This window comes from Herpailurus yagouaroundi, unplaced genomic scaffold, assembly GCF_014898765.1.
Source record: "Herpailurus yagouaroundi ecotype Mexico unplaced genomic scaffold, PumYag 162, whole genome shotgun sequence".
NCBI lineage: Eukaryota > Metazoa > Chordata > Mammalia > Carnivora > Felidae > Herpailurus > Herpailurus yagouaroundi.
In genome coordinates, this window is record NW_024412403.1 from 1,687,010 (window position 1) to 1,755,552 (window position 68,543).

Genomic DNA, 68,543 nt, shown 5'->3' on the forward strand with positions numbered 1-68,543 from the left:
GGGAGCATGGGGGAGCATGGAGACAGGGGAGCACAGAGAGCACAGGGGAGCACTGCAGAGCATGGAGAACACAGAGTGGTGCCTCAGCCCCACGGGCACCGGTAAGCACACTGGCAGAGAGGAGTCCCAGAAACAGGGGAAGGTGAGAACAGGACACAAAATATTTGAAAAAATAATGGCCCAAAACTTGGCAAATTTGATGAACACCATTAATGTACACGCTGTAGAAGCTCAACAAACTCCAGGTCAGAAAGCCTGAAACGCTTCTCCACGGACACACCTTAAGCGAACTGCGTGGCGTGAAAGACAGAGAGGCCCCACAAGGGCCGGGGGAGAGCGGGCGTCCCGTCGGGGCCTCAGAGCCATGTCCACGGACGTCAACCACACTCAGGCTGTCCTTCAGAAAGGAGGGTGAAATTAGGACACGTGAACGAAGTAACTTTATAACAACTTACAAACACATAAAATTTTTCAATGTTAACGACAGGAACAAGAACAGAATCTGAGCGCATCATCACGGGCCAGCCCGCCCGAGCCCTAGCCGGAACGGCAGAGGCAGCCCCCAGAGACCCCGGATGGTCACCAGAATCATCGTGAGGAAGGAGAGGGGCGGGAGGCAACCACAGAGGTGGATGTAAGACTGCCCACGTGTGTTTTCATCCGTGACCTAAGCCGGGTGTGAGCCGCGTGTGGACCCAGGACCGTGAAAACACACGTGCACACGGACGTGCGCGTGATGCTCGCTGCAGCAGTATTCACACTCTCCAAAGGTTTCAACACCCAGTCCCATCGCCTGATGAGTGTGGACGAAGGCCGTGCAGGCCGTCCATGTGCTGGAATACTACCCAGCCGTGAAAAGGGCTGGATGAGCCTCGGGAACTTGAGGCTAAGCGACATAAGCCAGACACAGACATCACGTTCTCCGTGAGTCCGTTCAAACGAAAAGTCCAAAATAAGGAAAGCCACAGAGGCAGAGAGTAGATTCCTGGCTGTCAGAGCTTGCTGGAGGAGGGAGCAGGAGAGGGCTGATGGCTGCGGGCTTTCTCTGGGGTGAGGAGAAAGTTCTGGAACGAGACAGAGGTGATGGCTGCACTACAGCGCCTGTGTACTAAATGGTGCTGAACTACACTTGAAAACGGTAAATTCAAGATTTGTGAATTAGATCTCAATGTTTAAAAATTCTGTAAGGGTTTCTTCCAAAGCTGGTAACTATGACGCAGTCACGGCAATGCCAGTCCACATGGACGATGCTCCCGGGGCCCAGGGGATGGGAGTGTGCCCACCGCTGGAGATGAATCCGCTGCGTGCCCAGGCCGTGCGCTGGGGCTCGCCCGGGGGCACAAGGGGCCCCAGAGCCGCTCTCCCCGCTGCGGCTCTCACGGAGCACCCAGCCCTACCCTGACCCTGGAGGCCCTGTGCCAAGAGAGCCCTGCATCGAGCCGCAGCAGTTTCTGGCTTTGGCCGCCTTCCAGTCTTCTCCTGTGAGGCCTAATCTGCTCACGCGTGCCGTAATTTTAAGGATGTTGTGTTTACGGTGCGGTGTGATGGGTGAGGTGTGCCAGGTGACCTCCCGACCCTGGCGACCATGCCCGGGGCCCGCGGAGGGGCCTGGCGAGGGAGCCCCCAGATACCACCCGGGCTCTCCCTGCTGGGCAGACTCAGCCTTGAGTCCAAGCTCCAGCTCCCGCTCACGGGAAACGCGACACTGCAGATTGCTGCACTTTTTTTTTTCATGTTTATTTATTTTAGAGAGAGACAGAGACAGTGTGAGCAGGGGAGGAGCAAAGAGAAAGTGAGAGAATCCGGAACAGGCTTCAGGCACTGAGCAAGCTGTCAGCCCAGAGCCCGACGCGGGGCTCGAACCCACAAACCGAGAGAGCACGACCTGAGCCGAGTCGGATGCTTAACCAACTGAGCCACCCAGGCGCCCCTCTGATTCTTAAACAGTAGGGCCACGCGGTTCCCAGTTGACATGGTTCCTCACTACACCGAACCAACCCTGCAATGCGTGTGGCTAGAGGGACCCAAGAGGACTTTGGTCCGTGGCAATAACTTACCGCCCTGCTGCTCCCCCCAGGGCACACCAGAGCAGGCTGGGGTCCCTGCGTGTGTCCAGAGACACCCAGGGAGCACGCCACCAGATGGACTCCAGACACCCAGCGAGCAGGGGACAACCTGACGGATTCCAGAGACACCCAGGGAGCACGCCGACCAGATGGATTCCAGAGACACCCAGGGAGCACGGACCGACCAGACGGATTCCAGAGACAACCAGGGAGCATGAGCCGACCCAAGAGACTCCAGAGACACCCAAGGAACACGCTGACCAGATGGATTCCAGAGACGCCCAGGGAGCACAGGGCGGCCAGACGGATCCAGAGACGCCCAGGGAGCACACGCCCGACCAGACGGATGCGATTCCTACTTTCGTTCCTGTGCAGCGACACTCCTAGGTTCCCACGTGCACCAGCATCCGGCTGAGCCGCCAAACCTGGGGCTGGAGACCACGGTTTGGCACAGAGCAGCGGCCTCGGGGACTGATCCGCCGACTTGCCAGGCGTCCTGCCCCTTGCACGGGCCACCACGGGGGAGTCTCCATGGCACCTGCACAAGGCCAGCCTTCCCTGGATCCCCACTTTCAGGAGAGCCGTCAACTCGACCCCCTCTTTCCCTTGGCTGCATCCGGGGCCACCTTCTTTTGCCCCCCTTTTGGGGCAGGGTGGGAACCGGGGAGAGCCATGGCCTTGTGGATGGGATGACCTTAGGGGCCCTCCGTCTCTCTGGTGCTCTCAGCCTTGGCTCCTTCGTCTGTGCTCGCCAACACCTGCCTCGCAGACCACCTGAGTCCCCCGCTGTCACCTGTGCGTGCAGGTCACCCGGGCAGCACCACCAACACGACAGGGATGCCACGAAGGTGGCCAAGGCCCCGAGGGCAGAACGGTGGGTGGTCCCCACAGGCACCAGGGGGCCGTGACGGTGACATCGGGCACGTGCCTGGTATGCTGGCCACTCTCGCACGAGTGCCAGGCCGAGTGGGAGCAGCATCCCGAGAGGAAACTCCGGGGCCCGCGCTGCAGTCCCTGGCGTGCCTGGGTTGCATCCACACGGGATTCAGGCTCAGCCAGAGTGCCGGCCGGCAGCAGTGACAAGACCTCGCCATCACCGGAGGTGTGCCTTTCCCCATGTCCTAGCCTTTGGGTCACGCTTCTCTTGCCGGGAGCCTGCATCTAAGATCCGTCCGCGTTATGTGAATACTAGCCCGCCCCTCTTCATCCCTGTGTGACCCCGCGGGACGATGGTCCCTCGGGTCTGCTGGTCTGCTCACCTGTCCAAAGGCATCTGAGTTCTTTCTGGGGTTTGGTGACCACGTAAAGTGGCTGTCAACAGAAGCTTCCCATTCGCCTGGGTAGATGCTCGGGAGGCGACCCACATCACTGCCGAGCCCAGGGCTCCGCTGGCTGGGGGTCCGCAGGGAGGATGCGGGAGGGAGTCACAGAGGGAGCTTCTGAACAGGCCTGAGCCAAGACATTGTGGCGGCTTCGGTGGACGCGGTCACCAGATGCACTCCTTCAACCCTCAAGGGAGCCTCGCTGGACACCGAGGCCCCGAGCACCCACCTGCTGAAGCGGGACCCACAACCCCAGTGTGGCAGGTGCTCTGGCCCGTCCGCTGGGTCACACCCGCAGCGGGCACCCGCTGCTGTTGCCAGGTCCAGAAAGGCAGGCGAAGGCAGGAGACGAGATCTGACCTTGCTCCCGACCTTGTCCTCCTCCCCGCCCCCGCCCCCACGTTCCACCCGGAATCACCCGAGCAAAGAGCTTCCGGGAGTGAGGTTCAGGTAGGACACCTTGCCGCCCACCAGGGCCCCAAAGAAGTGGTGCTCAGGTGAGCCTGCAGCGCCCTCCCTGCGTCCCTGATGGGCCCCCAGCCCATGGGAGGCACAGGAGGGGCGCCAGGCCGAGGGCTGTCCCTCCCGTGTCCCCTCCGTGTGTCAACCAGATCTCCCGCCTCTCTACAAGGACGCCCGCGGCCGCCTCAGGGCCCAGCCGGACGATCAGAACCACCTCCTTACTTTAAAATCCTTAATTTGCTCACAGCTTCGGTTGCAGAGGGGGATATTCACAGATTCCAGAAATCAGGAAGTGAACACACCTTTTGCGAACATTTTTCAGCCTAATACCCAGATTTCTGTATCTTTTAAACGGATGACTATGGTTATACAGGGAAGAGAAAGACTTCCCAAACTTCTGTACTGAGACACCTTCCCCGGCCTTCCTCTTCCATGTTGGCTCTCAGTCTTTCCGCCAATTCCTCGGGCATCTTGCAAAAGCACCGCTAGGCCCTGAGCAGTGACTCACTTGTCCCTGCTGCTCGCCGGTGCTGGGGCACAGCTCCAGAACTGGGAAGGGAGCAAGGCACCGCAGGCCCCTGGGCTTGTGTCTGGCCTTGAAGGGACGCGTGTCTGCCCTGCCGTTGGACACGATGGGAGCGGACAGCCCGGGTGGGTTTTCCTACCACCCGGGGTCTCTCAATGTCTAGTTCCCTCATTATCAGGGCAGAAGTCTCTTTGGGGAAGATCACCAGAATGAACCCTGGATGTGTACAAACATGAAATTGATGCCCAGGGTTTTCCCAGAGAAAACTGCCAAATCACCACCAGCTTGCCTGCAGACACGTTACGCCAGTGGGGCCAGAGAATTGCTTTATATTTGGAGAAACACAGCGCCTGCGGGCCTCAGTCAGCTGACGTCTGACTCTTGATTTCAACTCTTCATTACAGTGGGATTGAGCCCCACATCAGACTCTACACTGATCGTGGGGCCTGCTTGGGATTCTCCCTCTCTCTCTGCTCCTCGCCCCCCTCCCCCAAACCCGCTCACGTGCTCTCTAATAATACTAAATAATAATAATAACATATTTGGAGAACCACAGGGGCGCCTGGGGGTTCAGTCAGCTGAGCAACTGACTTGATTTCAGCTCAGGTCGTGATCCCAGGGTCGTGAGGTCGAGCCCTCTGTTGGGCTCTGCACTGAGCATGGACTCTCTCTCTCTCTCTCTCTCTCTCTCTCTCTCCCCTCTGCTCCTGCGCCCCCCCCGCCCCCCTGCTCACGTGCTCTCTGTCTAAAATAACAACAACCACATACTTAGAGAACCACAAGCTTGGAAGCCAATCGTCTCATGAGGAGACATCTCAGGGCGGCCCGGAGTCTACACCTGAGCTCATGCGTCTGCCTCTCCCGCAGTTTCCCGCAGAGAACTGGGGGGGGAGGACGGGCACGCACTCCCGGGATCAGGGCCCGTGGCATCGCGGTGGCGGTGCCACAATGGCCTCCAGCAAACCCCCCCCCCCCCGTGGGCCTGCCCCCCACTGCCTGCAGGACCGGTCCAGGCAAGCAGGACGCTCAGGGGTCCCTGCTTTCTCTGCAGCCTCACAAGGAAGCAGCTGTGGCTGCCTGGGGAGAATAAATGGCTTGGAGAGCATCCCAGCAAAGACCTGCTTGCTGCTGCAACGTTTGCAAACACCGTGGAATAACCGGAAAGTGTCCTGGCCTGGAAAACACTTCACGCGATGGACCTGCGAGAACGTTTGGAGAAAGAGGACACTGGACGCAGGTCCAGGCCGCGTCCGTCCAAAGACCCTCAAAACCACAAGGCAGGTGCAGCTTAACTCACTGGGGTTTAGGAAGCACAGGAGGCTTGGGGCCACGGCCCCTCCCCCGCACACCCCTGCCTGCTGGGGACCTGGTGGCAGGGCAGGCCTGCCCGAGACACGGAGGCAACAGGACACAGAACCCGGCAGCCCTTACTGCCACCAGGGCTCCTGGCCCAGCCAGGAGCCGCACAGTTCGCTCCCTCATTTCACCTGCCCAGCCAGGCCCACAGCAGCACCACGGCCACCAGGAAACGCCCGGAAGGAGGGAGCGCTGGGGAGCCCTGCACAGCACCCCCCCCCCCCGGCTCCTCGTGGGGACCTCCAGGACTCTGCTGCCCGGGCAGAGAGGCCAGCCTCGTGAGGTCTGGACTCTGCGCCACAGGGCTGCACAGCGTGGAAGAGGTGGGGCCCCCAGGGCCGCAGGTCCCACGAGCCCGGCCCAGGATGCCCACGTTCTGACCAGTAAGGAAACGGCGTGAAATCTTTTAAAAAATTTTTTTAAGTTTTATTTTTCAGACGGGGGAGGAGGGGCAGAGAAAGAGGGAGACAGAGGATCCAGAGCAGGCTCTGCGCTGACAGGAGTTAGAGCAGAGGCTCGAACCCACGAACCGTGAGATCATGACCTGAGCTGAAGTCAGAGCCACCCAGGCGCCCCAAGATCCTACTTTTTAAAAGAAAAAAGCAGGGGCGCCTGGGTGGCACAGTCGGTTAAGCGTCCGACTTCAGCCAGGTCACGATCTCGCGGTCCGTGAGTTCGAGCCCCGCGTCGGGCTCTGGGCTGATGGCTCGGAGCCTGGAGCCTGTTTCCGATTCTGTGTCTCCCTCTCTCTCTGCCCCTCCCCCGTTCATGCTCTGTCTCTCTCTGTCCCAAAAATAAATAAACGTTGAAAAAAAAATTAAAAAAAAAATAAATAAAAGAAAAAAGCATTTGAGGTCTTCAGGGTGAAAGGGAAAGTAAACAGCATCCTCCCTTGTGTCAAAATGAACCAAGCCCAGGAACAGCCTCACAGGACACCCCCCCAGGATGCACTGGCCAGGCGGCACGCCCTGAGGGCAGACGGGCTGCTTCCGGGACGCAAGGACCCTTCTGCGGGTGAGAGGCTGAGCAGAGAAGGCTCCCAGAGGTGGAGGTGAGGGAGCCTTAAGGTTTTATCCTAAAGTCTGCACTCATTACACCTGCATTTCCTGGCGTGGGCCGTTCTAAGCAGCGTTCTCAGATGGGTTCACAAGACGTCGTAAGACACGGATCCCGTGAGAGTTTCCATGAAGAGTAAAACACTCACTGGCTTGGGAATTCCACCACCCTGCCCCCTTCTGGAGGGTCAGAGTTCATGCAGCCCATCAAAGCTCTGATAAGTCCTGCTGCAAGTCAATCTTCAACCTTGCCTATCTCCCCAGCTTCTTTGGCCAAAGAATCCCCTTCCCCTTTAGTAGCTATCATGCACCCAGAGCTCATAAGGCTGACTTCGGGTGGGGTAGCTGAAGAGTGTAACAGCACAGGGAGGGTCAGGCAGCATCCGGCCTCCTCATACGGGTTCCTTTGTCACCTTCCCACACGTAGTGCTGTGCCTCGGTGACGTCCCTTGGCTCCAGGCTGGACAGCACCCCCATTCCACCAGCGGAGGAGGGGTTAAGCGGCAGCGAATACCAAGCCCTGGAACGAAGTCTCGGGGGCGGACAATCGGAGGTGGGATTCTCCCCAGCAGCGTGGACCGGATGCAGGAGGCAGGGGCCTCCAGGCGGGCTGCCTGGTGAAGGCGACAGAGCGCCACGGCCCCACCCCAGGCCGAGGGGACCCTGATGACGTGGCAGCTGTGAGGCCCATGGGGCCGGGCAGGTCCCACAGAGGACGCGGCTCTCCCCACAGACAGGAGGGCAGAGGGAGTGGATGGGGGCCCAATGGGGGGGCCCGCAGTGCCCAGGAGGGGCCCACCGTTGAGGGTCCTCTGACCGCCCAGCCGTCCTCAGATCAGGGGCTCAGTCTCCACCCAGGCATGACCCCCGGGCACCCCTGGAGCCCAAAGATGCCAGCAGCCAGAGCACCTCAAATTCTAGGAGGCTAACGCCCTGTGACGGGCTCAGCTGTGTCCCCTCGAAGCACATGCTGAAGGCCCGACCCCGGAGCCCCAGAACATGACTGCATCTGGAAATAGTGCCATGAAAGAGATAATTAAGGCAAAGCAAGGTCACTAGAGCAACCCTGGGGCAAACTGACCGGTGTCCCTGTGAGAAGAGGGGATGAGGACACACACACACACACACACAGACGGCCACGTGAGGTCACGAGGAGGACGGCGTCCACGCGCCCGGGAGAGGCCCCGGGAGGAGCCGGCCCCGCCCGCCATGACCCGGGGGTGCAGCCTTGGGGGGCACTGGCAGAATCGCACCTTTCCGTTGACTCGGCCGGTGGGAACCTGTTACGACGGCCCGAGCGGAGGCAGCCTGGGACCAGAACGGCAGGAGACCGGACTGTCATCACACTAAACGGGGAGAAACCCCCTGAGGTGCTGTTTCTTGCCCCATTTAGCGGCCGGCCACGTCCTCAGATGGCCCCTCGAATCCCACATTCGCGTCCCCGTTCCCTCGGGGGACAGTGTTGTGCAGGCACTAAACCCAACCCCTTCTCTGAGGAGCCCCCGGCCTCTTACAACCCAGCACAGGAGCTGCACACCCCGATTCTGAGGCGGGAGCACCCCACCTCGGGCAGGAGGACCCAGCAAGGCCCTTGGGACATCGTAGACGGCAGAGCGTAGGCGCTGGGGAGGCTGCAGGGGCAAGTGGTCCAGCCACAGAGATTAGGGACACTGAGTCCAGAGTGGGAGGGACGTCCCCAAACACTCCTTCCAGAGCGACCCGGCCCTCCTGAGTCCCCCTCGGCCCCTGCAGCTCCCACCCCTACAGAGGCTGAGGGGACCAGGCGAGGGGCAGCAGGAGGGGCCGGCGGCCCCCACATCCTGAGAAGGCAAGAGGCTCTCCAGGGGTCTTGAAAGACCGGGATGAGGTCAGGCCCTGCCCTGTCACGGCCCCGTCTCGGGGGGCTGTGCAGGAACAGGGCCCACCTACACCAGCCCCGGAGCCCCACTTCTCTCTGGAGGCCGGGCCCGCCCAGCTCGCGGGAGATGCCCACCAGACAGGCCAGGCCCCTGCTGCCCGGCTGGAGCTGGGGCGTCTGCTACCCCGGCCACCCCTCCCGGGGGTGGCCCGGGTCCTGCAGGTGAGGACAGAGTATGGCAGGAGGGAGGTGCCCACAGCGGGCCAAGGCCAGTTCCTGACGTCCCCAGCCCTGGGCGGGCAGCTAGGGTTGCTGGTGCCTCCTGTGGGAGCACCCCCACGGCCTCCCAGGGGCCACTGCTGAGCCAGGGGAGGCCTTGCGGGACCAGGGCCCCGGGTCTCTCTGCGAGGTTTCGTCCGTCCGGTTATCATCCCACTGCCTAGCCCGGGCTCGGCCAGCACTGCTCACAGCCCATCCCCTGCTCCTGGGTCCCTTGGGGAGCAGGTGGCCCCCTGGTTCCCAGGCCTGGGGGAGAAATGCAGGGAGGGAGGCTCCAGCAGCAGGCGCCCGGTGGGGTCCCCAACGTAGCTGAAATCGCACCCTGAAAATGACGGTGTTTCTCCAGCAGGCCCCAAGCTACACAGCAAGCCACCACCCGCGTCACAGACGGCGCCTGGCTGACAGGGCTCCAGCAAAGGCCGATGGATGAGGAAGCGGAGGGCTGACACAGGGGGTGGGAGGCACTGGCCACGGACCCCACCGCCCATGGGGGCCACCAGTACAGCCTGCCCCGGGAGCGCAGCTTGGGGGCCTTTCCCTCCCCTGCACCTTGGCCAAGGTGTCTGTGACCCCCTGCATGTGAGAATCACCTGGAAGAGGGGTTCAGACCTGCATTTCTGCCCCACCCAAGCCCCAGAGGATCAGGACCTCAGGGCTGGGTGGCCTGCGTGCAGCTGGGGGCTGGGGCCCCTCCTCAGCTCTGGCTGTGTGCCGGCTCATCGGCCCCGCAGCTCCTGTTTCACGGCGGGGAGCGCACACTCCCAGGAGCAGCAAAGCGGGGCACGGGCACAGCACGCCCCTGCCTCCTGCAGGGCCACCGTGTCCCACGTGAGTCCTGTCAGGGTTCAGGCCAGGACACTCCTGGAGGCCACCGGCCCTTCCCTGCCGCGAGGCCAGGTCCGGGGAGGAGGCCACAGACCCGTTTCTGAGGGACAAGGCCACCTCGCCCCCACACCAGGGCCTGGGCCCGGAGGGACAATGGAGCAGAGTCTCCTTGAATGAGCTGCTTTGGGGCACAGACGCCTGAGGCGGAGGCCGAGCCTCGGGCAAGGGGAGCCCCGTCCCCACCAGAGCCTGCAGGGCCCTGGACGCGCCCCATCCCCACCATGTGGCCCCGGCCCTGCCCAGGCTGAAGTCTATTTCCAGGGGTCATCTCATGTCCCTGCTCCAGGGGACGGACTGGCCGAGCCCAGAGCCGAGCCCAACCCGGCCCCATCCCCACCTGACCCAGGCCCGGCCAGTTAGACCCCAGGCACCCACACGACAGCCCCCAGCACTCAGGCTGCCACCCACGGGGCCTTTGCACGTGCAGAGCTGCTCCCCAACACGGCAGCTGCCGGGCTCGGGCCCCAGCACCTGGATGGCCTCCAGCAGCCTCCTGTTTCCCTTCCCTCCTGGGAGACGGGCTATTCCCGCTGCTTCTGGAAAGCCTGTTTGTCGTTTGGCTCACGGAAACACCATCTGATTAAACAGACTCCGCCCTGGGCTCCCAGTCTGAGGCTGCGGGCACCCAGGGCCCACCAGCAGGCAGGAGGCGTGGTGGCTGCCTGGGTGTAGGCACCTGACATACTCACTGGGGCTGGGACAGGTGTCAGGGATGAGACAGGTGTGGGGACAAGATGGATGGGGGGGCAGGGCGGGAGGGCGGGACCTCACATAGCCCGCGCGGGTTCCAGGTAGGGCTAGGTTCCACGAAAACGTCCTTGAGTCCCAGGAGAGGTGCGGGGGCAGTTTGGGGTGGGGGTGGGGCAGGGGAACGAGCGAGGCCAGGATGAGGCCCCAGAGACATGGGTGAGGACCTCCGCGGGCTTGGGGAGGGAAAGAGGTGGGGAGCGGCCGGACAGGGGACAGTGGTGACCAGGAGGGGCTGGCCAGGGGCGAGGGGTAACCAGGTGCTGCCGGGCCGCAGCCTGGCAGAGCTGGGGCTCAGGACAGGGGGTGGACAGCAGGCGGACAGCAGGCCGTGGGAAGCGTCTGGCGGGCCTCCACCGGGTGGGCCCAGGGCCTGTGTCTCGGAGAACCACCGAGCCGGGTGGGAGGGGTGACACAGGGAGGTGGAGGTGAGGGGGCCATCTCACGCTGGCTCTGGGGAGCCGGTGACTCGGGCCTCGGGCTCTGCTCGCGGGTGAGGAGATCCTGCCTCAGTTTCCCCCTCTGCGGTGCAGGGCCACAATGGCACCTACTTTGGGGGGGTTGGGAGGGCTCCGTGAGCTAACCCCTGCCCAGTCGAGGCCCGGAGCCTGGCACCCGCCCGGGGAGCGGACCGCCCTATCCCCCTTACCAACAGCCACGGCCACGGCTGGAAAGAGCGGCCGGGGATGATGGCCCCCTTCCCAGCTGACGGTAAGACCCCAAGACCCCAAGAGCGGGCGTAGCCGCGGCCTCCACTGCTCGGGGCCCAGGAGGCCTGCTTGAGAGCGGCAGCCGAGATGCTCGCAGAGGCCCGTGGAGCGCGCGGCGCGGCTGGCCCGAGGCCACACTCACATTTTCTTAGGTGAGCACAGTGGAGACAAAACGCAAATGTTATCACGAGGCCAAGTCCTGTTTCGCGGCCGTCTTGCTATTTCCACCCACACGGCTCTGCCTTCGTTCCGAGTGGCTGCTGGTCTTTCTGCTGACGGCCTCCAGCGGGGCAGAGTGAAGGCGGGCCTTGCTCGCGTCCAGCTGGGAGAGGGGCCGCGTGCACGCACGGGGGTCCCTCCGCCAGCATCCCCCCGACAACTCCACAGGGCCCCTGCTGTCTCTCCAGGAAGGGGATGTGGCTGAGCAACCCAGCTCCGGGGGTTGGGCGGGAAGAGAGATGCGCTGTTTCCTTCGGCGTCGGGGGTCTTGGTCTAGGGGGCTGCTGTGTGGCCCACAGACTCCCGAGGCCCCTAGAGAGCTGTGTCTGTGATCAGTTCTCCTGGACAGGACTCCCCTGGCGTGGCTGAGCTGGGTGCTCTTGGGCACCAGGCCCTGGTCTCAGACCCCCACCCAGCTGGCCCTGAACAGGGGTGCAGAGGCACCTTCCTGGTCCACAGGCCCCACTCTGGCTCCTCGAACATTCCCACGCTCGGATGTCAGGGGCTCTGGCTGTCTTCCCAGGTTGCCATGAGATCACTTAGCCATGAAAGATGATCCCTTTGGGACAGCCAGGGCCCTTGACCTGCTGTACCACCCTGGGAGCCCAGCTCCCTGTGGCTCAGTTCAGAATCCTTCTCCTTGGTAGAAAGGGAAGAGGGCAAGAAACAAGTGCCCCACTGTCTGGCCCCAGCAGCATCTCAGGGACCAGAGAGGTCCCGGCTGGTGCACCCCCAGTCTCAGCGGAAGGGGGATGGGGGAGCGGGCAGCAGGGACAGGAGGGGGAGGGGAGAGGCAGGGCAGGGATGGAGGGGAAGGAGAGGAGGGGAAGGGGGGCCACCAGAGTTCCTGCGGCCATCACACAGAGGCCACTGAGAGCAGTGTAACCAGGAAGGACCCCTGCAGGGCCTGTCACCACGGTAGTGGAGGCCGGAGGAGGGGGGAGGAGAGGGCTGAGTGAGGCACAGGCCGGGTCACCACGGTCACTGGAGGGGCTGACCTGACAGCACAGGGGGGGCTCACTTTCCTGACGGCCACTTGGCTCACAGAGGATCCCCCAGATTCCCCTCGGGGGACGTTCTTGGACTCCGTCTCTCTGTCCTGTTGCTTCCCATTCAGCAGACCGGCCACTCCTGTTCTCAGGGGTCCCGTGTCCCTCCTGCTTCCTCCCGCTCCGTCTTCCTTCCTTTCTCCACAGTCTGGAACTGAATGTTACTTCACGTATCGTTTTTACCGGTCTCTCCATTGTGTGGAACCATTCAGGGCGGTCAGCTGTCCTCCGAATGCACCTCTGGCTGCCTTCTGGAGGCTTCACTGTGTTCTGTGCGCCTCTTTTCCAGACGGGCGCTCAGGCGGTGTTGCCTGCTCAGGCTCCAAGGTCCGTCACGGCACAACTGGGCCGGTTCCCGCCAGCCCCGCTGCGCCTGAGAGAAGTGGCCGCGGGAGGGCTGGCTGTGTGCGCGTCTGGCCTGTCGTACACGGCTCGCTGCCACACACACCTGTCCTTTCCCGGCACTTGCGGCGGCGTCTCCCGACCCCAGGAGACACCGAGCACCACTCCCCGCGTCCCTTCCTCGGTCCTCTCGGCAGGACCCAGACGGCAGGCATACCGGCCACGGGACAGAAGAGCCAGCGCCTTCCGCCACCATCGCGGGTCGGGCCCAGGGCTCCGGTCCCTGTGGCCTGTACACGGGGACCCAGGCTGCCGGACAGGCCCCCGTCTGCAGCCACGCCCGTCATACCGGAACTGCACACCACGCGCGGACTCTGGGAGCGTCCCCCAAAGTCGCGTGCGCTCCCGAGGCCACGTCGAGTCCCCGGCTGTGCCCAACTCCAGGGGCAGGGGGCGCGGGCCCGCCGCCAAGCTGGGGAGAGGCGGGACCGGGTTCCGACAGGGTGCGCCCGCCACAGTGCCCCGGGCTTTGGGCTGGGCCGTGCTCTGCGGCAGGGGCGTCCCTGCAGGGGGGTGCTCCTGGCAGAGCCCACACGGCCAACGCGTGCGCCCAGGCTTCCTTCTGAGAGCCGGCCACCCACCTGGTCCCTGGGCCTCCCCCGGAGGAGGCCCCGGGCACACCCTCCTCCGTGGGCCCCTCAGCATCCCCGTCCCGGGGCTGCCCGCCCCCTCCCCGACTCTCCCTCCCTGGCCCTCCTCTCCCGAGCACACCTTTTGAACACAGTTGACAGTCAAGGCTGAGGGAAGCACGAAGGACGCCAGGAGGGCTCTGAGCACGTGACAGATTCTTGTCTGTCTCGGCGGGGGAGGGACACCTGGGCATCTGCCACCTGCCATAGCGGCGACACACCCCCCATGAAGCAGGTTTGCTCACAGAGGACGAGGAGACGCTGGCAGGCTTCAAGGGCCAGGTAGGAGGGGCGGGACTGTCCGTTAGGGGCTGTGAAGGACACACCCACATCAGGACCCCAGACAGGGGTGGTGGCCTCAGCACAGCGCCCGCTCCTTCTGGAAGGTTGGGACCAGGACATCCGAGGGGCCGAACAGGCCGGGGTCCCGCTGGGCCCGATGTGGCCTCTGGCGCAGAACCTCAGGACCCCCTCCCCAGGAGGAGGGCGGGACCGGGCGTCACCCAGGCTGCGGGAGCCCGGCGGGGACTGCAGGGAGCTGGGCACCGCTGGGGGGAGCAGGGCAGGCAGGGGGGGTCCGGCCTCGGGAGGCCACGGGCTCAGGCCAGGGCAAAGGCAGGGGGGTGGAGAGAACACACGTGCCTCCCCCGCTGCCACCCCTGCCCGGTCCAGAGAGCTGAAGCTCGGAGACCCCATGGAAACCTTCCTTGAGACCCGCGGGGAAACCTCACGGTTCAGAGGTCGCACCGCCCCTCTCGCTCCCCGGCTGCTCAGTAAAACCCCAGCAACCAAAACACAGCCCGAGCCAAGCACGTGACCCCAGGAATGCAAAGCCGGCAGCATGAAGAAAATTAATCACTCTGCTCGCACACACCCCCACCCCGCAGAAAAAATAACAACAAAATAACAAAACACATGACTTTCTCAACAGAAGCCAAGAAGGAATTCAGTGAAATTCACCTCTTCTTGATAAAAGTGTTCCAGAATTAGGAATGCTACGGCTCTTGAGTCCAAGAAGTTACGCACATCACGCACAACACAGCGAACACATACAGACGAGCTCTGAGTTTGCGCCTAAAAGCATGTAATCCGCACACACATATACATGTACGTATACACACACGTGCACACGTGAGCACACGTGAACAGAGGCACCAGTCCTCACACATGTGCACACACATACACGCATGTACACACGTGTGCACACAGTCCCACACACACCCCACAGCAGCTACGTTTTTCCAGACGATGGCCAGGCCCCCGAGTGGGGCTAGGGTGAGGACCTCCCCAGGTCTCGCAGGCCGATGCCCCTGCCCGGGTCGCCCACAGGACGTGTCCCTGGTCAGTAGCAGCAGCATCTCCTGGGTGGAAAGAGGTGTCCCAGTCCTGCCTGGGGTCCAAATCTGAACTCGCCTCCCCCCAGCCCAGGGGAACACTGAGGAGTCTGAGGCACATGGCCCTGCAGCAGGGTCAGGGCCATCAGGTCAGCACCGTGACTGCCCCTCAGCCCCAGCCAACGTCACGCACCAGTCAGGACCCTTGTCCAAGCGGGGTCAGAACCGCAGGGTCCTCCGACAGCTTCTGACCCACACGCAGGAAGACAGCAGTGCCCTGACATCTAAAGCGGGAGCCTTGTAGCTGGGCGGTCCCCTAAGCAGCCCCCTGCTGGGGTCCTCCCCAGGCAGCCCTACTCTCTTCCAGAAAAGGGGATCCCACGTGCTCCCAGGGTTAGGCCTGCCCGATATGTGCAGCCCTAGCCCAGCCCTGTGTCCCAAGAGAAGCCCCCACCCAGGCCTGTGCTGTCAGGAAGGACAGCCACCTCCAGGTTCCAGCCAGCTCCAGGAAGGGACAAGGGTGTGGAGAGAGGGGCTTGAGAGGACTGGACAGCTGGCCAACCACTCCTCCGGGCACTTACAACCATCCAGGGACGAGGTCTGACTGGTCCCGGCCTCCACTCCCCCCTTTCAATAGAAGTCCTCAAGTGTCCCAGGCCCGTCCCACCACCGCAGCCCAGGCCTTGGGACAGGTGAGGCAAGTGTCCCCAGGGCACAGGAGCTCCACTCAGGGCCCAGCCCGGGTCACGGCACTTAGGAGGGCTCAGCCTCTGGCTGGTGCTGCCCTGCGGTGGCCTCGTGGGTCTAGGGGCACAGGGGGACCTGGATCTTTGCGGACAGAGGGCAGACTGTAGCAAATTCTAGAACCTCAAGACAACCAACCCCTCCCAAACACATCCCTCCCCTGCACACCCCTCCCCTTCTCCCCAGATATCCTCCTGCCTGCACACCCCTCCCCTTCCCTACACGCCTCTCCCCAAGGCACTCACACAGGAGGAAGACTCCCCGCTCCTGTCACCCTCGAGCACAGAGGGGCCACCAAGCTAGTCGGCCCGGCACCTGTATCTTGACAGAGAGTGTCAGGAGGGTGTCAGCTCCCGCCAGCTGAACTCACATCCCCTCCTCACTCACACTTGCCACCGTCCCCTCCCCAAGTGTTCCCACTGCTTGGAAGGCAGCCAGCCCCTCCCCTGGAGACTCCGGTGGCCCCAGGGACCCCACGGAGCTTACAGCGGACCGTGCCCGTCCCCAGCAGACTAAGCTTCCTGTGTGCCGGTGTGTGGAACTGCCCACAGACTCGGGCAGAAGGGCTGGCGGGGTGAATGAGAGCTGGGGGCGAACCCCGCCAGGTGGCAGGCCAGAGGACACGGGGCTCATCAGTATGTTGGGTGGCACTTGGGTCAGCAGGCCAGGGCCCGGGAGGTGTCTGCAGAAGGCAGTGGAAAGGCTGTTCACACAGGAGCCCAGAGCCCGAGAGCTGACCAGGGCAGATTCTCTAATCAAACACCGTTATGTAATTAGAGTCCGCTCCCAACCTAGGAGACCGGAGGTGGGACCAGAGGTGGGAATAATTACCGCTGTGTAAGAAACCCAGACACCAGAGCAGGGAGCAGGGCGCTGTCCCTCCCAGGGCACCCGAGCCCTGTGCTTGGGAACTGAACCCGAACTGAGGGCAGAGGTCAGAGGCAGGGGTGGGGTCCCGGGGTGGCAGGAGCTCTGCATTCTGAGGACATCTGCCTCCGCAGGACAAGCAGCGGATACCCCAGCTCCAGCTGCAGCCCCAATCCCGGGGTCACTGCCCTCTCTGAGCCTCAGTTTCCCTCGCAGAGGAGGTCCCAAGTCAGGGCTCAGCTTGCCTGTGACCAGAGGAACAAGAAGGGACAAGGCCTGGCAAGAGGCCCTGCAGACTCTTGGCCCAGGAGCAACCAGAAGACACATCTGAATTCAAAGACACCAGTAATCTCTGATTTTCTCCCAAGGACCCGGCAAATGACATTTCCGGATCTCAGCAGAGCCTTGAGAAACACAAGCCAACGTCAGGAACACGTGTCTAATTATCACTTTACCCTACGTTATTTTAGGGCCTTTAGAAGAAAATGCAGTTGATGGAGTCTGACTTCAAAACAAGGACGCTGTTCACGTAGGCCGAGGGCCTGGGGTCTAGAAGCAGGAGACTAGCTGCCCCGGGGAACGCGACATCAGAGAAAGGGCCGGAAGGCTGGCGTCTTGCTATCTCCACAGCCAGCCAGCTCTCCCGATAGCCTGGAGACACGCGGCGACGGCAGCACCCTGGAAAGCCCGGGTCACGGGGTGGCGGCCACCAACCCACTGGGGCCAAGCAGGGGCTGAGCCCCCACATCGCAGCACAGTGACATCAGCCCAGGCGGCCGTCACGGGTGCCATGGCTGCGCCAAGAACGTTCCAAAAGCAGTTTGCTAAACACCTGGCTTCCAGGCAACACAGGACCCTGACAGGCACGGCTACCGGCGCCTGACTCACCACCCCGGCAGAGGCTGCCAGCACCGACGCCCTTCCGTGCCCAAGACAAAGGCCCCGAAGCACCACCGAGGCCTGCGACCGCACGCAAGCTGGCAGAGAGGCTTCGGGGCCGGCGTCAGGCTCATGCGTCACCGTCTGCCCAGGACCAGACCCGGACCCATCCTGGCGAGCTCCCTGTAGACAGGGCCCAGCAATCTGCAGTCCAGCGATCCACGTACCCGAGAATGACCCGAGTAGGAGCCGGCCCTGGCGGCCTGCTTGCGGTGGTCTCACAGACCCTGGGGGCCACGCGTTCTCACCGACCCCTTCCTCCTCACCGCCCCCCGCCCCGGAGCAGGCCAGCAGGGTTGCAAAGAAGGCAAAGTGAGGGACACGGAGGGGATGTGCTGTGGGCACTTGTGAGTCGGGGTCCCGAGGAACCCCCCCACCCCAGCTGGACACCACGTGGAGACCCTGGGCTTAGTCACCTAGGCCCACACAGGCCCACCGCGTCCTGCCCCTCACACATCCACTCAGACATTCATTCATCCGATGTGCTGCCACCAGGCTGCGCAGCCCTGGGTGACGCCGACCCAAGCGGTCAGAGCAAACGCTACCCTGGAGTCTCGATCCCCGGGAAAGAAGGCACAGAGAACACGAGGGGGAAACACGGGGCAGGGCACGTGCAGGAAGGGAGAACGCGGCGTGGCGTGGGTTGGCGTGGCGTGGAGGGGGACCCTCTCCACCACATAAGGAAGCCCAGCCCGCACGCAGCTCCTGCTCAGAGCTCTGCTGTCCCCTCTCCTGTGTCAACACCCCGCCCCAGTCTCCCCACGCCCAGCGCTCCCCCACCCCACCTCACGAGCGGTGTTGGACTCTGGACGTGCACCCTCTATTCAGCTGGGGGTTCTGAGAACCCTGGTGCCCAGACCAGCCTCCTGGCCGAGTGCACCTCCACAGATTCACGTCTTCCTGGAGCCTCAGAACGTAACTGTATTTGGAAATGGAATCTGTGCAATGAGTTAATTAAGCTGAGATCATTCTGGAGGAGGGTGGGCCCCGACCCATGGGTGCATGTGAAGGCAGAGACAAGGAGAGTCCCTGGGCGGCCACCAGCCTAGAGATGCCGGAGTCACTGGCAAACCGCAGACACTGGAAAAGGCAAAGACGTCCCCCCACGTGGAGGTCTCTGGAGCAGCATGGCCCTGCCAGCACCGACCCGACTTCCAGCCTCCCAGGAGAGAATAGGCTTCTGGAGCTTGAAGTCACGTGTCTGGTAATCTGTTACCTAGGAAACAAATTCAGCAGGTGCCTCAGACAAGAGTCCAGCCTGGCCCCGACTTGTGGGGAAAACACCCGGCTGTATGTGTTTGGGGAATGTTCGTTATTCGGCGATCACAGCAGTTGGTAACTGATACACATGTCCACCAAAAGAATGGGACAGCAACTGTAGCAACAAGAAGGGAAGAGAGAGAGGGGGGTGTTTAGTGGGGAAGGCAGATCCAGGTGGGCCACGGGAGTGCAAAAGGGGGTCTTGAAGGTTTCTGGCTGGGGGCCAGGGGAGGTAACGGTCCCTTGGCCTCCTCACCAGGGAAAGCTTCAGAGGTGAGCCTGGGGACAGGGCAGGCAGGGCCCATCAGGGAAAAGGGACAGTCAGGGGCTTGGAGAGGAGCCCTTGGACTCAGAGGGACAAGGCCTACAACGGGCTCGCTGCTCCAGCCTGGCACTGTGCTTAGGCGGCATGTTCTCTGTCCCCTCCCCGACTGGTTCTGGTGCTGTGCACCTGGACAATAGGCACGGGGGGTAGGGACACCGGCCAGCTCTGTGGGGCCCACGGTGCGCCTAGTTAAGGACACAGTCCCCAGCCAGCGCTCCGCGAGGGCCCTGAAGGCAGGTCCCAGAGCTGTCGGCCCATGCGCCCGAAGCGCACAGGGTTTAAGATGCACAAACAGTACTGGTCTATTCCGTGTCTCCACCTAAACTCACCACCCAGTAACTCACGCCCATTGCAACACACGGCAGAGCGGTGGCTGGAAGCTTCCCGTCCCACTCAGGCCAGGCGTCTGGCCACACCCGGGGGGCCACACCCAGGGGGGCGCCTGCAGGACTGGAGCTCCCGTTTCCAACCCCACGAGCCCCAGATCATCTGAGCAGCAGCCGTCATTGGGGTCTGGTACTCTGCTCGGGAGGGGGGGGTTGTCCCCACACGTTTGAGGTTTCTCAGCCCATTTCCTTGGGGTGAGTCCTGAGGTCGGCGGAAGGGGCAGCGTACGGACCTCACCTCCTCGCGGGGAGCCCACCCAGCCTCCCTCCGGCCTCTCCCTTACCCACAGCTCGTGCTCTCAGAGCGGCCGAGGGGGAGGGCCTGATAAGGGCACGAGGGGGCGAGCAGGCCCAGCCGTGGTCAGACGGGACTTGCTGCGGGACCAGGACGGAGATTTTCTCCTCAGACAACACGTAAGAAGAGCCTTGCAGCCACTGTCACCAAACGCAGACAACACAGGCGTGATGGGGAAACGCCCAGGCATCCGCGCCGTCTCCCAGGCGGCCAGTGCCCCACTCTTTTTCCCAGCAGTGATTTTATTGCAGAAACGAGTTTGTCACAAATACCACTTTGTAAACAGCTTGTCTCACTTATGGAGAACTGGTTTCTGTGCTGAGAACAAGACCATACCGTCCCTTAGGGCCTGGCGGTCCTGGCGACATGACCACGCTGACCTCTGGCTGAGGGGACTCGGCTGCCACCTGCAGCCTCTGTGGTCTTATCTGTCCCTTCTGTGTCCCGTCCCTGTGATGTGTCCACACCGTGTGCTCTTGTGCAGAGAAGGGGTCCAGGATCCGATTCCATTCAGCCATCCGTTCCTGGACAGGCCCGGCGGACACTGCTGAGGTGTCTGTGTGTCGTGAGCACGGCGGCCACGCCACTAGAGGTCAGGGACAGATCAGCCACAGGGCCCAGACTGGCCTGGCGCCCGGACGCAGAGGCAGCACGCCCAGGCTGTCGCCCGCCTGTGAGGGGCGCTGGTACCCAGGCCCCGTCCTGGGCCCAGAGCTGCCGCCGCGGGGGCCCAGGCCTCTGAGCCACACATCCACGAGCTCGGGGCCTCTGGCCGGAAAAGCAGCCCCCTCCACATCCTCGAATCAAGGGTTTAAGTCTGATTTCCCACAGTCCGGCCTCCAAACCCCAGGCTTCTCACAATAAATACCCATCCTGCTCTCGGGTCAGCCGCCGCAGGGCGGGACCAGGCCTGTGCCCCGCGTCCAGGCTGACGGACAGCAGCGGCCCTGCTCCCCTTAACCACAAGAGCAGGTGGAGGGGAGCAACCTGGGCTCGGGGCCACAGCGGGGAGAGGGCCGGGGGAGCGGCACGGAGACAAAACGGGAGAAGCAGACAGGAGATGTTCCATCCGAGCCCCCGGGAACCGGGAGGGCGGCAAGCGCTCCCGAAGCACGGAGCAACGTGGACGCGTCTCGGGATCCTGACGCCTGCCGGGCGGTAGGTCGTGCCATCCCGGTCGGCCGGCCCAGAAAAGCCCAAGAGCAGCCTGGAAGGAAGCCCGCAGGCCCACTGCCCGAGGTCACGCCACAGCTCATCCTCACGGTGGGCACTGCCGCCGGGTTCAAGGCGATGACGGCAGGGGCGGGTCCTCGGGGCTCACGGCACGCCTCCGCACCAGGTCAGAGCTGGCCGCCGCCGTGCAGCTGCATCTGCTGGGCCAGCTGCTGCCCGATGGCCAGCAGGGGGCTGGCCCTGTAGGACGGACTGGCCAGCAGCTCCCGAAACCGGGCCCTTTCTTCCTCGCTGAAAGAACGGAGATCAGAGCGGGTCAGCGAACCCCAAAACACCTCAGTGTGGGGTGCTAGGGACGGGCGCCGGCACCGCCTCCCCTCAGCCACCCCATACTCAGGCACCTCGGGCGGGGCTGGGCACTGGAGCGGGCGGGCCAGGCCAGGGGTTACCCCGGGACAGAGCACCTGGGGCCTAAGGGTCACCACAGGGAGGTGGCGGGGGGGGGGGGGGGCGGCACTAGGAGGGACTGTACGTGCCCATGGGTCCGGGACACCGGCCCCTCCTCCAGGGAGTGGGCTCTGGGCCCCCATCCCAGCCTTCGTGGGGAGCTGCGACTCAAAGCAGGAGGAAGCTGACAAACGTGGGGAGGCAGAGCCTGCCCGCGGCCTGCACAGGCGGCCTTACATAAGAGGCGCCCTCCCCCTCCCCGCAGCTCTGCTGAATCCGCAGTCACGGAGGGGCGGGAGCTCCGCACCCGCCAGCCCGAGACCGGCCCTTCTCGCAGAGGGCGCCGCGGCGACAGAGGTGCGATGGGAGACGGGACGGCTTCCTCCGGGGGTGGGGGTCCGGGGCCCCGCGAGTCCAGGTGGTGGCTGCCGCCCTCCCCACCGCCGGTCTCTGAGCCCAGCCAGCCCCTCTCAGATGAGCCAGGGCCAGCTCGAGTCTGGTGGGCACCCCTGGGGGACGTCACCTCTGCACGGAAACTAAGGGGACCCGGTCCGAAACCTCAGGATGGCAGTTCCAGAAGCAGTCTGGGCAGGGGGGGGGGGATGTGTCGCAGCAGGGGCCGCCCGGCCTGGGGCAGGTGGGGGCAGGACAGGCAAGGCCAAACCTCAAGGTGCCTTCCTGGCTGTCGTCAGGGAGACCGCCCCCTCTGGACCGACTGCCCAAGCCAGGTGTCCGCTCCCGATGCCCGGGATGGCCGGGGGCCCTGGGCTCCAACGGGGACCCCCTAAGGGCTGGCAGCGCTGGTTCTGGTAGCTTCTGCTCCCTTTGCTGCCCACGGAAGGGGCTCCCAGCCCAGCTGGAAACAGGGTGCTGCACGCCAAGTGGTCCGCAGTGCCCGAGCGGACCCGGGCCGGACACCGGACAGCACGGGGGGCATGACGGGAGGAGAGGGGTGGGAGCGGTGGAGCCCCATTTGCGGGTGGGCCCTACTCACAGGAGCTGGAGCCTCTGCGTGGCACTCATGCGGCTCAACTCGGCGGGCCGGGGCCTCCTGCTCACCCTCACCCTGTTGGGGACACAGAGAAGCAGGTCAGCGTGGGGACCCTGGACCCCTTCTCACCATGGGACTCCCCACAGGACCCAGCACAGCCCATCTCCCTGGGGAGCCGGTACCAAGAGACACGTCTACGTGGCGGGCGGCAAGAAGGGCGAGAAAACCAGAGCCCGGAGCCAACACCTAAATTTAGCCTCTAGACCAGAAGGCCTCGTTCTTTATTCATGTTTTCTGATAAAATATGAATGAAAGACCGGTCTCCTGAGCCTAAGAGAGCACCTGCACCCGCCTCTCCTCTCACTCACGCTGACTCGAGTGCCCGCTCTCAGGCAGGGCCGCCAAGACGGCCACGTGCATCCCCAAGGGCCCGTCCCAGACTCCGAGCCTACGGCCAGGCTTTCCCGAGTCACCCTCTGCCCCAGGCCACCTCGGCTCTGCTCCTCTCGCTGCTGACCCTGTATTCACCCGGGAGCAGACCCCTCGCAGAACGGGCCGGCATCCCAGGCCTTGGGCCACCCAAGGTCTGTAAAATGGTAAAATCCACTGATGCTTCCCACAGCCCTCCAGCTCTGCCAGCAGAGACACATCTGGGAGTCCCCTCGGTGCCCGTGGGCCAGGTGACCCCCCTAGCAAGGTGGGAGGCCAAGACGGTCACCGAGCCTCAGGGCACGGCTAGGACCCCGGTAAGCAGCTCCCGGGGGGAGGCTCCCGTCCTGCGGACAAAGGCAGACAGGGTGAATCCCCAAGGCCATCGGGGTGAGCAGAGCCAACACCCCAGCACAAACCCAGCCAACCCCTCAGTCCTGTCCCCTCTGTCCAGACAGGTCCGGGCCTTGGTCTGCTTTGAAATGACCAAGGCAGAGAGCTCGTAGAAGGGCAGCCACTCACTCGTGGCCTCCGAGCTTGGTTCTGGCTGCAGACCGAGCACGGCAGATGGTGGCTGGACTGAGACCACCCCCCACCCCCGGCGGGAATGCCGTGCGGCTCAGAGCACACAGCCTGGCTCGCTGCTCAGGTACCCGCACAGGTGACCCCAGCCTCACCAGCAACTGGAGGCAGTGGCTCTGGACATCGGCTGACCCAGCATAAACCTTGGGAAAACCAATGTAGCCCTGAAGCCTCAGTTTCCCTGTCAAACAGGCAAATGCTTTCCTGGCAAACTCCGGGTAGCCAGGCCCGCAGTCCCAAGGCGGGTGACCCCCGGCACGTCCACCCTCACCACTGTCACTCCCCCGCCACGGGTGAGCCCACAGGGCACGCCCGGCCCCCAGGGGCCTCAGAAACCAAGTGTGTGGAAGAAACACCAAACGGCGCCGGTGGGAACACACAGACTCCTGCGTAAACCCACAGCCCGACGAGCGAACCCGAGTCCACCCGGGGGGGGGGGGGGGGGGGCGGCCAGTGGAGCCGTGCTGCCACCTCTAGCCAGCTCTCCAGCAGCAGCCACCAGCCGGGGGCCGCTCCAGGGTAGCGGCGGCAGCAGCCTCCTCAAGACGTGGCCAAGGCCACCTGGACCCGACGGAGTCCCGCGGATGGGCGGCCTCGCCCCTGTGCCCGCTGGCCCGGTGGCTCGGCTGCATGGGGCTCCCCACCCGGTTCGTCAGAACGGAAAAGACGACCTTCACCTGACACTCTCTTGCCCAGAGGACTGATTTCTAGAGAAGCTAACCTTCCCAAGGAGCAGCAGGACTGTCGACCGTCCGCGTGCTGGCTCGTGTCAGGAGCCCTCTGTGGCGCCCACACGGATGGAGGCTGGGACACGGCCAGGGGTAGGCATGCTCCAAAAGCCCCGAGCCCCGGGCTCCCTGCCGCCATCGCCCCGGGAGGCCACATCACGGATGTGGAACAAGCCTGGAGTGGCCCGGGGCCTCGGTCAGTGTGTCCCAGTGGGTGCCTGGGGACCCCTGCGTTCAGGTCTGGGTGTCCAGGGTGCCGAGGCCATCCCCACACCACGTCCTGTCCGACCCGGACTCTGGGACTTGCCCAGAGGGTGTGGACAAGAGCAGTCACGGAGCCATCTGTGCCGTCCACACCCTCTGAAGTCACCCACCGGGGGGACCTAACCCCAGCAGCACGGCCTCCTCCCGGGCTCCGAGGAATCTGGCCACAGAAGGCCAGGAAGAGGCCCGGACGCTTCCTGTGATGAATGCTGATGGGCTGGGCCTGCTCTTGGCGAGATGGGGCTGGGGGCTCCCGGCCAGGCACAACCGGGCGGGAGGGAGTACAGGGACCCAAGGCAAAGCTTGCGGCTGCGGGGGTGATGGCCACCCGACTCCTTGCCGGACCGAATGCTCTAGGTGCTTCCATCCCAGGAGGTGGCCTGGGAGCTTCCCGCTCTACAGCCGAGTGGCCCTGAGCACACGGCCTGACGCCCCCCGCCCTCAAGCCTGTGAGCGGGGAGGGGACAGCAGAGGGACCGGCTTCTCTAGAGCACGCACAGCAGGGCGGCAGGAAGCGCTACCGGGACGTGTGCGTCTCGGACGGGGTACCAGAGGCAGGGGGCACGGTGCCAGGCTGCGTCTCTGGGGAGTGAAGCAGAGGGCACACGGGGAACAGAGCCCAGCAGCGGTACAGGAGGGACACCCCGCCCCCCATGCAGCAGCCCTCCCGGCGAAGCCGTTCTGAGGCCCAAACGGCCGGCAGGCGCCCCTCCTCGACGTGCTGGCCAAGGGAGGCCCCACCCCCTGCTGACCTCGCGGCTGGGCCCGTGGAAGCAAGCGTTTCTGCATCAACAACCGGGCCAGGCCTCTCTGGGGCCTTTGCCTGCCTACCCCTCCCCTCCACCATTTCTTCTCCCGCTCTGGCCCCCGGCCCGGCCTCGCAGCCTCAAGTTCCCGAGGCAGCCGCACACAGACGCTCACCCTGCAGAACGCAGCCGCCGGCCACCGGCCTCCAGCTCCAGCAGCTCAGGGAGGGCGTCCTTCAGGGGCTGCAGGTCCCCCACCACCACCGTGGCCCTCCGTCTCCGCTCTGCCTTGCGCTTCTGCTCGGCCAGCTTTATGGCTTCGATCTCTGGGGAAGAGGAGACATGAGGTCAGTGACAGAAGCAGAGAACGAAGGATGGGCAGCTTCCTTCCTGCCGGCACCCCGGGAGCCCGGGGGCAGGCCGGCACCCCGTCACAGAGGCACAATTCCTAATGGCAGAATGATGAGACTGAACTGCAGGCACGGAGGCCTTCTCCTTCTGAAAAGGGACACTAGCACGGCGGCCTGTGCCTTTTGGGGGCAGGAGCAGGGATGTGCGGTCAGAAGCGGGCAAACGGACAAGGATTTAAACAGTGAGTCACCTACGGCAGGGCCACATCTCCTGTGCTCTCCAAGTGCCTCTCGGGACCGGGAGGGAGGAAGTGCGTCCCCACGTAGGGGAGTTGATATAGTGGGGCCCCAGGAAGCCTCTGCACAGAAGTCGTTTCTAGAAACTGCAAGCACCCACCTGCCAGGGACAAGCACTAAGGGAGGCTCCGTCCACAGACACAGGAGCCGGCCCCCTCCGAGCCCACGGCACCAGGGCAGCGCCGCGCACCCCAAAGTCCCTCGGCTGTCCGGGGCCAGCTCTGAAGAGCCCACCCCGCCTGCTCCAAAGTCAGAGACACGCAAGCTGCCCCCAACCAGGGTCCCAGAGAGCCCAGGGGGCCCTGGGGAGTGAGGCTGCTCTCCCTGCCCCGAAGAGCTGGGCTCTGGGGGACAAGGATGGCCGCCCCTCAATGCTCCGGACCGTCAGGATCACAAGGGGACAGGTCGGTACTTCCCATCCTGCCAGGGAGAGGATAAACAATTTACTGAGGTCCCATCTAACCAGGCGCCGCTTCTCCGGGAGGCAAACATCCTAGGACGGCTGCAAAGGCCAGGGCGGGCGTGCTGACAGACCGGCGCCGGGACCGAGGGCAGCAAAGCACAGGCCCGAGGCTCCGGGGAAGACACCTACACACGGCTGCACAGACGTTAGCAAATCCAAGTGGAAGTGCTTTAAATTAGTAACACGTGTTAACTAGCTGGAGCGTGTCCGAGGCGCACAAGGGTGATTCGACGCAGGGACGTCTGCCAGGGGGTCTGCAGCGGTCTGCTTCAACAGAAAGGCCACCATCGCTATAAGAAATGCCAAAAGGAAGATGCAAGAATTTACTATCCTGGGGACACCTGGGCGGCTCAGTCGGTTAAGCGTCCGACTTCAGCTCAGGTCACGATCTCGCAGTGTGTGGGTTCAAGCCCCGCGTCGGGCTCTGTGCGGGCAGCTAGGAGCCTGGAGCCCGCTTCTGATTCTGTGTCTCCCTCTCTCTCTCTGCTCCTCCTCCGCTCACTCTCTCCCTTTTTCTCAAAAATAAACATTAAAAAGTTTCTATTAAATTAAACAAAAAAGAACTCACTATCCACTCACCGTAAAAGTTATAATTGAGCCGTGAACAGAAGGACATTCTCTAATTTGGCAGGAGATTATCTACCAGAAACCTCATATTCTCTGGCAAAACATCAGAAGCCCCACACCAATCCGTCATGGGCAGCTCAGCACCTAGGGAGGGTGGGCGGCAGTGAGAACCCATAGGGCAGAGCTCGGCCGGCCCAATCAACCCACCAAACTAATTCCAAATCTTATTTTTAAAAAAAAATTTTTTTTTAATGTTTATTTATTTTTGAGACAGACAGAGACAGAATGCAAGTGGGTTAGGGGCAGAGAGAGAGGGAGACACAGAATCCAAAGCAGGCTCCAGGCCCCAAGCTGTCAGCACAGAGCCCGACATGGGGCTCGAACTCACGAGCCATGAGCCGAAGTCGGACCTGAGCCGAAGTCGGATGCCCAACCAACTGAGCCACTCAGGCGTCCCCTAGATTTTTTTTTTTTTTTTTTTTTTTAATTTTAAGAGAGACAGAGAGAGAGCAGGTGTGCACACTCACACAAACAGTTGAGGGGCAGAGAGAGACAGAAAATCCCAAGCAGGCTCAGCGTGGAGCCCAATGCAGGGCTTGATCTCAACCAGGAGATCATGACCTGAGCCAAAATCAGGAGTCGGATGCTCAACCAACTGAGCAACCCAGGCACCCCCAAATCTCGTTTTTAAAAGAACTGAATGGTAAGAGTAGCCAAACGTTTTTTAGAAGAACAAGCAACAAGACAGTGGGCCTCCCGGACACTGAAGCAAACTGTGAAGTGACAGAAATCCCAACAGTGTGGCGTCACCGGGCAGGTGTGAAGGGCAGCCTTCCACCTGCTGTCCCAAAAACTAAGCAACAATGAAACACGACAAATAAAACAAAAAGAAACGTAAAGCCAGAAAACACAGGCGCCAGGCACTGATGTACACGCGTGCACGCACATACACACGCACGAACACACACACACACCCCAGGTAAATACAAAAATGTGTGCGACTTTAATCTTGCGCCACCAGCCGGCGGTTACCCCCGTATGGAACTTGGCAGTGAATGCGGTCTTCGGCTTTGCCCGTGTTACCTAAACAGCTCTGTAACTTTTTCACGTGGGGCTGAAACATTACCTTATCCTCAGATTTGGGTGCCCTTTCATTCCAGCCCGGGGGCTCAGGGAGTGAGAACAGTGAATTAAAGGGGTGTCAGTTCCGTGCCAACCGGCTCAGCACAGGCGCTCCAGGCCAGCAGCTCTCGGCAGGGGCGACCTCGCCGCCGTCCCCACGGTTCCCGCCCAGCCGGCTCTCCCCTGCTTCTGCGCTGAGCCCCAGGGTCGCTCCCGTCTCCCAGCCAGAGACGGGGCCGCACAGGGAGGGAGGCAGAGGTGCCCCCCCGGAGTGTCCTCCGAGGCCTGGACCCTGCCATGCCCTCTTCTGGCGTCGAAGCCACCCTTCTTCCTTCCAGGCAGGCGGGTCGGGGCCTCCCCTCCCCTCACGGGCTCCGACATCTTTGTACCTAGGCTGGAGATAGCCCCCTTGGCGGACTTCTCTCCAAGTAAACCCTTCTGGGGGTGCTGGGCCTGACAGACCACACGCTGATGCCTGTCCCCCAGGAACAGTCTCACGGCCGGCCCACTCATAAGCAAAGACGGACAGGGAAAGGTCCATTCTACCAACTATGTGGTCTAGAGCAGCAAGTTCTGAGTGTTTTGGGGGTAGGTAGGAGGCTCCTCCTGCCCCTACCGCTCTCCCCTGGCTGGCTCTGGAAGGTTCCCAGAGACTGTCACTCCTTTATCCTAAATGGTTTAATTGAAAACTAGCCTGATGGGGCACCTGAGTGGCTCAGTCGGTTGAGCATCTGACTCTTGGTTTTGGCTCAGATCACTCAGGGTCATGGGATGGAGCTCCGCACTGGGCTCCGCGCCGAGTGGAGCCTGCTTGAGATTCCCTCTCTCTCTGCCCCTCGCATGCATGCTCTCTCTCTAAAATAAAAATTTTTAAATCATTGGGGCGCCTGGGTGGCTCAGTCGGTTAAGTGTCCGACTCGATTTTGGCTCAGGTCACGACCTCACAGTTTGGTGGGTTCGAGTAACGTGGAGCCTGCGTGGGATTCATTTTCTCTCTCTCTCTCTCTCTCTCTGCCCCTCCCCCACTCGCGCGGTCTGTCTCTCAAATCAATAAACTTGTCAGGAGAATGACCAGGAAAGTCACAGTCTGGAAGAAAATCTGCAACACGTGTACATGACCCAGGGCTGGCCTCCCGGACGTAAGAACAATTCTTGGAGCTCAGGAACAGAAGGCAAAGGCAAAGAGCCTCACGAAACCACACACGACCGGACATGCCGTGCAAGCGGGAGCGGCCGGTGAAACGCCCGGTGGCGGTAACGAGCGCCAACGCCACGAGGAGCGGCTGACACCCTGCCTGGCACTCGGACGCCGCCGCGCCCTGGCAGAGCCGTGGCGCGGGTGGAACGCGCCTCCGCGGCCGGTGGGAGCGTAAGTGTACAACCACCCTAGGAAACGTCTGGCAGCTGCTTATTAAACTAAACATACACCTGCCCTATGACCCCGCGTTCCATTCCCAACTACTCATCCCAGAGAAATGAAAACATATTCCACAAAAAGACCTGTGAAGAACGTTCACAGCCTTTTTCACGGTAGCTAAAAAGAGAAAAAGACCAGGTGTCCGTCCGTAGGAAAGTGGGTAGCAAAGAGTACATCCAGATAAAGAAATCCTTCTCGGCGACAGAAGGGCACGGGCCATAGCTGCGCTCAGCAGAGAGGACTCTCAAAAACACCACGTGAAGCAAAGAAATCCAGACACGAAGAGAGTACGTCCTACGAGATTCCACGTACGTGACGTCTAGAGCAGTAAAATCTAGTGAGACTCCAAAGAAATGAGACAGGGGTCACCTGCAGGGTAGTCGAGAATGCGGAGCGAGGGGACTGCGTGGGAAGGCGCACGGGGACTCGCCGGTGACGGTGGCCTTCTGTGTCTCAAAGGAACTCTGGTTGCACACGTGTGCGCATTGGTCACAAATCGCTGCCTGGCACTTCACTGCACCCAATTTCACCTCAAAATAGAAATGAAAAACCATCAACAGACGCTGAACCGTACAACTATTTGGGAGAAAGTGTGCTGACGTCTGCCACTCAGGAATGTGCACAGAATGCGGGTGGTGGACAGACGGACAGAAACGGACAGACGAGCAGACGTGGGAAAGAAGAAGTGTCCACGTAAAACCGAGGTGGTGGTTTCAGGTTTCCCCGTAACATTCCCCCTGCTCTTGCGTGACATTTTTCATGACAGAATACTAGGTAAGACCGAGTGGGGTGACGTGGGCACCACCACAGCCCGCCGTTCCTGAACAAAACTGTAAGACAAACGAGCTAAGTAACTCAAACTCAAAGAAAGAAAGAACAGCGTGTTAAAACAACAGAAACTGAGAATTCAGACCCAGAGAAAGTAGAAGTAACAAGCGAATACAGGAACTGACTCCCGGGACGGAAGAGATGGAAGACGGGTGCAAACACAGGACAGCGAACAGGGGCTCTGATGACGAGGGGCCCGCAGCCCTTTGCTAGTGAGGGCAGAGATCGGATTAGAGAAGATGTTTTACGGGAAACTACAGGTGGCCAAGACTGACCCAAGCAGTGAGACAAAGACACCGACCAGCACGGGAAGAAAATGTTAAACATCAGCTCAACGCTGCAGCCCAGACACGTGCAGGGTCCCAGTGGCCACCGTCTATCAGCTTTCCAAATCTAGTACACAGAGGATATTCTGTACGTCTCCGTGCCAGGAACCATGACAAAGAAAATCAATGAATGAATCACTTCCTTAAGGAACTTCCCCAAAGTGACCAAAAAGTAAAGTAATTGTGGGAGAAACAGGCAAATTTCTCTAGAAAATTTAAGAAGTATATTTTCTTTAAAACCTTCAAGGAGGGGCGCCTGCATGGCTCAGGCTGTTAAGCATCCAACTCTTGATTTCGGCTCAAGCCCTGATCCCAGGGTCAAGGGTCCAAGCCCCACTTCAGGGTCCGCGGTGACAGCACAGAGCCTGCTCCGCCCTGCTCTGCTTCTCTCTCTCTCTGCCCCTCCCCCGCACACGTGTGTGTCCAGACACATGCGCGCTCTCTCTCTCAAAATAAACAAAAGATACTTCCAACGAAAACTAACTTTAACCACGAGAGAATACACAGGGTATCACAAATTATTTTCAAAAGTCAACAGAATCATACTCAAAAGGTGCGATAAGAAACAAATTGCAAAGCAATCCTCACAAGAAAACCTTCAGAAGAGCATCAGTGAGCACTCGGCATCACGAAAAATAACCCCGTCTTCCAAAAGGCGACTGGTGGGCAGAGAGGCACCGGGTGCGGCGAGGCGGCCGCTGGAGGCCCTCAGAGAGAAGGACCGCGCAGCCGCGGCCCGCAGAAAAGTCCGGAAGGTCACCACTGGCAGGAAGGTGACCTCACGGACACCCTGAGTGGCTCTGAGGTGACACACTCACGACACGCAGGATCGCTTGCGTGCTGACGAGCCGACGCCGCGAGGAGCCCAGAGCGGCAGGTGCAGGGAGGACGGGGACCGTCTGGGGAGGGGGCATCAAGCCGGGAGGCGAGGGAGGTACTTACTCTGCAGCCACCTCTCACGCCTCAGCTTCAGTTTCTCCTTCTTGGGCAAAATGGCCCGGGTGTCCGCACCTGGGGACAGAGCACATGGGGTGAGTGGAGCGCGTGTCGGGAGGGAGCCCTGCAGCAGTGTCCCTCTGAGGCCCACAGGTGGGCCTCACCAGCGAACCCTCCCGCCCTGACTCCGGGATGGCCTCCAGGACGGGCCACCATGTGGCCGTGAGGCCCAGAGATGCCACACAGCTCACGAGCAGACACGCACTTTCTGGCCAGGCAGAAGCCTGTGCCCCCGAGCCGCACGGGCCCCCACTGTTTGGAATTTCTCTGCACAGGCGCTGCTCAAAGCCAAGGGGTCTCAGGGGAGTCCAGTCTAGGCAAGAGGTGGTCCCACATCTTGTCACCAAATCCAGCCACCGTAGTGAGAAAAACCCACTTCTCTTCACACGGCGCCTCCTCTGGGGGCCAGCTGTCCCCTCCCCTGCACTCGCTCCTGCTCCCCCAGCTCCGGGCCTGCCGGCTGTCCCACCGCATGAAGACTTCGCCCAGGCTGGCCTCCCCTCCCTCGTCCCCCAGGAGGGCCTGCACATCCCCTTTCTGTGGGCTACACTGTGTCCCCCAAATTCATGTGTTCAAGTCTTAATCCCCAGGACCTCAGAACGCACCTGTATTTGAAGACACATCTTTAATGAGGCGACTGAGGGAGAAGGTAGGGTGACCCCAGTCCAATGTGCCTGGTGTCCTCCTAGGAGATCAGGACACAGACAAGCACAGGGACGATGACGAGAAGACTCGAGAAAGATGGCCATCTGTGCGCCCAGGACAGGGGTCCCGGGGGGAGCCAGCCAGCCCTCCCAGCATCTCAACCTCCACACCGCAAGGGAGTAGATGCTCGGCGTCTGGGCAGCCTGGGTGCGGTGTCTGCTCCAGCCGTCGGAGCCACCCGTGCGGCCTCCTTCTCGGGAACAACGCAAAGCACCGTGTTGCCACCACCAGCCGTGCGGGAGGCCCGCCTGCCCACGCCCCCCAGGAGCTGCGAAGCCAGCCCTGGAGTTGCCAGGCGCCGAGGCGGTGGCAGGACGCCCCACGAAGGAAGGGGGCAGAGCTGTGACACTCCTTCACTAATTGCCTGAAGAAACCTGCTGCCCTTTAGGGCACATCTCTGGCAACAACCCTACGAACTGGCCCCGTTTCACAGGACAGAAAACCCAGGCTCAGAGGAACGCTCACAGAACTATGAGTGCGACCGGAAGGGAGCGTGACAGCTGAGCCCATCGGGCCAGCACCCTGGGGACCACGGTCCTGCAGGGTCCCGGAGACACAAGACTGGAATAAACCCTGAGCCGCATGGGCACAGGTGAAGCTTCGCAGAGAGCTCAGAAATCACACACGGCCCTGGCTGCAGGACACGAGGCTTCCCGGGTCCGTCTTGCTGACCCCGGGGAGGCCCTCTCCTCCTCGGCAGGTGGACGGGATGGGGGCAAGACAGAGGAGCCCCTGCCCCCAAAGCTACGTGCGGGGGCAGGGGGTGGCAGAGCTGACGCCACTGGGGCCTGTGCCGCGCTGAGCAGGCGTGGACTCCCAGCTAGACGAAGATGGCCAGCCCGTGTCGGCAGAAGCCACGTGCAGCCCCGAGGATGTGCCTGCTGGCGCGTCACGCGGGGCTGGGACTCCCCTTGTCCAGGCCCTTCCTTCTCTAAGGGCAGGAAGTGGGCGGGGCCGGGACTTCGCCCGGGCCACAGGACACCCCCCAGAGGAGGGACCTCTCACTGGGTACCGAGCCCCTCAGCCTCCGCCTCCTCATCCTCGAGTGAACAGTGGGGCGGAGAGCAGGTAACTCTGGGCACGATCCGTACATTTTCGACACAAAGCCCGAGAGATCGCTGTCGCCCCTTTGAAACTCTTCCGACCAGGGAGGGGAGGGCCGCCTGACCTGGGGGCAGGAGCAGAGCGCCACTGCCAGGCTCCGGGAGCAGAGAGGACGCGGTCTGCCGGCTCTCTGCCCCACGGCAGGGCTGCGGCGTGTGGGAACGTGGGCTGGAGGGCGCCGGGCCAGGCAACGCCCCACGCTGCAGCCGGGGTCTCTGCCTCGGGCCTGCTCTAAACACAGACCGGCCTCCAGGTTGGCTCCACTGCCTTGGCGTCAACAGGCCTCCCCAGGGACAACGCGGCGGAGCCCGGGGCCTGTTCCACACGGGGCCGGTGCTGGGGGACACGCACATCTCCCCATTTATCTCCACTCCACACAGATTTTCCTGCCCCGACAGCAGATCCCTGACGCCACTGCCACAACAGTCCAGAAACAAGCTCCGTCTGGAGGAAGGAGGTGCACCTGTCAGACAGACTTGTCACCTCAGGAACGTGCACAAACCCTGTAGCCCGAGACTCCCGGGAGAATTTAATCTCTTCTCCAAGACTAAGACCCTGCACGCCGTGGCCTTGTGTCGAAACTCCCGGATGTGCTGGAGCTGACCTACTTTTCACCGCCCTGACCCCTCACTCCCCTGGGGAGCAGAGGCCCTGTGACTTGTCAGTCACCCTCAGCAGCTCAGAACGGGGTGGGTGTGAGAGGGTGAACAGAGGGGCTGCACGGTGTGGACGCCCAGGACCAACACTGCTCCAACCAGCAGCCCCCACCCGTGTTGCGCCCGGCACCGTACCCACCATGGGGTCCGGCCGCCAGGCGCGAGCCTGATGCGAGGCAGGGAGGGCATCTGTGCAGCCTCGTGCAGGCGTCAGGGGCCTCTGAGGGTGGGGGGTGAGAGGTCCACACGTCCCACTGCCATGTCAAGCCACAAACGGGGTAATGACGGTGCCCTCTGTGAGGTCAGGGGGCATCTGTTTGGGGCAGGAGCCTGGGCAGCGGAGGCCAAGTGACCCGCACATCCAACAGGCGAAGGCAAGAGGGCGGCCTCCCAGGGAAGCATCTGACGGCGGGGCATGTAGGCAGCTCGCCCTCAAAGGCCCAGGGAGACACCTTCCCCGCACTCCTACAACTTGCTATAATTTGAAATAACTTGGAAATAAAAACAAGTCTACGACCAGGGAGGACTGACTGACTCGTGGCCACGCTGCATCGGGGCCCCCACCCTGCTCTGCCCCAGGAGCCTCCGCCCGGCAGCCCGTCCCCACGCGCCGGGGAAACGGGAACCAGACACACGGGCCCTGTGAGATGGCCGAGCGCGTGGGCAGTGAGGTCCCACAGAAGCCACCCGGAAGCACTGGCAGAGGGCCCCACGCGCCCAGGAGGGACACAGATGCTGCCACACTGGGCACGGGCGGCAGGCACCGGGACAGGCGCCACAAGCCCTGCTCACCTCAGTGTCCCTGCCGGGCCCCCCCCACCCAGGGCATCCGGAGGGTTCCAGAAGCCCAAACCCCCAAGAACCGGGCAAAGTCCGCGTTCTGCACTGAGGCTACAGCCTGGAAAGAGACCGATAAGAGGGCAGGCGCAGGGGCCGGTGGGCCAGGCGGACGGGCCCTGAGGAGAAGCTGCCAAAGCACAGGCTTCACAGAGAAGGTGGGATCTGGGGCATCAGGGCTGCCTACGCAGCCAGAGCCCGAGACCGGGCGAGGCAAGACGGCTGCCCAGGTGCACCTCGGGGTCCCTGGACGCAGTCGGAGCTGGAGCGGAGGCCACCTTGGAGGGTGTCTCTCGGGACTGTAGGAAGAGAGACAGGTCCTGGCAGGGGCGGGGGACCTGGCTCCGTGCCAGCCTTGTTAACGGAGATTCTCAAACACACGCAGGGGAGGGACACTGCGGAGAACCACGAGCGCTCCAGCTGCCCCCACTCCCACCCACCTCGGTCACTTACGGCAAACCCCAGACACACCCTCTCCAGCACCGGCTCTGACCCCTGCGCCCAGGTCCCTGCGGTTGGTGTCTGCCCATCAGAGTGTCCCCGGGGCCTGAGCCAACAGCTGTGAAAGGGGACGCCCCTGAACGCTGGCACCACAGTCCATGGGGGACACACCCCAGGAGAACAGGCTGAGATGGGTCAGAGGATGCCCAGGGGGACACAGAGGTGGCCTGTCCGGTCCACTAACCCCTGAAGCCCTCACCTCTCTCCAGTCCTAGCACCAAGCCCCTGCCACGGCCCCACACCGGGATCCCCTGGGCTCAACGCTGGACAGGCCGCCCTCACCCCTCTGGGTAAGGACACCTCTTCCAGGCGGACGGGAATCCCAGTCAGGCCAACGGGTGGCCCCACGGCATTGCTGAACTGGGTTCTCCTTAATAAGGACACACTGACAAGGCCTCTGCCACAGGGGCCAACGACCCGGGGCACCAGTTCACACCCCCTAGGAACTCCTGCTCCAGATAGAGCCCCAGAGAGCCCCCCGAGGTCTGCTCTGCTCTGGCTCACGGTTACCCCCACCTCACCTCTGTCAGCCTCACTCCTGTGCCGGCGGAGGTTAGAGGGTGAGGCCCTACGGCTGTGCCGTTTCACTGAGGGAGACGCTGAGGCCCAGGGGCAGGGCCTGCCCTGAACCACGCGAAGAGAGGCCAACGAGCACGTGCTGTACCAAGGCCAACAGGCCCGAGTGCGGCGTGGGCATGGGTGGCCCCGGTTCTGATCCTCGTGACGGATTTAAGCAGACCAAACCTCCAGTCGCCTTCTCCGCGCAGAAGCTCTGCGTGACCCACGACGGCAGAAACACCAGCCTCGGGAAAATGGGGCTGGGTGCGATCACGCCGGCCTCTCTGGTGTCCAGTAGGGGGGTTAAAAGCACCGTATGCAAACCTGGGCCCCAGTCCCTTCCAGAGCCACGATCCTGGGTGTGCCCTGACCTCCAGAAGCACCCCCGCCAGAGTCAATGCTACAGCTGCCTCTCCGAGGGGGAGAGGTGTCCAGCAGCATTTCTGACGCGTGACAAAGGGACGGCAACTGCACACTCTGGGGCACGTCGCCCCAGCCCGAGTGCCCACCCGAGCTCACGCCGGCAGGTGCCGGGAACACCAAGGCTTGGGAGGCCTGGCTGGCCCAGGGTGTCCTCGGGACCCAGTGAGCAGTTCACACCCATCCCAAGGCTCGGAGCAATTCTCCGGAACCTAAAAACAATACTTACAACAACCGACCCACCGACCATGCTGAGCACAGGAGGCCTCCTGGCCAGGGGGGTCGCCTCCCCAGCCTCAAGGCAGCAACCTCAGGTACAGACACCATGACTGCGGGCGTCCCGGAGAGAAAGCGCGGGCACAAACACAGGGACGGGCTGCTCTGACGGGAAAGGCTGACGGTAAGACGCACCCTCCTCTGGCGAGACACGGCTCTTCGGGGGAGCGACACAGCAGTCTCCTCGTCTGTAAGAGGGGAACCGCCTCTGGGGCACACCGGCCTCGTGGGGGCCAAGTACAAAGTCAACAGAGCTCAGCGAGGAACCCGTGTGGCCGGCCCAGCCACGCCCACATGCCTGCACCCCAGTGGCCCGCCTCCGACACAGCCTGCTGCCCGTGCGGGACATGCGGAAGACGGGCCCTGGGCTCCTGGTGTTGAGTCCGGGGAGGACACGGTTGATACGTTCTCACAGGGCTTCTGCTCTCATGGAATTGGGAGGAGAGTCAATACATAACTAGTTTTCCTGTAAATGACATCAAGAAGCTATTGTCACGGCACCAATGAACGTGCGCAAACGCTCGGGCACAGGCAGCTGCAGGTGTCAGAACCGCTTCTGAGGCAGGTCGGTGAGACTAACCCCGTGGACGAGGCCATCTCGGGACACCGACACTCCCACCACACCTAAGACACAGATTTGGGGGAAATAAAGTGGGAATCAGTCCCGTCCTTCCGTACATCAAAATAAGGTCCCAACTGATTAGATACATAAATAAAAAACAAAACCATAAAAGTACTGCAAAAAACACAAATGAGTACAAAACACAAAGAAAACACCGATTTGACTACATACAAATTAAAAACTTCTGCAACAAGTTATGTGAACAAACTCAAAAAGCATGACTGACAGGGGACACCTATATATAACAAAACAGGCCTCTTCCTTCCTATGTAAATAGCTCTCCTGAATCAATAAAAAAAAACAAACAGCCTAAAAAATAAGGTGCAGGAAAAGGCTGCTTATACAGAAACATGGTTAATGGAACTTCTAAGGAAGCGCACGGTTTACAAACCTGCCCCCACTGCTCCCCCTTCACGTGAGCAGAGACTTAGGTCAGCACCAGCCGGCTCCAACCGGAGGCAGAGGCCCACTCAGGTGCCAAGCAGAAGCTCCCACAGGGCAGCGTCTTGAGAAAGCCATGAGGCGACGTCTATTGACGTTCATTGTTTTATAGGCTCCTTATGTCCGATCCCCAGTCACCCCAGTCTGAGGCAGCACCAACACCTGGGGCCACACGCAGGGCCTTGGGATGCAGACCCGGGAGCAAAGGGGCCATCTAGCTCCCAAAACTGTTCACTGGTTTTTTAAATGTCTGTGCATCTGACTCAGCAATTCCACTGCTACATTTTTGTCTACAAAGACATTCACCGGCATCCACAAAGATGGGGGACCCGACATCCCCTCACATGACAACCCCAACAGCCTCGCAGAGGAACGAGGTCGCCTCGTGCTGATGGGCAACCATGCCCGACACTCAGGGAAGTGAGGGGCCAGGGCCGGCCATGCGCGCACACGGGGTGGGAACAAAGCCTGCGGTGGGAACGGCTGCAGGGAGTCCCCGCAGAGTCTCCACACTAGCGTGTGCCACGCTCCCAACCCACTAGGGAGGGCAGTGGCGTGACACCTACTCTAGGAAGGGAGCCACTGGTGGGCGAGCGCCGTGGGCTCTCCCAGAGGGAGGGGACTGGCCCAGCACCAGGCGGCCAGAGATGCAGCCACGCAGGGAAGGCCCGTGCTCTGCACCACGGCAAGGCTGGGGCAGGTGGTCACCTATGGATGGTGCAGCTAGATTTCCTCCCCTTTCTCTCTCTTCTTCGTGACTTACGCTGCACCCCCATAAGGAGACAGACTTAAAAAAAAAAAAAAAAAAAGCGAAGATACCAAAAAAAATTGGGGACAAATTGCTCTAATCAGAGACAACGTGTGGGGAGAAGAGTGGCAAGATTATTAACCAAAGAGGCCGCGTCAACATATTTACAAAAACACACCCACCAAGTTTTACTGCTAAAGCACCCTTTTTGTTAATGAAAAACCTCTCCAGTGATGAACTCCCAGAGGCCACACACCGTTGTGTGCGTCAAAAAGGCAGATTCGACACCCTTAGGACCAACTTCTAACGTGAAGACGCAGGATAACCCGGCCGTCCCTGCTTTCAGAACTGAAGACCGATGGGCAGCCGCTGGTTCCCGTTCTGCAGCCGCAAAGGGGGCCCCGCCAGCCCGCCGGGGGGGACCGGGACCCAGGGGCAGAGGGGCTGGGGCTGTCTCGCCGTGCTCTCCTCGGGGCAGACCGTCCCACCCCCGGCATGACCAGAGTACCTCCTGGCTGCTCTCCCGCAACCCCTCACCTCTGCCAAGCCGGCCCATGTCCATCACGAACTCCAAGCCGCTGGCAGGAGGAACCGGGTGGGGGAAACCCTCCAGATAACAAGGCGCCAGAGGGACAGTGAGCAGGACGGCTGGATTCCAAGTATGGAGGCACACAGCTCACAGCCACGGGCCCCTTTCTCTCAGGGAAGGAGGCCCACAGACAGCACCCCTACAGTCCAACCTGCGCCAGGCGGTGCCTCCGCCCTGGGACGCTCGGGCCGAGGTCAGTCTCCCTCGGGCAGGGGCTGAAGAAAGGGGACATCGGGCGAGCTGCCCCGAGGGCCACCCGAGCAGCGTGCACACAACATGCTCTGGCCTCCCCTCCATGGTGTACCAGGCACCGGCACGATCCTGAAATGGGGCAAGGACAGGCCCTGCTGGGGGCTCCCCGCCAGAGACCGCACGCGCCCTCCCCGACCGCGGCCACCACCGAGCCCGCACAGCGGTCGGGGGGGGGGGGGGGGGAAGTCACGGGCAGACAGACAAGCGCAGGCCACACTCAGGTTCAGCCGTCCCACGTTTATGTGACAGGGCCTCCCTCTGAGCGGTAGGGACGTGAGGACCCATCAACTGGGGAGAGGCCAGGAGGCCCCACCTCACGGATTTTGCCGAGCACCCTGCGGTGGGCCATGGAAAACAGCAGACAGGGTGCAGGTGCCCAAAGGGAGGCGGCTGCCGGGCCCGCGGGCACTGAGCCCCGATAGCGCAGGACCATGTGAAGGAATGGCCTCCTCGCAGCCACCAAGGACACGAGTGACAGCACACGGCCACGGCGGGGGCTGCTGTCGGGCTCCACGTGCAGCGGAAAGGCGCCGAGAACCTTAAATAGCTCCCTGCCACCGCGTCCAGAGGGCCGGGGTTAGAAACAGCAGCCACGTGCTCAGCAGCATCTCCCAACCCGTCCTCTCCAGCCCCTGACACAGCTGTACCCCAGGGGGAGCGGCACCCTTCGTGACCCAATGACCCCCACACGGCCATACAACCCCACGCGCCCAATCGGGTCCAAAGACCACCGCTGGTGGACAGCACTGTAAAGACAGCGGCCCTCCACGGAAGGAAGATTCTGGAGTGGCGGGAGAGGAGCGAAGGCTCTCAGGAGCACCCAAGGACCTGACTGCAACTGGGCCCAACTCTGCTGACAAAGAGCCCCAGGACACAATTCCAGAAATCCCCACGCCCACGGCAGACAGCCCTGAGGGGCACCATCCCTCCACACAGGCTGGCCGCCTCTCTGCATGGCCAGGAAGGCCTCCCGCTTGTGTGCGGACAACCGGACAAAGGTATCCCGCCAACCTCACAGGGGGCACCCGGGACCATCCCCAGATGGACATTCCCCCAGGAAGCCTGCTCCACGAGGTGGGGACCCTGTCCGGACAAAGAGCGGCGAGGCAAGCTTGGCCGAGGGGCCCGCTGGCCCCTTCCTGAAATGGGCCAGGCAACATCAGCTCTAACCAAGTCAGTCTGTGTGCATGGGGAGGTCACTCAGGGAGGTCACAAATGCAACACCCCACACGGGGACAGAGGGACAGCGGTCCCTGGCGGCAGATGTAGACTTGAGTCTTTCCTGCAATACACAGTACTTTTCTGATCACGAAGCGCTACCTTTCACAAAAGCAGTTTCAGGGGGAAGCCAGCCCCTACCTTCCAACCCTCGGCCAGGGCTCGGCGCAGACGCTCGGTGTGGACTCGGGGCGTCCGTTCACGCGTCGGCCCGGCCTCCATGGAGCCAACGGCTCGAAGAACAGGACGAAGGAGCGCCATCCACAGCCCGGCCCCTCCTGCTCCCCTCAGGTCCCAGAGCAGGCCCAGATCTGCTTTCTCCCCCCACCTCTCATTGCCCCCCCCTCCGGTGCGTGGAGAGGTCCGCTGCAGCAAGATGCTGGCCCCCGAAACGGCTGCACCCCACCACCCGCCCACATGTCTAAGAAGTCCTAAGAAGGCTCAATCCAACAAGCTACTTCGGTCTGATGAACACTCAGCCCGCCATGCTGCCAACGGGCGCCACCACCACAGGCTCCAGGAGAGAGGAGGCGGGGTCGCCACGAGCCTCCTTGTCACCTGCGGGGGCCACGCTCTGCCATCAGAGCTCTGCAAGGATGAACTCACAGGGTCCCCCGGCAGCCCCTCTTGCAGATGAGGGAGCCAGTCACAGACGGCCTCCGGCCACCAGCGACAAAGCGGCAGGCAGGATGTGACCGGGCAGACTGGCTCCTGACCACCTGCCAAGACAGCAGAGGGAGTTTCTGAAGCACGTGCTGCCCGGGACAAACGCTCCGGCGCTACAGACGGCTCACTAGACGGAGAAAACCGCCAACACCGACCGGAGGCCGTGCGGAAACGCTCCCGGGCAGGGCCGGCCGTGGGCCACAGCAGGCCAACCCCGCAGCACGCCCACCGCACGCCCACCCATGAGAACGCCAGGCTAAGAGGACAGCAATCCACAGCTCCCCGACTGGAAGAGCTCAGCCCCCAGATCCCCCAGGACGACAAAGAGCATCCGACACGGGCGGGTCCTCACACCAGCACTGCTCCTTCCACAGGAAGCAGCTCGGTGCCGGTCGGGGTAGGACGAGTACAGAGCTATCGAGGGTCCCAGGCAAGTGCAGGCACCACCCCTCACCAGTGCCGTGAGCAAGCGCCCCCGGGGCTTGCGGCTGACCCAGACTAGACCTGGGCCCTCAGCCAGCAGGCACACCAAGGCCCTGCAGCGTGGCTCCTCGTGGCCTGGCTGTGGAGTGGGGTGTGGCCCCTCGGTCCTGGTCCTCTTTCCCACGGACAGGCGGGACCTCGGACCTCAGTCCTGCAGGGTGGCTGCCCGGTTCACTGCAACGGTCCCCCTTCGTTGTGCTGGGGGTGGACACAGCTGCACGCTGACTTACCTGAGTCTACCCCGAGCCAAGCCAGAGACCGCTCATGGGAGGGTGGAGGGGCTCCTCACTCAGAGGGGCTGGGACCATCCTCGGGGCCCTGGACCCGGTGAGAGTCATGACCAGCGGGGCCTATACCCTGCCGCGGCTCACGCTGACCCTTGGAGCCCAGGCATGCCGGGGGTGTCCCACGTGGGCTGGGCAGCCCTGCTGGCATTTGGATCACCAGTGCTGGGCAACATCGGGAGGAAGGGCTCGGGCTGAGGCTCTGAGAGAGGGACTCCAAGAGACGGCCTGGAGCTGGGCAGGGAGAACGCTGGCAGGAGGGTCGCTCCAGCCTCCCAGGGTCTGGCCGGGGCCTGCCCGCTGCTCACTGAGCCCGTGCCTGGCGGGCTTCGGCGTTCAGCAGACGCTCACCACACTACACCTACCCTGCTCTGGCCCAACAGAGACACCTCCAAGCACCAGGCCCCCCACCTGCAAAGATCTCAGCCCCCACGGTGTTCAGGGTGGGTGGGACGGGCACGGAGGCTCTCGCTGCTCAGCCTGACACAGCCGCGTTCCCCAAGCACAGGAGCTGGATGGGCGGAGGACGAGCTGCGGCCACTCTGGGGTGCTGCTGTGCCCCCCACTCCTCGGCACCTCATCCCTCTCAGCACACATTGCGCACACAAGTCCTCGCACGGCCAGGCCACGCCGCCCACGGGCATCGGCCACGTCCTCCCGTGGCTGGCCTCCCACAAAGAGCCCGTCCAGAGACGGGAAGAAGGTACCAGAAATGAAGTGGCCTTGGCTTGTCCCAAAGTGGGGAGGAAGGACAAAGTACACCCACGCTCCTCCTCCCAAATCCCTGACGACAGAGGGAGCAGGAAGCAGGCCCCGTGCCTCAAGGCCTCGCACCCAGGCCCTCTCAAGACCATCCGGGGAGGGCCCTTCCAGGCCACCTCCTTGACCTCGCCCTTCCCTGCTTCCTGTTGTTAAAAAGAACAGGCTGGAGGCAGACGGAGGCGAGAACAGCCGACAGGGGGCCCCTTCCTGCCCCACCACGTGAGACTGCGGGCCAGCCACCCTCCAGCAGCCAGCAGGCCCAGAGCAGAAGACCGTGCCTCCCAGTCGTCGGGCCCTGCAGGTCAGGACGCCCCTGAAGGCAGTGGGCGCACTCCCTGGGGTGGGTGGAGGCGCTCCCGCCCAGGGCCTACACCCCCAACAAGGAACCAAAGAAAGGCCTGGGCGACAGCAAAGGGGCTCACAGCCAGCAGCCTGCAGCCACCTCCAACGGGCGGACAGCATGCACCGCCTACTGAAGAGCTCCGGGGTGCCTCCACTGTGGGCTTCAAGACGGCACGAAGGCCACGGGGGAACCAGACACCCCCTCAGCCAAAGCAGTCCCCAGGCGGCCACCAGCAAGGCCCCCACGTTCCTGGCCTGGGCCCAGGCCCAGAGAGCAAGAACCCCCTCTCCTTGCACGTTTCACATTCGAGGTGGCGCGGGGAGAAGTGATGAAACTTTCTGGGTGGGTTTTGTCACACCCTCCCTCACACTGGAGAAGGAGGGAAAAGTCTTCGGAGGGGGAGCTTTACAAACTCCCTGAAGACAGCGCCTGGAAAGCCCTGGGAATCCGTGCTGGGAGCTCCTCGCCCCGCGGCAGGACCGGCCTCTCGGAATTGGGCTTGACCCGAAAAGAGACGCAGCTCTGCCGCCCTCTGGTGAACAGGCTTCACGCCTGCACCTGCTCCCAACTGAAAGCCAAGGTCACAGCACTGCAGCCACGGAGCCGGAAGATGAAGAGGACGGGCACACGTGCTCCGTGTGGGCTTCCCCTGCTCCAGGGGTCCCCGCAGCAACGTCCCTCCACCGCAGCCCGGGGCCGGCCTGGTCCCAGCACCACCTCCCTACCCTCTCCCGCCACAGCCTCGTCAGCCCCCAGAGTGCCTCCTGGCGGCCTGCGCGCCGGCCCAGCGTGTCCACCGTGCTCGGCAGTGATGCCGACATTCTCCCCTCCAACAGCCCTGGCCAGGCCCATCCTCCTCCAGGCCTGCCCCAGCCTGCCTGCCTCGCTGGGCTTGAGTCCCGGGGCCGGCACTGCCCGGCTCAGGCCCCGGACCGAGTACTGGCCCGACACGCTGGGTGCTCGTGTGAGAACACACTGCACTTGTCTCCCGCGACTCTGCAGCACAGAGAACGACACAGCTAGAAACAGGAAGGGCACAGGGTGTCCCGTTCCAGGGAAGGACGCGGGAGCTGGACGCTCACCCCAGACCTGCCCTGGGCCCTCAAAGATGGATGCAGAGGAGCTTTGAAGCCACTTCACACCCAGACCCACGAGCCCACAGACCCCGACCCCCAGGGCAGAGCCGAGTTCCCCGGGGGATGGGGGATGGGGGGGGCTGTCTGCAGCAGGAACTAGGGGTGGCCTGTGGCTCTACACCACATCCTCCTGCCCCCACGGGGCGCCACAGGGGCCACAGGCCACCACACAGAGCCCAGGGGGTCCCCCACAGGGAGCTCAGCACCCCTGCCTGGAATGGAAGGTGGGCCCAAGGGGGGACAGACTCGGCTCCCCGGCCAGCAGGGCTCCCAAAGGCTCTACGTACAAACAGGAAAGACGCCACCAGCAAAGCACCCACGGGGCCAAACAGGCCCCTTGTGTGTGAGCGCAAGTCCGCACAAGGGGAGGAGGAGCACGGGTGTGCACGTGGGGCAAGGGGGGCCACAGGCGTGCACGTGGTGGGGACGTACAACAGGCATCTGTCCGCGCCAGGGGACGGACCTACAAGCAGGCCAGGGCTCCTCCCCGAGCAGGCTCGGCCGCCTCCAGACCACACACCCCTGCACAGGGTGGCCTCATGGCCAGAGGCAGACAGCAGTTCTATTTGTGACTCAGCTCAGGGTGAGGACTCGTGGGAGAGACGCGTCCGCGCTAATCCAGGCCGACAGACACCCTCGGCCTCACGACCCAGCAGGTGACTGAGCCGCAGCTGAGTCCTCAGATGCCACCTTCCACAGGACCTGCACCTGCCCCGGGCCAGCAGCCCCAGCTCACACCAGGGGAGCCACACGGCCCATCGTCTCCCCGTGGGACCCAGGGCACCGGCCGGTGGGGAGGCGAGGTGACCCAGGCCAAGATGGAAGAGCCGCTGGCAAAGAGGGAGGCGCGGTGGGGAGAGGCTGGAACACTGCCACCTGTCACCAGAGGCGGCCGGACACCGCGGGCCAGCAGGGAGGAGCTGTGCCTTCTGCAGCGTTGAGCCGGGCACGGACTAAAACCAAGCAGGGTGTCCGGGCTGCTAACACCTCCCGCCTGCTAACCCACCTTCACCAAAACAGGCCAAACAGGACAAAAACAGTACTACATGTCCCGTCTGCAGATAAGCAACCGAGGCCCAGAGCAGGCCCAGTGCCCCCCGCTGAGAGCTGCCAGCTCTCCAGGCTCCGGAGCCCACGCTCGGAACCCTCAGCAGCCCCGCCCCAGGCTACCTGCCCATCTCAGGGTCCCCGGGACCCCTGCCTCCCCGAGGCCCTCACGGCTCTGCCCAACACACCCCATGCTCTGAGCTCCACACCCACAGTCCGGGCCCTCTCCTTCTATAAATGTTTAATTTTCTGTATATTTTTAGGACATTTTGATATCCTAAAAAAACACCTTTCCGGCTGGGGGCTAGCCAATTCCCATCTTCAGCCTCCTAACCACGCTGGTGCGTCCACCCGCGTGGCCCCGGGTGCTGTGTCCCCGTCTCCAGGACCTGAGAGTACAACCCAATCCTAACCACGCTGGTGCGTCCACCCGCGTGGCCCCGGGTGCTGTGTCCCCGTCTCCAGCACAATCTTTCCTGCGCTGCTCTCGTCTCTTCTTGTGACCACAACTGACGGCCCAGCTCATAAAGAAAACAAAGTACTTTCCTTCCTTCTCTCCTCCTGGCCACCTCCCTTATGGTTTTCAGGTCCCCATCACCCAGACTTCTAGCGTTCCCTTTGCTGAAAGTAACATCTTGCTCTTTCTGGGTGTCCGTGCTCCCTGAGCAGCCAATGCCACCTACGATGGTCCGGAATGTTCTAAAAAGCCCTCAGACTCAGTGCAAAGGCAAGAGGTAACCGAGTTCTGTCTGCTGAGCAGAAGACTTGCTCAGTGAGCGCAAGGTCCCAGATCTGCCGGCAGGTCAGCCAACACACCAAGGTGCTGCCGCGGCAGGGGCTCCCACGGAGGCCCCCACAGGACTGCAGTGGCTGCTAGGACCCAGTCAGGAGATGATGGCAGGGACTTGGCCATACATAGCCAGTAACCGGGAGGACCAGTCTGGGATCCAGGATCTTCAAGAGGAGACCAGAAAAGATGGGAGGGGCTTCTGAGCTCCTATAAAGGCCAAGCGGGAGCCACTAGGCTACTGGCCGGTATGCACCGGAGAGTGATGAAAACCAGGTTCAACAGGGCTGGGTGGGGTCCCAGGGCCGCTGGTGCTGGCTGCGGATACCCCTAAGGTGGGAACTCCCCCTAAGGTGGGAACTCAGCCTCAGCCGGTCTCCCTGTGCAGGAGAGGCGGAGAGGCGAGGGAGGAGAGAAGTGGGGAGAGAGGGGAGCAGACCGTGCCCTGCAGGGAACCGGGCCAGCGGTGCCAGAGGGAGGGCCTGCCGTCACCCCACTCCCAGGTGGGGCCACATCATCTGAGCTCAGCAAAGGGAGAGTCCAGCCCCTACACTGTCACACCCCCCCACCCTGCACCATCCGTGAAGGGGACAAGGTGCGCCGGCCCCTCAGACACGGGAGCGCTGCCTGGCCAGCACGGCTAACGGAGCCCCGCGCGACTCCTAGGCAGGCCGCGGGGCACACCTGCCCGGCAAATGCCACACTCACCTGACAGACCAAGTGAACAGATGCTCCAAAATCCAGCAGCCAACGATGCGGATCATCAGGGTCCCGTGCCGGTCTACACCTGCACTAACGCTCCGTCCCCACTACTCCCTCTGAACCTTCAGGGCACAGGCGTACAGACGGCTTCTCCCACTCTCTGCCCTGGGTCTCCACCTGGGGCCGGCCCCTCACAGAGACCCCGCTACAGGCAGGCCGGGAGCAGGCACAGGACTCGGGGTCCCCGTGCCCACAGACAGCCCGGCTGACCTCTCCCCTGCAGCGCCCACCTCTCAGGGAAGTAGGAATCTGTGTGCCCTGTGCTTCAGTGGACACGGCTCCCGCTGAGATGTCGGTCAGCTGCCACAGGAACAAAAGCCACACGTTCCACGGCTACTTTTCGCCACGCCTCTGGGTGGAGGGGAGACGTCAAAGGGCCACGGCAAGTGGCAAGAGCCTGGCGCTCATCATCGGACAACAGATCTGTCCGGGCTCGGTAACTCCAGGCTGAGCCTCTGTTACCTTGGGCTGCACACAGCCACAGCTATGCAGCCACAAACACGACACTCACTCACAAGGACCACCGGGTGGAGCAAACGAGAAGGTGAGAGCGTGGGCCAAGCAGCCCCGTCCCGCGCCTGGCCGCCCGCCCACTCGGCAGAGCGCTCGGCCTGTGCAGGGAGAGACCCGGTGCCCCAAGAGGCAGGCGGCATGCCGGCCCAGACCAATACGACCAAACAGGCAGAGCCCATCCCAGGGCAGAAGGCCAACAGCTTCACAACCACTGGGGGAGGTGGGACAGGCTGGAGGAGAGGCCACAGGGTGGCATGCGGGGGAAGACATCTGTCAGCTCTGGAAGAGTAACTTCAATTTAAAAAAACTCCTGAAGACGGGGCACCTGGATGGCTCAGCCAGTTAAGCATCCGACGCCTGACCTTGGCTCGAATCATGATTTCACGGTTCCGGAGTTCGAGCTCCACGATGACAGTGTGGAGCCTGCTTGGGATCCTCTCTCTCTCCCTCTCTTTCCGCCCCTTCCCTGCTCGTGCTCTCTCTCTCAAAAGTAAACAAACATTAAAAAAACTTTTAGGGGCACCTGGGTGGCTCAGTCGGTTGAGTGTCCGACTTCAGCTGGGGTCATGATTTCGCAGCTAGTGAGTTCGAGTCCCACGTCGGGCTCTGTGCTGACAGCTCAGAGCCTGGAGCCTGTTTCAGATTCTGTGTCTCCCTCTCTCTCTGTCCCAACCCACTCGCATTCTGTCTCTGTCTCTCTCAAAAATAAACATTAAAAAAAATAAAAGTTTAAAAATAAAAAAAATAAAAAAAATTTTAATAAAAAATAATAAATACATAAATAAAAAACAAGCAACGTATAGGTTAACCTGAAATTTGCCCCAGCCCACACGTGAGCACATTAAACCCAGCCTGGCACGGTGCTACAAACACCCAGACCTTAGCCGCACATTCTCACCTCTCCTGATGGAAGCAACGCTCCTTGTGTCTGGGTCCAGCTTCTGCACCAAGGCACTGGGGTCTATCTTGGTCCCGGCAAAAACATCAGTGTTCATGAAAGCCCATTCCTAAGAAGGAAAGAAGACATGAGACTTCCCTGTGGCTCCAGAATGCAAACGTAAGGCCGGACACAAAGCAGGGGGAGCCCTCGGGGGGCCTTCAGAAGAGCAAGGCTGGGCCAGCTCCTGCTCAGAGGGCCTAGGAGAGGTAACCCTTGCCCCCCCACCCCGAAGCTGAGCCCGGGGGCCAGTGGGAGCTCAGACCCTGGGGTCCTAAGGCAGCACGTCTTCCCACCCCCCTCAAACCACCAAATGGGCTTGGCTCTTGGCGTGCAGACCGTCTCAGACTCGGGACTGGCAGCAACCAGAAACACGAGCTCCACGTTCAGAAGCACCGGGACAGGAAGCAGATTCCCTTCCGAACCTGCGCCACCTCATTCTTCCATAGCACTCTCCCCCATTTCACAGCCACTGCTCCCCCTCAATCGTCTCCCCCCAGGTCAGCTTCCGACACAAGATCAGCCCCACACGGAGACTTCAAAACCCTCCCAGTCACTGCCAGTCACACTCTGCTGAGCCCGCCTCCCAGGCCCACCTGACTCATTTCGGGTCCAGCTCCAGGACAGGGACCCCAGAGGGACTGGAGCACTGACCCCCAGGGGAGCCACAGACCAAGACAGGACTGGGGTGAGGCAGAAACTGGCCCAAGGTGTGGGCTTGGCCTGCAGCCCGGAGCTCGCACAGAACACCTGCGAGAGAAGCCCAGACTCGCTCCTCGGGAGTTCTCAGGGTGGGAGGGAAAGTCAGTAAATAAGAGACAGAAAACTCACAGGGGCAATGCTGGAGCCTAGGAGCGGCTGGGAGCACCAAGCAGGGAAGGCCAGCGCGGCAGAGTCCTCCCGCCAAGGAGGAGCCACAGGAGACTAGGGGCAGGGTGCACACGGCCAATCCCCGCTTCTTTCTGGACAGCCATTCAGACCCCGTTCACAGTGGTACTCCACATCCAACTGCTTCAAGGTTTCGGAACTCAACACGACAGGTGTCGATGCTGCGTTGTTAAACGTCTTCGGAGGACCACGGTGTCGTTACGTGGCTAGGAACTAGTAGTCCACCTACTCCATGTTAGAGCTCAACAGCTATACCCTTCGTTCTACAAGTTCCATCTGTTGCTTTTTTCTTCTCGCCTGCCTAGTCTCAACGTTTTCTTTCCTCACTTCTCTCACTTCTACACTTTGAACGTACTTATTTCACAGTCTCCATCTGATAATTCCATTTTCTGCCCTCACGGCCTCTAATTCTGATGCAGACTCTCACTCACGGTGGGCTGTTTCCCTTGAACTTTGGCTGTGTCCTGAGCTCAGGAGGATTTTGCCCACCGTGAGAATCCCACCTGGCCTGGCCGGCACAGGGATTAAGAGCCAGGGCTATATGGAACCTCTGCCAGATGGGCAGGGAGAGGGGTGTGGCAGACTGTCTCCCAACAACCATTTAACTGAAGAAAACTAAAAGTCTCATCAAGAACAGAAAGAATTTATTGGGGCGCCCGGGGGGCTCAGTGACTTAGGCACCCAGCTCTTGATTTCGGCTCAGGTCATGATCTCAGGGTCGTGGGATCGAGCCCCATGTCAGGCTCTGTGCTGAGCATGGAGTCTGCCTGTGATTCTCTCTCCCTCTCTCTACCCCGCCTCCCCCCATACCCCCCATCCTGCTCTCTCTCAAAATAAATAAACATTAAAAAAAAAAAAAAAAAAGAACAGAATCTATGGCTTAAGAGCTATGCCCTGTTATCCACCCCCACCTTACAGAAACTCCCTTGGGAGCTCTACTCCTGGCTCCCCAGCTCCCAGCTGCCAACGAACCCCCCACCTTGTGCCACAGGCACTAGTCCAAGAAGGTGAGCCAGACGGTGGGGATCCCTTCTCCCGCCCCGCCCCCACCTGTTGGGAAAGAAGCACCACCTGAGGCAGGGAAGGCTGAGAACAGCAATTCTCACCCCTCATCCCAGCTTCTCTAGGCCACAGGTACTAACAAGCCAAGAAGATGACGAGGGACCACCCCCCAGCGCCCACTTGTAGAGAGGGGTGTCAACAGGGAGAAGCTGAGGCTGTCCCTGCCCCCCTCCTCGTGTGGGCACAGAGGTCCTGCCAGAGGCGGGACTTTATCTGGAATGGACTGTGGGGACTCACAAGTCTAGGGCGTCGTTGAAAACACTGGAGATCCAGGCAGACGGTGGGGGTGCTCCGTGGCTCCAAAATACCAGCAGCAACAAGGTAAGCACAGAGCAGAGCAAGCGGAAGTTTAGCAGAGGCCACATCAGAAAGAGAGGCAAGTGCCCTGTGGGTAACGGTCAACGCTGGAGGCCTAGGCTGCCCCTCAACAGAACCGTATGGGGCACACGAGAAAGTGTTCCCCAAACCAAACACAACACGGGGCAGAGGCCGACCGGCACAGGGGCCTAGGCGCAGCCTCCGAGCAGACGGTGGCTCAGCAACAAGCCGCTGTGGCCCAGGGGCAACTCCCAGCGGCGGCAGCTGGAGGCTGCATGAAGCTCAAGGCTGCGCGGGGCCAGGAGTATCACAGCGAGTCTCCAAGCTGCTAGTCCCTGCTGGGAAGCGGATCAAAAATGTAAACTCCCTGAACTGTGACCGCAGCCCGGAGCCACACACATACATCCAGTGGTAAGAAGCAAACACCTAATGGGACACGGGGGCTCAAGCACAATCTTGGACCAGTAAGTGGCTCAGACAAACCCACCTGGTCAGGCTAAAAGATAAAAACAAAAGAGCATAAGCAGGGAGATGAGAGGCTGCACGCAGACCTCACATAGTTCAGAGCCAGGCCAATAAACAAGTAAAACGACCAGGCAACACCCCCCTCCCCCCACCCAGTGCTACCATACATCACTAGGAAGATTAATAAAGGGAGTCAGGGGACCAGCAGGGGGAGCTGCAGCCCTACTCAAAGTCAACTTGCAGGCCCAATGGGAAGAGACAGACTTGACCTTAGACCTTGCAGGTGGATAGCCTCTCCTATCCCAGCTGGAGGAAGAAAGGCTTTCCGTACCCCCACCCCGCCCCCACCACAACTCAGCCAACAAGAAGCGGAAGGACACAGAGAAAAAGAACAGAGCCCTACGAAAGGAAATACGAAAGAAGAGGCCTTACAGAAAAATGAAGAGAAACAGCCTCGCAGGAAAACGAATGGTCTTAGAGCACCATACTCATGCCTACGGGTGTCCCCGGTAAGTACCAGAGAGACAGAGAGGCAGAAAAATATCCAAAGAAAGAATAGCTGAAAACTTGCTGAATTTGAGGAAAACACTAACTGATACGTGCAAGAAGCTCAAAGACTCCAAGTAGGATAAAGAAACTCCACACAGAGTAAGTACAAAGAGAACTACACTGAGACACGACAGAGTCATGTTTACAGGCAATGAGAACCACCTGAAAGGAGTAAGATGAACAAGGACCCCCGACCTACAGGGAACCCCAATACGACCGACAGCTGACCTCACACACAATGGAGACCAGAACATGTGGGATCACATTTCAATGTGCCGAAAGACGAAAGTCAGCCAAGAATCTTACATCCAGCAAAACCATCTTTCAAAAATGAACGTAAAATAAAGAGAATCCCACATAAACTGAAGCCGAGACCATCTGTCGCTAGCGGACCTGCCTTCTGAGAAACATTAAGGAAGTGTTTTAGGCTGAAAAGGAATGTTACCAGACAATAATCCAAAACAAAACAAGAAGCCTGTTACAGGTAAACATATAGCTAATTACAAAAGATAACTGTAAGAACCTAAGGTCGGGTTGTAACACGTACAGACACAGCCTGCAGAACAGTAACAGCACAGCAAGGGGATGAGAGGGAGGGAGTTACACAGCATGAAGGTCCTACCTTTCTCTGCACCGAAGAGACAGAAACACCTATATCATAAGCCCCACATCAATTGCTAAAGGACATGAAGTGACAAAGGTTCTCTTCATGACCAAACTCTGCTTAACCTCCCCCAGTCCCCATGCAATCTTGTCTGCCTTGCTCCGCGAGCCCCTCAGTTGACTTTTCACATTACCAAAAGCACGAGCAACAAAAGAAAAGAAGCTGGACCTTATAAAAAACGAAAACTTGTGCTTCCAAGGATATCAAAAAAGAAAATAAAAAAAGACGCCACCTCACAGAACTAGAAAAAAAAAATATGCAAACCACGTATATGTGATAGGTGTTTAGCATCCAGGATATAGAAAGAACTCTCACAACTCAACAACAAAACACACAATTTCAAAACGGGCAAAGGACTTGAACAGACATTTCTCCAAAAAAAGATCTACAAATAGACAACAAGCTCATGAAAATATGATCCACATTATTGGCCCTTAGGGAAATGCAAGTCAAAGCCATGAAATACCACCTCGCGTCCATCAGAATGGCCGTAATCAAAAACATGGCCAATAACAAGTATTGGTAAGGATTCAGAGAAAGTGAAACCCTCATATGTTACTGAAGAGAATGTAAAACGGCGCAGCCACCGTGTTAAACACAAAGTTCCATAGACCCAGCAATTCCACTCCCAATGTCCACACCAGTATCGTCCACGATGGCCCAAAATTAGAAACCACCTTTCCACCAACTTGGGAACGATGAAGATAACGTGGTGTGGCAGAGTAGCAACCATACAATGGAGTGTTTTCACCCATAAGAAAAATGAAACAAACACACTGCTCTAGAAACAAGGATGAGCCTCAGAAAAAACTACCTGAAAGAAGCCAGACACACAAGGCCACAGCCGGTACTGCACCATATCCGAAAAGTCAGCGCGGTCAAACCTGCACACAACGGATGCCACCCGCAGAGGCCGCTCAGGAGTCCAGACTCAGCCAGGGCAGCGGCCACATTCTCCTCCCTGACACCGGCCCTGGGCGCCAGCATTTGCGTGTCAACCCCGCCCAGGAGCCCCGTGGAGACCCACGCACATAAAACGGATTTTGGACACAGCTAGCCGCAGGCAAACAGGAAGTGGACTCGTGGTGGTCAGAATGATTGATAGTAAGTAAGGATTTCTAGGGGCGCCTGGGGGGCTCCGTCGGTCCAGCCTGAGACTTCGGCGCAGGTCTCGAGGTCACGGTTCCAGTTGGAGCCCCGCATGGGGCTCTGTGCTGACAATGCAGAGCCTGCTTGAGAGTCTCTCTCTGCCCCTCCCCCACTTGCGCTTTTTCTCTCTCTCTCAAAAGTAAACTTAAAATAACTACACAAACATTAAAAAAATAAGTACAGGGTTTCTTTTTGGGGTGATGAAAATGTTCTGAAATGTGTAGGCACCACCGAACTACGTTGTGAATCTAACACTAAAGAACGCCCACTGAACGGGACACTTCACAGGAGCGAGTTTTGGGACACGTGAATGACACGGTGTTATTCCAACACGGTGTTCGTAAGGGCCAGATCGCGTGTTAAGACGGCAGCTCCGTCCTCAGCAGCTGAGCGTCCCTGGTCGGAACGGAGGTCAGGGGCCGTAGGGAAGAACAAACCAGGCTGTTCGCGCTCGCATTCCGCTCCCCGGGGCCCCGCCAGCCCCCCACTTCCAGGCGACGGGCTAAGCGCGTGCACGCGCCCGCGGGCCCGCCCACGTTACAACACGTGGTCGGCCGGCCCACCACCACCGGCAGGAGGAAGCGCCGAGGCGAGCGGGCTAGAACCCGGACGAACCCCGAAAACATCACTGAGCGAGGGAGGAGGCCGCGTGCGATGGGCGTGCCCGCCGCAGGGTCCCCTCGGACCTCGGTGCTCAGCCACACCGCCCCGGGGTCCGCGGAGGCCACTCACCTTCGCCCCGACTCCGCCGGCCGAAGCCTGCGCGGGGGCCGCCTCCCGGGCCGGGGGCGCGGGGCCGGGCGCCGCCGGCCCCGCGGGCCTCACCGCCGCCTGGTGAACCCGGGCCCGCAGCCCCCTCACTTTCCCCATGCTCCCGCGACACCCCCGGCCGGCCGGAAACCGTCTGCGCGCGCCGCACCGCCGGCCGGAAGCTGGTCCCGCGCGCCCCCGACCGGGCGGAAACCGGAGCCGGGAGGCGGAGATCCGCGCTCTCCCCGCCGGCGCCGCGCATGCGCCCGGGGCAGGTGTGGGCATTCGCGGGAATCCAGGCGGCCTCGCTAGCACCTGGGAGAATGACGGGTACCGCCGGGTCGGGGACCAAGCACGTTGAAAATACACCGGTGTGGTGGGGTGCCTGACTCAGTCTGTTCAGTGTGGGACTCTTGCTTTCTGCTCAGGTCATGATCTCCCGGTTTGTGGGATCGAGCCCCAGGCTTTGTACTGACAGCTGCTTGGGATTCTCTCTCCCTCTCTCTGCCCACGCTCTCTCTCAAAAATAAGTAAATAAACATTAAAAAAAAAAAAATACATGAGTATGTTTGCTACACAGCCCTTGTGCCCTCCAAAAGCACCGTGGGAGCAAAACGAGAGTCAGGACAGGGCGAGGGGAGGGAGGGGGGACTAAAGTCGGGAACTGAGAGGGAATATGGTTGAATCTAAGGGCACCCCAACAACCCTTGATTTAGCTAGTCCATTTGTCTTAATTAACTTTGATTAAGTTAATTAACTCTAATTGAACATTTATTTCGTGTTCACCTTTTTCTACATGGTTTCGTTTACTCCCCAGAAGGATTCCTTGAGACTGGTGTAACTCGACCATTTAAATGCAAAGCGATGCCAGATCGCAGGCTGGGAAGCTCCGGGACCAGGACCTGAGTGAGTCCTGCCCTTCTGACAGGCACCATCTGCTTTCTGAGCTCAGGGGCTCCCACGTATCCAACCCGGACGGTGCATTCAGGAAAACAACCTCTGGGTGGGTGTGACGCCCATCCTCAAGGAGCCCACTGTGCTGTTGGAGACACAAAGCCGACGAATCTAGAGCAAAGTATAGCACAAACCAGGCTATGGATGAGGCCACACAGGAGTCCAGACTCAGCCAGAGCAGCGGCCACACTCTGTCTCCCCCCTTTTCCCCCCCAACACTGAGAAGGTCCTGGGTGCTCACACTCACCACTCAACCCTGTCCAGGAGCCCGGTGGAAATCCACCCACACGAAATGGATTTCGGAGAGGATCTTGCTGTAGGCAAAGCTAGGTGCCATTTCTCAGGAAGGACACAGAGGTACTCACGCAGCGAGGGTTGGACACATGACCACATGGGCCGCTTAAGGCCAAGATGACAGGATCTGTGATTTACTCAAGGCCACATGACCAGCTGGAAGTCATATCCACTTATATATTCCAGGCTTTACTGAGGATATGATACTCTAGAAAAGGCAAAACCGTGGCAAGTGGACACGTCCTACTTGGGTTGATAGCAGGTCCCGTCCAGGGTGGTCTCTGGCCACGCCATGCGGGAGCCAACCTATCCAGTTCCAGAACGTTCCAACAGTGAATGAGGCCATTTGTAGATGAAGAAGGCACCTCAGAGACATCAGACCAGAACACACAGGGGTGACTTCACAGCACGGACCCAGTCTGAAGCCACAGAGAAATGTGTCACTGGAAGAAACCCCAGAAGCCTTTCTCAGGCTTGGCGTTCCCCACTCTGTAAAAGCCGTCCTGCTATTACCTGCCCGGTGGCCAGCGTGGATGTCTGACCAGCATCTGCCAGACCAGGCTGGTCTAAAGGAGAACCCAGCTTCCTTTAGCTAGAACCTCTTGCCCGGCTGTGAACAGCACTGGTTGTACTTCTGGATGCAGTGGGTGTCAGTCAGCCCCGCAGATGGCTTTCCAGAATGTGGAGAAGGTGGCACCCACAACCCGGTCCATACCCATCCAGCAGCACCTACGACTTCTTTCAGAGGGTGTCACGAGAGAAGCCTTGTTCTCTGGTGCCGTGCCACAGTGCAGGTCCACAGCTGTGCCATGACATAATACGAGAGTGAAGAGGTGATTACTGAGGTCATGCGAATGCAAAGATGAGCTCATTGATAAAAGAGTGCATCGGCACAGATGAAACTCAGCGGGCACCCGGAGGATCGTGCCGCTTGGCAGTCCGTGCAGGGAGGGAGGGAACGTTGCAGCAGGAGCTCCGTTCTAAGGGTTCTGGCATTGATGACCGAATCGCTAACCCACCGGTATCCTCTACATCCAACCCGCCTCCTCTCCTGAGCCGTTGGGAGGCAGGGAGGCCAAGGTTGGGCTCCCGTCTCCAGGGACACAGTCCCTTGTCTAACCCAGTGGTGATCTTAGCACCCGGCCAGCTCAAGGCCTGAGGGACAGCTTCAATTTTAGGGTTTGCTTTTTGCCTCTTCTGTGCAATGCAAGCTTTCTCGATAAAGGGAAAACAAAGCCCAACAAAATGAATCAGCTGGGAGTCTTTGAAAGTCCTGGGGCCCCTTCTCTCTCCATCTGTCCCATGGTCCCTCTGGATGCCCTCGTCCTATTCGTGCTTTCCACACCCTATCCTGCTATCCTGACATTGCCATCTGCAGCTGGATCTCTCCATCTCCACCTGAAAATGTAGTGAAAATCTCAAAACCGAATTCTTGCTTCTGATCCCAATCTGTCCCTGCCCCAGCAGTATGTCTGCCTTCCAACGAACGCTACCCACGCAGCTGCCCGAGCCAAAAAGCGAGGTGTCATCTTCTCTGGCTCCCCCTCTCCCTGCCACATTCAACCCAACAGCCCCCTTCTCTCTACCCCAAGTCCCCCACCCCCACCCCGGGGCTCCTGCCTCTAGCCCTGCTCTCCGTCTCTGCTTGCAGCACCCCTACCTCCCCAGAGGGGCCCCCAGGCCGCGACCTCCGCTCAAAGGCCACCCTGGCCCGCCCTCCCCGCCGCTCCGCCCTTCCCACGGCTCAGCCGCGTCTCCGCCCGCCCCCTCCCTGCGGGACCCGGAGTCTCTGCTTTCTCGCCGACTCGTTCTTTCGTCGCCTGAGGGCGCTCGCGGGGCGTCGGGGTTTCCGGGCGGAGCCGGGCTGGCCGCCGGGCGCAGACGCGGGGCTGCGGGGACGCGCTTCCCCAGGACCCGCCCTTGGGCAGCGGCCTCAAGACCTCGGGGCGCCGGGGCCGGTGGGGGGGGGCCCTCGGGAGGTGCAGGCGGCCCCGCCGCTCCTCGGTGTCCCCCGGGCCCTCGCGGAGGGACTTCCTGGCGAAGCAGCCGGTTTCCCAGACCCCGGAAGCTGCGCTGAGAGCGGCCCCTTGCAGCTTGGCGCGCGCAGTCACGGCCCTGGGACATGGACTCCTAACCCTGCCCTCGCCACGTGCCCAGGGTCAGGACGTCCTTCCTGGGGTGGTCACGGGGGTGGCCACCAGCCTCCCGGCGGCAGCGCCCCGCCCCGCCAACCAGGTCCTCCAGCTCCTCTCCCCATGCTCTCGTCTCCCTTCAGCCCTGCCTGGCCGGATTGGGGAGGGGGGTGTCTCAGGATGCTGGGGCCTCACTCAGGAAAGGAAGATCCGGGTCGCACGCACCCAGGGAGGTGGCCAGGCATCGGAGTGACTTAGGCAAGGTAGGCACTGATGTGGAGAACAAAGGCGAAAGAAGAAAATTAAACTGCCTTATAACTTCGAGCCATTGACAAGTACTTGGGACGGGCAGAGTGACCTCCCTCTGGGAGCTTAGATGCCTCTATGTTAATTCTTTGCTGGGGTAAAAGGCAACCTTAGTTTGGCATTAGCCCAACCTCCAGGATCCTGTAAAAACCCCTTGGAAACTTCCTTTATCTCTAACACACACACACCTACCAAAGGTATAGGTTAGCCATCTTCCTCCAAGCATATGGCCCCTGGTATACATCTGAAAGGTCTCCTGAGTAAGGTTTTACTAGACAGTAAATGACCTTTTCCTAACAGCAGCAAGCCCCTCAAGGTCCTGAAACCTTGCTTCCAAATCCGTAGAGACTACCCTGTCCCTGACCCCCTCCCAACTTGAAAGTATATGATCAGTCACCCCTCACAGCCCCAGTGCAGCTCTTCCTGCCCACGGGTCCTGTCCCCGTGCTTTAAAAAAACTACCTTTTGGGGTGCCTGGGTGGCACAGTTGGTTAAGCGTCCGGCTTCAGCCAGGTCACGATCTCGCGGTCTGTGAGTTCGAGCCCCGCGTCGGGCTCTGGGCTGATGCCTCAGAGCCTGGAGCCTGTTTCCGATTCTGTGTCTCCCTCTCTCTCTGCCCCTCCCCCGTTCATGCTCTGTCTCTCTCTGTCCCAAAAATAAATAAACGTTGAAAAAAAAATTAAAAAACAAAAACAAAACAAAAAAAACTACCTTTTTTGCACCGAAGACACCTCAAGAATTCTTCCTTGACCCCAACATTTTTCTTTTTTTTTTTTAATGTTTTATTTCTTTTTGAGAGTGCGCATGAGTGGGGGAGGGGCAGAGAGAAGGAGACAGAGGATCTGAAGCGGGCTCTGCGCTGACAGCAGGGGGCCCAATGTGGGGCTTGAACTCACGACCCATGAGATCATGACCTGCGCCGAAGTCAGACACTCAACAACTGAGCCACCCAGGCGACCCCCCCCCCCGACAGTTTCGCATCAGGAAAGTCTGAGCCTGTTTACCCATCTCTACAATGGGGCTGCCAGCGTAGGGTTCTTGAGGAGACCGGCAGAGCCCCAGGAAGCACCTGCCCGCAGCGCACTCCGTAGATTCCAGTGGCCCATAGAAGATAGGCGGCAAACGCGTCCTGCTTCTCAGCTCAGGTTGGGGCGTGGGGACTCTTGGTGTCGGGGGTGGGCTTGGCAGGGGCAAAACCCTGCGTCTGACCCCAGCCCTTCCTGCCCGACCTGGGTGCTTGGGGTGACAGGCTGAGAGGGCAGCTCCCTTTCCCCCTCCTCCATCTTCGGGACCCTTCCTAGCATCGGGGACTAGCATGGGACACCCTGCTACAGGGCGGGCGGCTGAGACGTACCCCGCTCTGCGCACGGTGGGCTGGATCCTCCAGCTACAAATTGGAAGACTAAGGCAGGCTCCGAGTCCCGCCGTCCTCTGCCTGGCCTGGTTCCCCGAGAGGCCCTTCCTGGAGACCCAGGGGGCACGGCCGGAGGGTGGCTGCGTCAGGGCGATGGGGGTCACGTCGGCACTCGTGCACAGCTGCCCCTCGGTCGTACTGCCCGACAGAGGTGACTCCGTCCTGGCGACCCTGGCCCCAGGCGGGTGGGCACCTGACACGCTGGGCGGAGAGCAGAGAGCTGGGTTCCTGGTGGCCTCCACCCCGTGACCTTTGGCTTTGCTTCAGGGACCTCTGGAGTTAAAATGGCCGGTTTGAATCTGCAGGGCCCTTTGTCGTCTGAGCATCTCCATAACCAGACGAATTTCCGGGAGTGGGGCACTGGCGCCTCCTCTTGGCTCCTGGGCGGCGCGGCAGGTCCCCGACCTGGGCGCCTGTGGGCGCAGCTTCCCGGGGTGGGAACCGCGCCCAGGAACGCCACAGGAAGCTCAAACAGGCTGGGGCCGTGGAGTTCCCGAATTTGGAAACTCTTTGGGCAAAAATGTGTCCGACTCACTGCGTGATGCCGGGGTCGAGTGCAGGAAGTGGTGACGGAGGGGGCGGGAGGAAGAGGCCCAGGGAAGGCGCGATTTCCAGGCCCGCTCGGCTCTGCTCTGCTCTGCCCGGAGGGGAAGCAGTGCCGCCCAGGCCCTCCGGGGGCGGCCCCAGGGCCCCGCGCCCCAAACCCTCCAGCTCCGGTTCTGGCTTCTCCTTCCACCCTCTCTCCTTCCCCCTCCCCGGCCTAGGCAGCCGCTAGGTTCTCTGCCTTTGTTTCATGGTCTGAGTAACGTAATTTACACCTAATAGTCTTTTCTGGTTGTAAAATTAACACGTGGCTGTTGTAAACAATTTAGAAAATAGAGAAAACTATTTTAAACAGTTAAAATCCCTTTGATCCCCTTGCCCAGAGGTGCCTCCTGCCGCCTTTTCCGGCGGCTCTCTGGGTCTTGTCTTTTTTGACTTGGAATTTTCTTTCTTTTTTTTTTTTTTTTAACGTTTTATTTATTTTTTTGAGACAGAGAGAGACAGAGCATGAACGGGGGAGGGTCAGAGAGAGGGCAACACAGAATCCGAAACAGGCTCCAGGCTCCGAGCTGTCAGCACAGAGCCCGACGCGGGGCTCGAACTCACGGACCGCGAGATCGCGAGATCGCGAGATCCTGCGAGATCGGGACCTGAGCTGAAGTCGGACGCTTAACCGACTGCGCCACCCAGGCGCCCCAATGTTTATTTATTTTTGAGAGCAGAGGGAGGGGCAGAGAGAGAGGGAGACCCAGAATCGGCAGCAGGCTCCAGGCTCTGAGCTGTCAGCCCAGAGCCTGACGCGGGGCTCGAACTCACGGACCGCGAGATCATGACCTGAGCCCAAGTCGGCCGCCCAACCGACTGAGCCACCCAGGCGCCCCTGACTTGGAATTTTCATTGTTGCTCAAATGCAGAAAGGGTTTGGTCTCCCCGGTGCCATGCAGCACACAGCCTAGGGGCTCCGCCCGGCCGGCCTGCAGCCCACGTGACCTTCAGCGGGCAATTCCCCTCGGGGATGGGGTCACACCTGGGTCAGGGCCGGTGTTCCCTCCCCCTGCTCCACCTCACTGTCACCCCACTCAGTCAGCTCCTGGGTGCCTTGCCAGAATGAGATCTCCCTCTCTCCTACTGTCTGTCATTCATCAGCCCCCAGTGGGCTGGGCACCTGGCCCTGACACCTGCCCCCATCTTTCCAGGCTCTTCTGAGAGCTTCAGGTACTTCATCTCAGCGTCCTGAGAGGCGGACCCTTCACCCCCACTGTACAGATAGAAAAGACACCTTTCAGGAACTGGGCGACGGCCATGCAGCCACCAGACCCGCGGGGACCCGGGACTGCAGCGCAGGCTTCCCGGAGCCCAGGCATGTGGGCCACCACTGCTCCCCTGCCCGGCGGCCTCCAGAAGCAAGACTGACCCGGGGGCCCCACGAGGGAGAGGTGCCGCTATTCCCTTGAGGGACAGAACAGGAAGGAGGAAGAAGACTGCTCCCCAGCCCGCAAGGTCTCCCCAGGTGAAGAAGGGTGAGATCTTTGCGGACGGGTCCTTCTGGGCTCTCGACTGGGGCCCACAACCAAAGGGGAGGGACGGGAAGCAGGTGGACAGAAATGGAGCACTTCATTGGAGTGCTCCCAATGGAGACTGGGAAAGAGGCTCCCGGCCCCAGCCGGATGCCCGCAAGGGTGATGTGGACCCAGGTGGGGCAAGGCACACGATGGATCACCACCTCTGGGGTGTGGGGGGAGTTGGGGAGCCACTTGAGATGCCTCATTCTCCCCTGTGGAAGAGGAGGAAACTGGAAACCGGTGGGAGAGGCCAGGGGAGAAGCTTTCTTCGGAGAGAAAAAGGGCCCCTAGGGTTCACTTCAGCTTCAGGTGCTCCCGGTTCTGTGTCCCCCTCCGCCCCCCCCCGCTCTGATGTTCTCGTCAGCCTCCTCCCCAGCACCAAGTGCCTTCTGGGTGCAGGCCTGGTGGGGGCCTGAGGCTCAGAGTCCGGTCTGGGCTGCGTCCCCTGCTGATGATCAGACCACCACAGTGTGTGTTAGTGGGACACGCAGGCCCCACCCCAGGCCGGGATCTGGATCCAGCAGGCTGGGCGCGGACCAGTGGGTCTACATTCCTGACAGGCACCCAGCCGAGCACCTAGGCCAGGATTTCCAGGTCCTGGGTGTAGTCCCTCCTCTCCCACCCACTGTCCTCTGTGCCCAGAGAGTCACTGGTCCAGAGCAGGGTTCTGCCTGTTTTTGGGTGCAGCTAAGCTCATTTACATACAGATGGTCTGTGGCTGCTCGGATGCCACAGGGGTCGAGCTTCTGCTGCAGCCGTGCGATCAGCAAAACCGAAGTCATGCAGGACCTGCTCCTCAGTCACCTTCTCGGGGCCAGGCGCTGTTCTGTGTCCCCACTGGCCTGGAACTCACCGAGGGATGTAAGGCCAGTGATCACCGTCCTCACTGGCCAGCAAGGGGCCTAGGGCCAGAAGGGGCCGCTTGTCACCCAGCCACACAGCTAGGCAGCCACCGGGTCCTTGTCCCTCACCTCTACACGACTGACACGACACATTTGTGGGGGAGACGGCATTCGGGTTGGACCCTTTAGGATGGGAAGTGCAGGGGCAGGTAGGGAGGGCTTCAGAACTGACCATTCAGGAGAGATAACACGGGTGAGTTCAGGGATGAGACAGGTCGTTACATTTGGCTAGCGCATGAAGTCCTGGTGGCGGAGGGAAATGGAAGCTTTCTGTTGTGCCGTGCCTGGGTGGCTCAGTCAGTTGAGCCTTCGTGGTTCATGAGTTCAAGCCCCGCGTTGGGTTCTGCACTGACAGTGCGGAGCCTGCTTGGGTTTCTTTCTCTCTCTCTCTCTCTCTCTCTCTCCCCCCAAAATAAATAAATAAGCTTTTAGGAAAAAATAAAAGAAAGTGAGCCTGCTAGAAATCTTCCCAGGGAGCCTGGCTGGAAAGAGGTGTGAGAAAGTTTCTCACATGTTCCTCCAAAATCTCAGCCTGCCCTGAAAGCCATCTTCTGGGGCAGGGCAGGGGCAGGGGCAGGTGCTGCCATGCCCAGTGGCCCTGGAGGCCTCGGTGGCCGTGCCTTTCTCTGTATCCTTCCTTCATGCTCTCAACATTCAGGGAAGCCAGGTTCTCATTTGCATTGCGTTTCCAGGAGGAAATGGAGGAAAGAATATAATTCCTATCTATTACATGCAAAGAAACCAATGCAGAAAAAGCAAATTGTTTCCCCCCAGGTTCAAAAGTTAAAAGGTAGAAGCAGAAAATTCAACAAGAAAAAATTTCAGATATAGACACTCCCCTCAAAAAAAACCACCAAAAACCAAAACCAAAAAAAAAAAACAACAACAAAAACCTGCTATAATTGTATTGGAAGCTCCATATCGCTGGGAACTTGTCTCTGTCATCTTTTTATGATTTGCTACTTTACATTTATTGGGCACCTGCTGTGTGTGCCTGGCCCTTTGTGGGATGCTTTCACATGTCTTCATTTGTCCTCACAATGAAGGGAAGGGGTGAGGGAAACTGAGACCCAGAGAAGGAAAGGGATTGAGTGTCGAGAGACTACTACCACTCCCAGTGGCTTGTCTGTTGGACCCCAAGTGAAAACTGCTCTCTTAGCTCAGCATCCATGCCCCCAAACTAGGCCCCTGGGGCAAGAGGAGCTTAGAAGGCAATCATGAAAACTGAGTCAATTAACATAGGGTCAGAAGGTGCAAAGTTGCTTTGACAAAGGCAGCACAGACTTTCGGTGGGCACACGCTACTAAAGATGTCCACAACTGGCTATATTTGGCATTGGTAGAAACCATAAACTGAACAGGAAATGGCAATTTGATAAGCATCATAAGGAGAGGAATGACCCTGGGACCTGGGTTAGGGCTAGGTGGCCCTTTGACCTGGAGCCCCATAGGTCAGCCTGGTATTCGTAGCAAAAGGAGAAATTAGATTCTAGGGGCCTGGGAAGGCATTATGGCCTGTTGTGGTGATGAGGATGTTAGCTCCTCACACCCCTGCCCATCCCTCACATCTCTGTAGAACAATAAACAGTTTCATTTTTCATCCAGGCTCAGTACTTTTATTATTCTAACCATGTAAATGTGCACTGCTGAGCCAAGTGGACATTCTATAATTACATCTTCTTCTTTATGCAACTTTCTGGTTTTCCTCCAGAGTTGATCATTGCTTAACTTTTTCTGGCTCAATTTCCTTTGAATTTAGAGCCAAACTCTTCTGCGCTCCAACAGGTTCTCGGCGTCAAGCCTGTTGGTTAATCTTTCTGTTCTGATGAGTGTTGAGCAGCCCCCTCAAGCTGTCCTTCCTTTAGGTGAGTTAGGAAACCAGGAATGCTTCCCCATGGAGAGAAGCTTGACATGAAGGTAGTAGTTGGGTGGTAAGTGGGGATGAGGGTTCCTAGGCCAGCATTCAGGACAGTAGGTGGCTAGAAATGACTCTAACCTCTCAAATACCTTCCCTACTTTCTATGCTCACCTGGCTGCCCCAGCACCTATGTGGCCTGGATTACAGTAAGTATCTCCATTGCCCTGGCAGAGTGACTTTTTGCCCGTTTGTAAGGATCTGTGGGAGATCCAGTGAGAGAACTATCTGGAGCACTTACGAGGGCAAACACTGTTTTCCCCTCTGTTCTGCCCACCCCCACTGGAGCGTGCTTGCCTCCAGCCTCTGCAGCTGTCTCTGCTGGCTCCTCCACCCCCTGCCTCCCCCACAAAAGGAGCAACAGCTGAATCAACATTGCAGAAGGAAGTTACTGGTGGGAAGAAATTAAAAAGAAAACAAAAGCAAGGATGGGGGAAAGGTCAGGAAAAGGCAAGAGCTGGGCCAGAAGGAAGTTGGCAAAGGAGTGCAAGATAGGGGGGTGTGAGCTGGGAAAGAGTCATCACAATCATGCTGTTGACCCGAGTGCCGTCATGACACCCTCCGAGGGCCAAGCTTGCTTTCTGCCTTTTGAGTGCTGGGCGGTTCTTTCTCTGGTGCCTCCTCTGATGGGTGGGCCCCAGTTCTCACATCTTGCTCATCACACCCACACAGCATCATAGGCTGTGGTGCCTGAGCCTCCAACCTTCTCCCAGCATCAGCTAGAATGCTGCAGCCCTGCCTGGGATTCACCATAAAAGGAGCCCGGAACCCTTTGCCTCACATTCTCCATCAATAAAACGTTTCTTAATCTTCAAACTCTCAAAAAGGAGCCCCCTCGGGTCCTCTTGGCGCTGTGTATCGTGGGGATGCTGCTGGGTGGGAAGTGGGGCTGGGGGTGCCCGGGCCAGTAAGGGGATGGAAACATCCTTCCTCTCATCTCTCCCTCCTTTCTACATCACTTGACTGTCCCCTGCCCCCAACCCCATGCCAGGACCACTTTGGCAGATCCCTACTCGTTCTGCCTTATACCACTGTGACGTGCTTGTCCCTGAACTGGACCGTGTCATTCTGGAGGGCACAGGCTGTGTGCTCAGTGTTAGGCCAGCCACCACGTCCTCAAAGAGCACCTGAGGAGATAAAGTTGACTTACTGGAAGGTTTGGTGAAAGTGACTGCAAATGGAATGTATTGGCTGACTTAGGGGAGAAGATTATTCCCAGAATTCTGTTGTCTCATCCCTGGCTTCAGCTTTCTCCGAAATACAAAGCCTCGTCTCCTCTCTTGTGCTCGCGCCCCGCAAAGGCCTCCAGGGTTTAGGTCATCAAGTCCTTGGTTTCACACTGTTATTCTTTTTTTTTTTTTTAATGTTTATTTCTGAAACAGAGAGAGAGAGACAGAGGGCAAGTGGGGGAGGGGCGGAGAGAGGGAGACACAGAATCCGAAACAGGCTCCGGGCTGTCGGCACAGAGCCCAATGCGGGACTTGAACTCACGACCCGAGCTAAAGTCAGATGCTTAACCGACCGAGCCACCCGGGCGCCCCTTACACTGTTATTCCTGAATGGAGAAACTCCTTCACACGAACCCCAGGACTCCCCGTCTGCCGCTTTCCTGCTGGAGTCGCTGGCACCAGGCCCTGCTCTCAAATGCTCTGCGGTGCTGGAGACTGGACGCGCCATGGTTTATGTAGCCACTTCCCCGTCACCAGATGTAATTCAATTACATTTTATACCGATCGTGTCCCCATAAAGACACGAACACCTTGTAGTCCCAGTTGTGGCTGTCAGGAAAGGGTGCTTCTGAGACGAGCGAGCAAATGGTGTGTACGTTATACATGTAAATACGTCGTGCCATTGCCTCTCATTACCTCACCATCTTTAATCAGTTTTTGCAAATTTGCCCTTGTGGGAAATAGTATCTCGTTATCTTCGCAGTGCCCGCTGAGTCTCTGTTTTGCTGGCTTTCTGTACCTCCCCCTGGCTTTCTTCGCTTGGCGTAATGCTTGGGATTCGTTCATGTCATTGAATTTCTTTTTTTTTTTTTTTTCTTTTTTTAATTTGAAAGAGACAGAGAGAGCATGAATGGGGGAGAGGAGCAAAGAGAGAGGAAGAGAGAGAATCTTAAGCAGGCTCTACACCCAGTGCAGAGCCTGACGCAGAGCCCCATCTCACAATGCTGGGATCATGACCTGAGCCAAAATCAAGGATTGGTTGCTCAACCGACTGAGCCACCCAGGCGCCCATGTCATTGAATTTCTAACATGGGCATCAAATACCATAAATTTCCCTCGAGGCACTGCTGTACCTACATTCTGTGGATATGATATGTGGTATTTCATTTGATTCCATTCAAAATATTTTCTAATTTTTTTGAAAAAAAATTTTTTAACGTTTATTTATTATTGAGAGACAGAGAGAGACAGAGCATGACTAGGGGAGGGGCAGAGAGAGAGGGAGACACAGAATCCGAAGCAGGCTCCGGGCTCTGAGCTGTCAGCACAGAGCCCGACGTGGGGCTCGAACTCACAAACTGCGAGACCATGACCTGAGCCGAAGTCGGATGCTTAACTGACTGAGCCACCCGGGTGCCCCAAAATATTTTCTAACTTACCTTGAGGCTTCCATTTCACCCACAGATTAGTCAGGAGTCTGTTGTTTCTGGGCACCTGGGTGGCTCAGTCGGTAAGCATCCAACTCTTGATTTCAGCTCAGGTCATGATCACAGGGTCATGGGATTGACCCCATGTTGGGCTCCATGCTGAGCGTGGAACCTGCTTGGGATTCTCTCTCTCTCCCTCTGCCCCTCTCCCCAACTTGTGTTCTCTCTCTTAAAAAGAAAAGAAAAAGAAGTGTGTTATTTCTTTGGAGATTTTTCTAAATCTTTCTGTTGCTTATTTTCTGGTTTAATTCCAGTACAGCTAGAGAACATACTGGGCACGATTTCACTTCTCTTCAATGTGTTCACATCTCTCTTATGGCCCAGGAGACAGTTCTCCTGGGTGAATATGACACACATATATCCGCGACTGCTGGCTGGAATGTCTTTGGTCCTGGCTGATGGTGTTCTCAGATCTGTGTGCTCGCTGCACTTATCTGCCTTTTTTTTTTTTTTTTTTTTTTTTTTGGTAGGCTTCACACCCATCGTGGAGCCCAATGCAGGGCTTGAACTCTCAACCCTAAGATCAAGACCTGAGCTGAGGTCAAATGCTGGATGCTTCACTGACTGAGCCACCCAGGCGCCCCTGTCTGCTTTTTATAACTGAGCGCTGAGAGGGGCATTGAAAGCTCCAGCTGTAAGTGGGCGTTCACCCCTTTCCTCTCAGCTCTCTGACGTTTCTTTGTGTATTGTGAGCCCTGGTGTTAGATGTGTGCCTGTTTACAATCCTTACATCTCACTGGGTTGACCCTTTATCGTTAAGTAAAGCCCCACCGCACAACTGGTGGTTTTCACTGCTGTGACGTCGACTTTGCTTGACAGGCACATCGTCCTTCCCGTTTTCTTCCGATTCGCATTTCCATGGTACAGCTCCCCCTCCCTTCTTCTCTCCCCACCCAACCATCACACTCAGAGTGCGTTTCTTACAGCCGGCAGAGCTGGGACGTGTTTCAGAAACCCTATCTGCTGCTGTTGGCCTTGCCATCATTATATTTATGCCATTTACGCTTAATGTAATTATTGGAATGGTTGGATTTGGATCTATTGTTTACATTTTTGTTTTCTGTTTGTTCTCTTTGTTTTCCACTTTCCTTTCCTCCTCCTGCTTTCTTTTGGATCGTAGGAGTGTTTCTAGCTTTGCATTTTAATTTATCAGCTGGCTTCCTAAGTATTCCACTGGCTGCTCTAGAACTTATAACATGTGCCTTATACACTGCATTATCTACTCAAAAATTAGTATTTTACCACATCTGGGGGAATGTGGTAGAACTTAAAAACCATGCAGATTCCTTTACTGCCCTCCTTTTGCTGGTGTGTCACATATTTTGTATCTTACATGCATGGAACCCTCACCAGACAATGTTATACAGCTGGCCACTGAATAACACAAATGTGAATGGTGTGAGTCCATCTATGTGCAGATTTTTTTTTCAACGTTTATTTATTTTTGGGGGGACAGAGAGAGACAGAGCATGAACGGAGGAGGGGCAGAGAGAGAGGGAGACACAGAATCGGAAACAGGCTCCAGGCTCTGAGCCATCAGCCCAGAGCCTGACGCGGGGCTCGAACTCACGGACCGCGAGATCGTGACCTGGCTGAAGTCGGACGCTTAACTGACTGCGCCACCCAGGCGCCCCTAGATTTTAAGAATAAATACAGTATAGCACTGTAAATGCATTTCCTCTTCCTGATGATTTTCTTAATAACATTGTCTTTTCTCTGGCTTACTTTATTGTAAGAATACAGTATATGAAACATATAACCTACAAATATGTGTTAATCGACTTGATCGACTAAGTCAAAAGTCATACATGGATTTTTACTTTTGGGGTGGCAGTCAGCACCCCGAACCCCTGCATTTTTCAGGAGTCAACTGTAATCTTTCTTTCTTTCTTTCTTTCTTTCTTTCTTTCTTTCTTTCTTTCTTTCTTTCTTT

At 59.9% G+C, this 68,543-nt stretch overlaps 1 protein-coding gene across 1 annotated transcript; it reads right to left on the reverse strand.

Annotated features, from left to right (window-relative positions):
* Positions 1–19,879: 19,879 nt before the first annotated feature.
* Positions 19,880–54,101, reverse strand: SLX9 (SLX9 ribosome biogenesis factor). The gene is made up of 6 exons (XM_040483751.1): positions 53,916–54,101; positions 48,050–48,158; positions 31,388–31,456; positions 25,251–25,401; positions 22,330–22,401; positions 19,880–21,179 (listed from the first exon to the last, which is right to left on the reverse strand). Exons 1-6 carry the CDS (start codon positions 54,051–54,053, stop codon positions 21,056–21,058), a joined length of 663 nt encoding a protein of 220 aa, XP_040339685.1. The 5' UTR covers positions 54,054–54,101; the 3' UTR covers positions 19,880–21,055.
* Positions 54,102–68,543: the final 14,442 nt, after the last annotated feature.

Excerpts from the sequence above, each read along its gene's own strand:
- SLX9 (XM_040483751.1), bottom strand. The coding sequence starts at position 54,053 with ATGGGGAAAGTGAGGGGGCTGCGGGCCCGGGTTCACCAGGCGGCGGTG. Across the intron at positions 22,402-25,250 it reads CGGCGGCTGCGTTCTGCAGG|GGTGAGGGTGAGCAGGAGGC; the intron begins GTGAGCGTCTGT and ends TGTCCCCAACAG. Across the intron at positions 21,180-22,329 it reads ACGCAGAGGCTCCAGCTCCT|CGAGGAAGAAAGGGCCCGGT; the intron begins GTGAGTAGGGCC and ends CCGTTCTTTCAG.